Here is a 72089-nt window from a genome sequence, read left to right on the forward strand (position 1 = left end):
GAGATTATAGTTGAAAACTTCCCTAATATGGGAAAGGAAATAGTTATTCCTCTTCAGAAAGCACAGAGAGTCTCATACAGGATAAATCCAAGGAGAAACACGCCAACACACATATTAATCAAACTATCAAAAATTAAATACAAAGAAAAAATATTAAAAGAAACAAAGGAAAAACAAGAAATAACACATAAGGGAATCCCCATAAGGTTAACAGCTAACCTTTCAGCAGAAACTCTGCAAGCCAGGAGGGAGTGGCAGAACATATTTAAAGTGATGAAAGGGAAAAACCTACAACCAAGATTACTCTACCCAGCAAGGATCTCATTCAGATTTGATGGAGAAATTAAAATCTTTACAGACAAGCAAAAGCTAAGAGAATTCAGCAACACCAAACCAGCTTTACAACAAATGCTAAAGGAACTTCTCTAGGCAGGAAGCACAAGAGAAGGAAAACACCTACAACAACAAACCCAAAACAATTAAGAATATGGTAATAGGAACATACATATTGATATTTACCTTAAATGTAAATGGATTAAATGTTCCAACCAAAAGACATAGACAGCCTGAATGGATACAAAAACAAGACACATATATATGCTGTCTACAAAAGACCCACTTCAGACCTAGGGACACATACAGACTGAAAGTGAGGGGATAGAAAAAGACATTCCATGTAAGGGAAAATCAAAAGAAAGCTGGAGTAGCAATTCTCATATCAGACAAAATAGACTTTAGAACAAAGACTATTTCAAGAGACAAAGGAGGACACTACATAATGATCAAGGGATCAATCCAAGAAGAAGATATAACAATTTTAAGTATTTATGCACGCAACATAGGAGCACCTCAATACATAAGGTAAATGCTAACAGCCATAAAAGGGAAATCAACAGTAACACAAACATACTAGGGGACTTTAACACCTCACCTTCACAAGTGGACAGATCATCCAAAATGAAAATAAACAAGGAAACAAAAACTTTAAATGATACATTAAACAAGATGGACTTATTTGATATTTATAGGATATTCCAACCAAAAACAACAAAATACATTCTCTTCTCAAGTGCTCATGGAACATTCTGCAGGATAGATCCCATCTTGGGTCACAAATCAAGCCTTGGTAAATTTACGAGAATTGAAATCATATCAAGTATCTTTTCTGACCACAACACTATGAGCCTAGATATCAATTACAGGAAAATATCTGTTAAAAAAATACAAACACATGGAGGCTAAACAATACACTACTTAATAACGAAGAGATCACTAAAGAAATCAAAGAGGAAATCAAAAAATACCTAGAAACAAACGAGAATGAAAACACGATGACCCAAAATCTATGGGATGCAGCAAAAGCAGTTCTAAGAGGGAAGTTTATAGCAATACAATCCTACCTTAAGAAACAAGAAACAGGGAGCCCTGGTGTCACAGATCCTGACAGGGAAGAAGTAGGCAGGTCCTGGCAGCGGGGAGCTGTGGCGGCGGTATCTCAGGTATAGCCAGCTCCAGCCGGATGGAGTCTCGAGTCGCGGACGCCCGGGCCGGCCAGGCTGAGCGCACAGCGGGCGAGGGCCGGACAAGCAGCGGCGCCGCTCAGGGACCCGCAGTCTCGGCGCCCTTGGGTGCTGCCCGGTGGAAGCTCCTGTGGCAGGTCCTGAAACAAAAACACCTGGATGATTGTCTACGACATGTATCTGTAAGAAGATTTGAATCGTTTAATCTGTTCTCAGTAACAGAAGCCCAAAAAAGGGAAACTGAAGAGGAAGTTGGTGCCTGGGTTCAATATACAAGCATCTTCTATCCTGAATACAGTATTTTCTTAAGGCATAATAGTGGATCTTTGAATGTTGAAGATGTTCTTACCAGCTTTGACAATACAGGAAATATTTGCATCTGGCCAGCTGAAGAGGTTTTGGCTTACTACTGCCTCAAGCACAGTGATGTATTCAGGGACCTTGCTGTGTGTGAGCTAGGGGGTGGCAATGACATGCTTGGCTGGGCTCATGGTTGCTATTTCTGCAGATGTCAAAGAAGTTCTGTTAACTGATGGGAATGAAAAGGCCATCAGAAGTATCCTTATTCAGATAGAAAACGGGTTTGTTGTGCTCATTCCTTTTTCCCGGCTGAGTAACAATTGATATAAAGAAAGACAGCATGGGGTATTAAAAGAGAGTTCCCCACACACACATGATAAGTAATTAAGAAAAAGTAGAAATATATGGAATTCATTGGCTACGACTAAGTGTTTTTTTTTTTTAATTTCAATGGATTTTTATAGTCACTTCTCATTAAAGGAGCTTATGATTTGTGGGGGAAAAAAAAAAAAGAAACAAGAAACATCTCAAATAAACCACCTAACCTTACATCTAAAGCAATTAGAGAAAGAAGAACAAAAAAAACCCCAAAGTTAGCAGAAGGAAAGAAATCATAAAGATCAGATCAGAAATAAATGAAACAGAATGAAGGAAATGATAACAAAAATCAATAAAACTAAAAGCTGGTTCTTTGAGAAGCTAAACAAAATTGATAAACCATTAGCCAGACTCATCAAGAAAAAAAGGGAGAACTCTCAACTCAATAGAATTAGAAATGAAAAAGGAGAAGTAACAACTGACACTGCAGAAATACAAAGGATCATGAGAGATTACTACAAGCAACTATATGCCAAGATAAAGGACAACCTGGAAGAAATGGACAAATTCTTAGAAATGCATAACCTTCCGAGACTGAACCAGGAAGAAATAGAAAATATAAACAGACCAGTCACAAGCACTGAAATTGAAACTGTGATTTAAAATCTTCCAAAAAACAAAGCCCAGGACCAGATGACTTCACAGGCGAATTCTATCAAACATTTAGAGAAGAGCTAACACCTATCCTTCTCAAACTCTTCCAAAATACAGCAGAGGGAGGAACACTCCAAAACTCATCCTACGAGGCAACCATCAACCCTGATACCAAAACCAGACAAACAGGTCACAAAGAAAGAAAACTACAGGCCAATATCACTGATGAACATAGATGCAAAAATCCTCAGCAAAATACTAGCAAACAGAATCCAACAGCACATTAAAAGGATCATACACCATGATCAAGTAGGGTTTATCCCAGAAATGCAAGGATTCTTCAATATACACAAATCAATCAATGTGATACACCATATTAACAAACTGAAGAATAAAAACCATATGATCATCTCAATAGATGAAGAAAAAGCTTCTGACAAAATTCAAAACCATTTATGATAAAAACCCTCCAGAAAGTAGGCATAGAGGGAACTTTCCTCAACATAATAAAGGCCATATATGATAAACCCAACAGCCAACATCGTCCTCAATGGTGAAAAACTGAAACCATTTCCACTAAGACCAGAAACAAGACAAGGTTGCCCACTCTCACCACTATTATTCAACATTGTTTGGGAAGTTTTAGCTACAGCAATCAGAGAAGAAAAAGAAATAAAAGGAATCCAAATCGGAAAAGAAGAAGTAAAGCTGTCACTGTTTGCAGATGACATGATACTATACATAGAGAATCCTAAAGATACTACCAGAAAACTATTAGAGCTAATCAATGAATTTAGTAAAGTAGCAGGATACAAAATTAATCCACAGAAATCTCTTGCATTCCCATAAACTAATGATGAAAAATCAGAAAGAGAAATTAAGGAAACACTCCCATTTACCATTGCAACAAAAAGAAAAAAATACCTAGGAATAAACCTACCTAAGGAGACAAAAGACCTGTATGCAGAAAACTGTAGGACACTGATGAGAGAAATTAAAGATGATACAAATAGATGGAGAGATATACCATGTTCCTGGATTGGAAGAATCAATATTGTGAAAATGACTCTACTACCCAAAGCAATCTACAGATTCAATGCAATCCCTATCAAACTACCAATGACACTTTTCACAGAACTAGAACCAAAAATTTCACAATTTGTATGGAAACACAAAAGACCCCGAATAGCCAAAGCAATCTTGGGAAAGAAAATCGTAGCAGGAGCAATCAGGCTCCCTGACTTCAGGCTATACTACAAAGCTACAGTAATTAAGACAGTATGGTACTGACACAAAAACAGAAATATAGATCAATGGAACAGGATAGAAAGCCCAGAGATAAACCCACGCACATATGGTCACCTTATCTTTGATAAAGGAAGCAAGAATATACAATGGATAAAAGACAGCCTCTTCAATAAGTGGTGCTGGGAAAACTGGACAGCTACATGTAAAAGAATGAAATTAGAACACTCCCTAACACCATGCTCAAGAATAAACTCAAATGGATTAAAGGCCTAAATGTAGGGCCAGACACTATAAAACTCTTAGAGGAAAACAAAGGCAGAACACTCTATGATATAAATCACAGCAAGATCCTTTTTGATCCACCTCCTAGAGAAATGGAAATAAAAACAAAAATAAACAAATGGGACCTAATGAAACTGAAAAGCTTTTGCACAACAAAGGAAACCATAAACAATACGTAAAGACAACCCTCAGAATGGGAGAAAATATTTGCAAACGAATCAATGGACAAAGGATTAATCTCCAAAATTTACAAGCAGCTCATGCAGCTCAATATCAAGAAAACAACCCAATCGAAAAATCGGCAGAAGACCTAAATAGACATTTCTCCAAAGAAGATATACAGATTTCCAAGAAACACATGAAAGAATGTTCAACATCACTAATCATTAGAGAAATGCAAATTAAAACTACAATGAGATATCATCTCACACCAGTCAGAATGGCCATCATCAAAAAATCTACAAACAATAAATGCTGGAGAAGGTGTGGAGAAAAGGGAACCCTCTTGCACTGTTGGGAATGTAAATTGATACAGCCACTATGGAGAACAGTATGGAGGTTCCTTAAAAAACTAAAAACAGAACTACCATACGACCCAGCAATCCCACTACTGGGCATATACCCTGAGAAAACATAATTCAAAGAGTCATGTACCAGTGTTCACTGCAGCTCTATTTACAATAGCCAGGACGTGGAAGCAACCTAAGTGTCCATCAACAGATGAATGGATAAAGATGTGGCACATATATACAATGGAATATTACTCAGCCATAAAAAGATACAAAATTGAGTTATTTGTAGTGAGGTGGATGGACCTAGAGTCTGTCATACAGAGTGAAGTAAGTCAGAAAGAGAAAAACAAATACCGTATGCTAACACCTATATATGGAGTATAAAAAAAAAAAAAAACTGGTCATGAAGGACCTAGGGGCAGGATGGGAATAAAGATGTAGACCTACTAGAGAATGGACTTGAGGTCACGGGGATGGGGAAAGGTAAGCTGGGACAAAGTGAGAGAGTGGCATGGATATATATACACTATGAAATGTAAAACCGATAGCTAGTGGGAAGCAACCACATAGCACAGGGAGATCAGCTCGGTGCTTTGTGACCCCCTAGAGGGGTGGGACAGGGAGGGTGGGAGGGAGGGAGACACAAGAGGGAAGAAATATGGGGATATTTGTATATGTATAGCTGATTCACTTTGTTATAAAGCAGAAACACACACACCATTTTAAAGCAATTATACTCCAATAAAGATGTTTAAAAAAATAAAATTTAAAAAAATAAATTTTTTAATTAAAAAAAATTTTTAAAGGTGGTATCTGTCTGAATTCTAAGCCACCTCAGAGAGTTATTCATTTTTCCCTAGGTATCTCTCATGTATACATGAGGTATATGTGTTAATAAACTTGTTTGTTTTTCTCATTAATCTGTCTTTTATTACAGAGGTCTAACTCAGAAGGGTAGAGAAAAAATCATCTTTTTTCCCCTACACATGTATGGACTTCATCAATGAAAATTCTTTTCCCTCTGGCTTCCAGTTAGGTTCCTCCGCTGAGAAGCACAAGGGTAAAATCTGAGGCAGGCAGAAGAATGAAGCCCTCACATCTTTCCTGACGGGTTGCTGCTGGCTGGCTGCATTCCCCAACTATGGTTACAGCTCCTGCCAGGTAGCCGTCACCACATGCATTCTCTCTCTGCCCATAGTAGTGGCCAAACCCTCTTCAGTTACTTCAGGCCCACGTATGGTAACTCCCTAATGTTTGTAGCCACAGGGCACTGTAGTATGCAATGTGGTTTCCCTAACTGCTATAGACCGAACTGTGTACCCACGAAAGTCATGAGAGGACACGATGAGAAGGCAGCCCTCTGCAAGCCAGGAAGAAAGCTCTCATCACAACCCAACCATGCTGGCAACCTGACCTTGTTGCAGGAAGGAGCACCCCTTCCAGGGACTGAGAGTGAGCTCTTGTCTAACAGTTGGAAATGAGTTGTCTGAAGACACATGTGCTAACAAAGCAAGAGACTTTATTGGGAAGGGGCACCCGGGTGGACAGCAGGAGGTAAGGGAACCCAGGAGGACTGCTCTGCCACGTGGCTAGCAGTCTCCGGTTTTATGGTGATGGGATTAGTTTCTGGGTTGTCTCTGGCCAATCATTCTAGCTCAGGGTCCTTCCTGGTGGTGCACGCATCACTCAGCCAAGATGGATTCCAGTGAGAAGGATTCTGGGATGTTGGTAGGACATATGGACTGGTGTCTCCTCTCTCCTCTGGACCTTTCCCAAATTCTTCAGGTTGGTGGTGGCTTTGTAGTTCCACGTTACTTACCAGGACCTCGTGTCACAATGTAACTCATGAAAATGGTTACTGTGGTGCCTGGTCAGGGTGGGAGGTTTCAGTCAGTGGTTCCCCTAACAACCTCAGACTTCCAGCCTGCAGAACTGTGAGAAAATAAATTTCTGTTGTGTAAACCACCCAGTCTATAGTATTTTGCTATGGCAGCCTGAGCAGTATTAGACACTAACCTATACTCTTACAATAATCCCTTTATTAAACTTTTCTCAAATTATTCCACACAAGTGTCTCTTTTCCTGCTGAGATCCTTACTAATGCAAAATATGTATTTTGAATTCTCACTTGTTTGCACCTATAATTTCTCTTCAACTTGTAATTTCCTATATACATGACAGTTTAATTATGACTTAGAAAACTAGAACAAACTTTTGTTTTAAAAGGTAAAATATTTAAGTAAATATACCATTTATCTTTTATTTAAGTCACGACAGAGCATAATCATTCAGAGAACAGGACTAGAGGTTTAGGCAGACTTGGAGTTCAATCCCATTTCTGCACCTGGTAGCAGAGATACTTGGCCAAATTACTTCTCTAATGTTCATGTTCCTCACCTGTCGAATAAGAATCACAATCTGCTTTGTAACCAATGTGGTTATCATAGGGTTGCAGTAATAGCCCAAAGTGAAACAGAGAAAGCTATTACTATTACTATTAATCATTATTATTATTATTCTCTTACCAAAAATCCTTTTGTGATATTACTATTTGGGGAAGCTTCTTGAAACTTGAGCATATCCATGGATACTAGTTCTCACAACCCTCGAAGACGTTGGGATTTTTACATCAAGGAGAATAGATTAGTGCCCATATACAGGCTCCAAAGGCAACATGAACTAAGGCCAGGAGGCATCCTGCATTTTCTCTACAGAACATTCCCTTCAGAGGGGAAGTTAATCAGTGCCTATTACCTTTAATGAAGTTCTCATATTAAATGCAGGACACTTGATATAATTTAATTAATTGCTTTTCTATGCTTAGAGGAAGCTGCTTGACAAATTATTTGTTCTGCCTGTATATTCTCTCTTTATCCTTTTTCTTGCCTGCTGCCACATCAGACATGGATATGACCTACACAGAGAGCTGAAAAATACTCACAAGCATTAACCCCTACCTCAGCAACTGACATGACTTATTCACACATCACTTAATTTTTCTTTAATTACAGAGTTTTCTATGGCTCAGTCAATAAGCATCTTATAGGAAAGCCAAGCTAGGCTCTGAAGTCTGCACATATTATGAGCCTTTGCAATAGGAAAAAAGATTTCTCAGCAGGCAGATTAAATCATGAAAAATCTGAAAACCAACCATTCATGCAACAAGGTTATGCAACAAGGAATGTTTAGCTTTCTAAATTCAAAGTTCAAAAATAATTTCTAATAAATTGCTACTTACACATGACCTTGAAAAATACCTAATCAACCCATACTTCCAAGATGAGAATATTAAGCAAATGAGATACAAGACCTTGATCAAGTTCCTTAGCCTCTCTGATTTTTAGATTCCTCATTAAAATGGGGAAATAATAGAACATAGGGCAAGAGCTGCTGAGAGAATGACATGAAATAAGGCATGCAAACCGTAGTTTCTGTTACATAGGAAAGCACTCAGTAATTGTTAGATAGTCTATTATTAAGATATCTGATATCCATTCTAGCTCTAGTATATTATGACCCATTGCCATTTAGAAAATTTGACTCATCCTACAACAGAAAAGGGTTATTCCTATTACTATATGACTACCTTTTTAGTTTAAAGCTTTCTTATAAATATTTGTATCCCAAGAAAGATTTGACAGTTTTCAGTTTTCAAGGTTATCCCATGTGGGTGTGCCCATGAAGATCACTGGCTTATTAAATAACTTCATACTGATACGCAAAAAAGCTTTCTCTGATTTCTGGCTCATCACAGTCTAGAATATAACAAAACTAGGGTAAATTTTACCCTAAATAGCTTGAAGAAATAGGGAGACCAGGTTTTAAACATTAAATCTTAAGTATCTACTAACTTGCTCCAAGGATTCATTTACATAAACTGTAAAGTTTATAACTGTAAAAAAAGATAAAGTAAAAATGAACAAATAAATGAATAGAGAAGTACTTATTCATGTTTTGAGGTTTTTGAGTTTTATGATAGGTATTTTTTTAATAACTCCAAAGTATATTTGTAAAAACATTTTTTAAATGGAGAGGGGGTATAATCCCAGAGAGCCTACCACATGAAGAAATGTTTCTGAAGTGCATTCATTCATGCCACACAGTTGGTCGCCCTTACTGGACAAACTAGTCAAAAAGAAGGCATGTTCATGCAGGCAGACATTTCACAATCCAGTTTTTATTTCCCCAGTCAGGACCTAAAATGTAAGGAAATAAGCAAATGAAACTCTAGTTCTTTTAAATATTTTTCTATTTGGTTAATTTTCTTTGGAAAGAAGAGAGAAGTCTTAAGAAAAAAATAACTATTTTTGCTCCAGAAATTAATTATAGTTACATTAGCTTAAGGAATAAAGCCTATCATATAAAAATACAATTCAGGCTAAGTTGGCATGCTAGTCAAGAGAGTCCATTTCTACAGTGAAGTCTAAAGCTGGATGAAATGTGAGCTTTCCTACAGGATCAGAACAAAAAAGGATTTAATATTGATTTTCCTAGGATAAATGTTCACAAGACAAATACTCAGTATCATGCCACGGGCAAATGCCTCATACATTAAATCCATTCTCACCTGGAGTTAACAACCAGAGAATTAACAAAGTGACTGCCTACCAAAGGCTGTGAAATAAAAGGGCTCAATATAGTGTCCTTTAAAACACTTTCAAAACCTCCTGAATGTGGACAGTTCCACAAGATGTCATTCTTGGACTCTTCAAAAGTCAGTGTCATGGAAAACACAAACAAACAAACACACACATCAAAAAAAGTTTAACGACTTCCCTGGTGGTGCAGTGGTTAAGAATCTGCCTGTCAATGCAGGGGACATGGGTTCAATCCCTGGTCCAGGAGATCCCACATGCCACAAAGCAACTAATCCTGTGCGCCACAACTACTGAACCTGTGCTCTAGAGCCCATGAGCCACAGCTGCTGAGCCTGCGTGCCACAACTACTGAAGCCCACGTGCCTCGAGCCTGTGCTCCACAACAAAAGAAGTCACCGCAATGAGAAGCCTGTGCACTGCAACCAAGAGTAGCCCCACTCGCTGCAGCTAGAGAAAGCCCAAGCCCACACGCAGCAAAAAAGACCCAGTGCAGCCAAAAATAAATAAATAAATAAATAAATTTTTAAGTTTAAATAAATAAAATGGGAGCGTACCTCTTAAATGGCTAAAATTTATAAAAAGTTATTTTACAAAGTGTTGGCAAGGAGGAACTGGAATTTTCATACACTGCAGCTGAAAACATAAAATGGTACAACCACTTTGAAAAACAGTTTTGCAACTTCTTCAAAGGTTAAACATAGAGGGACCTTCAAGATGGCTGAGGAGTAAGATGTGGAGATCACCTTCCTCCCCACCATACATAAAAAGTACATCTACATGTGGAACAACCCCTACAGAACACCTACTGAATGCTGGCAGAAGACCTCAGACTTCCCTAAAGGCAAGAAACTCCCCCACGTACCTGGGTAGGGCAAAAGAAAAAAGAAGAAACAGAGACAAAAGAATAGGGACAGGACCTGCACCTCTGGGAGGGAGTTGTGAAGGAGGAAAAGTTTCTGCACACTAGGAAGCCTATTCGCTGGCGGAGACGGGGCAGGGGGTGGGGAAGCTTCGGAGCCACAGAGGAGAGCACAGCAAGAGGGGTGCAGACGGCAAAGTGGAGAGATTCCCGCACAGAGGATCGGTGCCTAACAGCACTCACCAGCCCAAGAGGCTTGTCTGCTCACCCACTGCGGCCGGTGAAGACTGGGGGCTGATGCTCCGGCTTTGGAGGTCAGATCCCAGGGAGAGGACTGGGGTTTAAATGGAGAGGGGGTATAATCCCAGAGAGCCTACCACATGAAGAAATGTTTCTGAAGTGCATTCATTCATGCCACACAGTTGGTCGCCCTTACTGGACAAACTAGTCAAAAAGAAGGCATGTTCATGCAGGCAGACATTTCACAATCCAGTTTTTATTTCCCCAGTCAGAACCTAAAATGTAAGGAAATAAGCAAATGAAACTCTAGTTCTTTTAAATATTTTTCTATTTGGTTAATTTTCTTTGGAAAGAAGAGAGAAGTCTTAAGAAAAAAATAACTATTTTTGCTGTGAACACAGCCTGAAAGGGGCTAGTGCGCCAAAGATGGCTGGGAGGGAGTCCGGGAAAAAGTCTGGACCTGCCTAAGAGGCAAGAGAACATTGTTTCGGGGTGCGCGAGGAGGGGGGATTCCTTCCCTGTCTGCACACAGAAGGCAGAGTGCCACCTAAATGAGCTCCAGAGACAGGCACGAGCCACGGCTATCAGCTCAGACCACAGAAATGGACATGAAACACTAATGCTGCTGCTGTAGCCACCAAGATTCCTGTGTGCAAGCACAGGTCACTATCCACACCCCTGCCCTGGGACCCTGTGCAGCCTGCCAATGCAGCCTGCCATGATCCAGGGACAACTTAACCAGGAGAACACATGGTGTGCCTCATGCTGTCGCAACACCATTCTGGCCTCTGCCACCACAGAGTCGCCCTGCATTCCAATTATAACTACCGTATTCCTCCCTCCCCCAGGCATGAGTAAGCTGAAGACCCCTAATCAGCCACTGCTTTAACACCCTCCTGTCTGGGTGGGGAACAGATGCCTGAGCGTGACCTACACGTAGAGGTCGGTCCAAATCCAAAGCTGAACTCCAGGAGCTGTGCAAACAAAGAAGAGAAAGGGAAATCTCCCCCAAGAGCCTCAGGAGCAGCGGATTAAATCTCCACAATCAAATTGATGTATCATGAATCTGTGGAATACCTGAATAGACAACGAATCATCCCAAAATTGAGGCCATGAACTTTGGGACCAACTGTAGACTTGGGGTTTACTGTCTGCGACTGACTTGTTTCTGATTTTCATGTTTATATTAGTATAGATTTTCAGCTTGTTATCATTGGTGGATTTGTTTATTGGTTTGGTTGCTCTCTTTTTTTTATAATTATTATTAAGTTTTACATTTTATTTTAATAATTTTATTTATTTATTATTTTTCCTTCTATTTTTTCTCCCTTTTCTTGTGAGCCGTGTGGCTTACAGGGTCTTGGTGCCCTGGCCTGGTGTCAGGCCTGAGCCTCTGAGGTGGGAGAGCCAATTTCAGGACATTGGACCACCAGAGACCTCCCAGCCCCACGTAATATCCATCAGCGAGAGCTCTCCCAGAGATCTCCATCTCAATGCTAAGACCCATCTCCATCTAACTGCCAGCAAGTTCCAGTGCTGGATGCCCCATGCCAAACAACTAGTAAGACAGGAACGCAAACCCACCCATTAGCAGACAGGCTGCCTAAAATCATACTAAGTTCACAGATTCCAAAACACACCACCAGATGTGGCCCTGCCCAAAGAAAGACAAATTCCAGCCACACCCAACAGCACACAGGCACCAGTTCCCTCCAGCAGGAAACCTACACAACTCACTGAACCAACCTTACCCATGGGGGTCAGACATCAAAAACAATAGGAAATACGAACCTACAACCTGCAAAAAAGAGACCCCAAACACAGTAAGTTAAACAAAATGGGAAGACAGAGAAATATGCAGCAGATGAAGGAGCAAGGTAAAAATCCACCAGACCAAACAAATGAAGAGGAAATAGGCAGTCCACCTGAAAAAGAATTCAGAGTAATGATAGTAAAGATGATCCAAAATCTTGGAAATAGAATGGAGAAAATATAAGAAACGTTTACCAAGGACCTAGAAGAACTAGAGAGAAAACAAACAATGATGAACAACACAATAAATAAAATTAAAAATACTCTAGAAGGAATAAATATCAGAATAACTGAGGCAGAAGAATGGATAAGTGACCTGGAAGATAAAATAGTGGAAATAACTACTGCAGATCAGAATTTAAAAAAAAGAATGAAAGAATTGAGTACAGTTGCAGAGACCTCTGGGACAATATTAAATGCACCAACATTTGAATTATAGGGGTCCCAGAAGAAGAGAAAAACAAAAGGTCTGAGAAAATATTTGAAGAGATTATAGTTGAAAACTTCCCTAATATGGGAAAGGAAATAGTCAATCAAGTCCAGGAAGCACAGAGAGTTCCATACAGGATAAATCCAAGGAGAAACACGCCAACACACATATTAATCAAACTATCAAAAATTAAATATAAAGAAAAAAATTAAAAGCAACAAGGGAAAAGAAACACATAACATACAAAGGAATCCCCCACAAGCTTAACAGCTGATCTTTCAGCAGTAACTCTGCAAGCCAGAAGGGAGTGGGAGGATATCCTTAAAGTGATGAAAGGGGAAAACCTACAACCAAGATTACTCTACCCAGCAAGGATCTCATTCAGATTTGACAGAGAAATTAAAACCTTTACAGACAAGCAAAAGCTACGAGAATTCAGCAACACCAAAGCAACTTTACAACAAATCCTAAAGGAACTTCTCTAGGCAGGAAACACAAGAGTAGGGAAAGACCTACAATAACAAACCCAAAACAATTAAGAAAATGGTAATAGGAACATACATATCGATAATTACCTTAAATGAAAATGGATTAAATGCTCCAACCAAAAGACATAGACTGGCTGAATGGATACAAAAACAAGACCCGTACATATGCTGTCTACAAGAGACCCACTTCAGACATAGGGACACATACAGACTGAAAGTGAGGGGATGGAAAAAGATACCCCATGCAAATGGAAACCAAAAGAAAGCTGGAGTAGCAATTCTTATATCAGAAAAAACAGACTTTAAAATAAAGACTATAACAAGAGACAAAGAAGGCCACTACATAATGATCAAGGGATCAATCCAAGAACAAGATATAACAATTGTAAATATTTATGCACCCAACATAGGAGCACCTCCATACATAAGGCAAATACTAACAGCCATAAAAGGGGAAATTGACAGTAACACAATCATACTAGGGGACTTTAATACCTCACTTTCACCAATGGACAGATCATCCAAAATGAAAATAAACAAGGAAACACAAACTTTAAATGATACATTAAACAAGATGGAATTAATTGATATTTATAGGACATTCCATCCCAAAACAACAGAATACACTTTCTTCTCAAGTGCTTATGGAACATTCTCCAGGATAGATAATATCTTGGGTCACAAATCAAGCCTTGGTAAATTTAAGAAAATTGAAATCATATCAAGTATCTTTTCCGACCACAATGCTATGAGACTAGGTATCACTTAAAGGAAATAAATTGTAAAAAATATAAACACATGGAGGCTAAACAATACACTACTAAATAACCAAGAGATCACTGAAGAAATCAAAGAGGAAATCAAAAAATACCTAGAAACAAATGACAATGAAAACACAAAGACCCAAAACCTACGGGATGAAGCAAAAGCAGTTCTAAGAGGGAAGTTTACAGTAATACAATCCTACTCAAGAAACATGAATAATCTCAAATAAACAACTTAACCTTACACATAAAGCAATTAGAGAAAGAAGCACAAAAAACCCCCAAAAGTTAGCAAAAGAGAGAAATAATAAAGATCAGATCAGGAATAAATGAAAAAGAAATGAAGGCAACAATAGCAAAAATCAATAAAACTAAAAGCTGGTTCTTTGAGAAGATAAACGAAATTGATAAACCACTAGCTAGACTCATCAGGAAAAAAAGGGAGATGACTCAAATCAACAGAATTAGAAATGAAAAAGGGGATATGGGTTTGTGCCCTGGTCCGGAAATATCCCACATGCCGTGGAGCGGCTAGGCCTGTGAGCCATGGCCGCTGAGCCTGCGTGGTCAGAGCCTGTTGCTCCACAACGGGAGAGGCCACAACAGTGAGAGGCCCATGTACCGCAAAAAAAAAAAAAAATCTCCCAACAAACAAAAGCTCAGGACCAGATGGCTTCACAGGCGAATTCTATCAAACATTTAGAGAAGCACTAACACCTATCCTTCTCAAACTCTTCCAAAATATAGCAGAGGGAGGAACACTCTCAAACTCATTCTATGAAGCCACCATCACCCTGATACCAAAACCAGAAAAAGATGTCAAAAAAAAGAAAACTACAGGCCAATACCTCTGATGAACATAGATGTAAAAATCCTCAACAAAATACTAGCAAACAGAATCCAACAGCACATTAAAAGGATCATACACCATGATCAAGTGGTGATTATTCCAGGAATGCAATGATTCTTCAATATATGCAAATCAATCAATGTGATACACCATATTAATAAATTGAAGGAGAAAACCATATAATCATCTCAATCGATGCAGAGAAAGCTTTCAACAAAATTCAACACCCATTTATGATAAAAACCCTCCAGAAAGCCGGCATAGAGGGAACTTTCCTGAACATAATAAAGGCCATATATGACAAACCCACAGCCAACATCGTCATCAATGGTGAAAAACTGAAACCATTTCCACTAAGATCAGGAACAAGACAAGGTTGCCCACTCTCACCACTCTTATTCAACATAGTTTTCAAAGTTTTTGCCATAGTAATCAGAGAAGAAAAAGAAATAAAAGGAATCCAAATAGGAAAAGAAGAAGTAAAGCTGTCACTGTTTGCAGATGACATGATACCATACATAGAGAATCCTAAAGATGCTACCAGAAAACTACTAGAGCTAATCAATGAATTTGGTAAAGTAGCAGGATACAAAATTAATGCACAGAAATCTCTGGCATTCTTATACACTAGTGATGAAAAATCTGAAAGTGAAATTAAGAAAACACTCCCATTTACCATTGCAACAAAAAGAATAAAATATCTAGGAATAAACCTACCTAAGGAGACAAAAGACCTGTATGCAGAAAATTATAAGACACTGATGAAAGAAATTAAAGATGATACAAATAGATGGAGAGATATACCATGTTCTTGGATTGGAAGAATCAACATTGTGAAAATGACTCTACTACCCAAAGCAATCTACAGATTCAATGCAATCCCTATCAAATGGCCACTGGCATTTTTCACAGAACTAGAACCAAAACTTTCACAATTTGTATGGAAACACAAAAGACCCCGAATAGCCAAAGCAATCTTGAGAACGAAAAATGGAGCTGGAGGAATCAGGCTCCCTGACTTCAGACTATACTACAAAACTACAGTAATCAAGACAGTATGGTACTGGCACAAAAACAGAAATATAGATCAATGGAACAGTATAGAAAGCCCAGAGATAAACCCACGCACATATGGTCACCTTATCTTTGATAAAGGAGGCAAGAATATACAGTGGAGAAAAAACAGCCTCTTCAATAAGTGGTGCTGGGAAAACTGGACAGGTACATGTACAAGTATGAAGTTAAAACACTCCCTAACACCATACACAAAAATAAACTCAAAATGGATTAAAGACCTAAATGTAAGGTCAGACACTATAAAACCAGCTCACAGGTCAAGTGGTAGTCATGTCCTCTCAATGACCTCCTCCAACACAAGGCAAGAGTTAAACTATCTACTTCCATCCAGTGATCCTGTTCAATGATAATTCTGAAACTAGAAATCCTGTCATGCCAAAACAGTGGATGGGTAACAGGTTTTGTGGAACGCACAGCAGTACACACAGAACCTAGGGTGTGCCTTAACTCTCCACAATTTCACCGAGTCCCTATGTCTACAGTACACAGAGGGGACACAGAAGGGACAGCATTAACAAGAAAATCCTTTTCTAATCTCTGCCCTTACATGACCCCACCTTATCAACTTTCCAGAAGGCAGAAATGAAACAGATCAAAGTCTCTACTTTCTCTGCTCAGTGCCCTCAACAAACAACATAAATGTGCAGAACCATACCTTTATCCTGCCTTGTGCCTTTCCTATTCAGCACCTTGTGCAAGATCAGAGGTTTCTGGGAGCCTCACTGCCTTACACGCTCTTTGCTCTGCTGTCAGTCTCATAGCACTCCTCTTTCTCCACCCACAACAGGGCTCAGCAACTCACCAATGAGCCTTCATTCAGAGCCAAAAAGAAAGGGAAAGGTGGGAGTAAAAGAACAGAACTCCTAGCATGAGTACCCCTGATATAAACCTCCATAAGCTAACACTTTGGCATTGGCAACTCCCTCTTCCAGCCCTAATAAATCTACTTCTCTAAGGTAGGGACCAGCAATGTGCATTTTTAATTGCTCTTCCAAGGTGAATTTTAACCAGTTCTCCAGGTGAACCACTGAATTTGATGATTCAGAAAAGGAGCAAGGCAGAGTTTAAAAATCTGAACAGAAATTTAAAGGCAAAAAAAAAGACATTTTAAAGTCACAACACAGGAAGGAATTTTGCTGTCAGACTTACACAATTTTTAATTTTTTAAGAGAACAATTATTATCAGCAAACATCTGAAGGAAATCTGGTCCATCTATTTTACTTGTTTTGACGTCTGCAGATAATGACAAGCTGGAGGGAAAAACAGGTTTAAGGTTTGCAGCAATTAGTTAATTTGTGACTGATTATTTAAAATACAATACATGCAGCTCTGTGCTTCTCCAGAGGGGAGAGTTACAAATTACTATGGTGGTTGTTGCTGCTGTCACTGTTGCTATTATTGTTGTTTTTAAAAATTGCAGCCTTCAGATGTTTGTGAATATTAATATTGTTAGAGGCTTGTCAGGTTGCCATAGCCACCTCGGTTCCCTTCTGCCAGCAGGACATAAAGCACTGGGAGTCAGAACCGCAAAGGAATCCACAATGTAAATGCAACCTGGGAAGCCACCTCTTTCCTTCCCACATTTCCACACCTTGTTCGTTTTGATACATTGACCAAAACACACCTGCAGTGGGATTGCTGGGTCGTATGGTAGTCCTATTTGTAGTTTTTTAAGGGACCTCCATAGTGGCTGTATAAATTTACATTCCCACCAACAGTACAAGAGGGTTCCCTTTTCTCCATACGCTCTCCAGCATTTATTGTTTGTAGATTTTTTGATGATGGCCATTCTGACTGGTGTGAGGTGATACCTCATTGTAGTTTTGATTTGCATTTCTCTAATGATTAATGATGTTGAGCATCCTTTCATGTGTTTGTTGGCAATCTGTATATCTTCTTTGGAGAAATGTCTATTTAGCTCTTTTGCCCATTTTTGGATTGGGTTGTTTTTTTGTTATTGAGCTGCTTGTAAATTTTGGAGATTAATCCTTTGTCAGTTGCTTCATTTGCAAATATTTTCTCCCATTCTGAGGGTTGTCTTTTGGTCTTGTTTATGGTTTCCTTTGCTGTGCAAAAGCTTTTAAGTTTCATTAGGTCCCATGTGTTTATCTTTGTTTTTATTTCCATTTCTCTAGGAGGTGGGTCCAAAAGGATCTTGCTGTGATTTATGTCATAGAGTGTTCTGCCTATGTTTTCCTCTAAGAGTTTGATAGTGTTTGGCCTTACATTTAGGTCTTTAACCCATTTGGAGTTTATTTTTGTGTATGGTGTTAGGGAGTGTTCTAATTTCATACTTTTACATGTGGCACATATATACAATGGAATATTACTCAGTCATAGAAAGAAACGAAATTGAGTTATTTGTAGTGAGGTGGATAGATCTAGAGTCTGTCATACAGAGTGAAGTAAGTCAGAAGGAGAAAAACAAATACCATATGCTAACACATATATATGGAATGTAAGAAAAAAAAATGTCATGAAGAACCTAGGGGTAAGATGGGAATAAAGACACAGACCTACTAGAGAATGGACTTGAGGATATGGGGAGGGGGAAGGGTAAGCTGTGACACAGTGAGAGAGTGGCACGGACATATATACACTACCAAACGTAAAATAGATAGCTAGTGGGAAGCAGCCACATAGCACAGGGAGATCAGCTCGGTGCTTTGTGACTGCCTAGAGGGGTGGGATAGGGAGTGTGGGAGGGAGGGAGACACAAGAGGGAAGAGATATGGGGACATATGTATACATATAGCTGATTCACTTTGTTATACAGAAGAAACTAACACACCACTGTAAAGGAATTATACTCCAATAAAGATGTTAAAAAAAAAAACACACCTGCTTCCAGCCCGCTAGCCCTCTCATGCTTGTGTTCTCTCCAGCTCATTTACCCTTCCCCTCCCCCCTCCATTCCCCTAGTACCCCTTGACTGTGCTCTTTTAAACCCTTGGACACACATTCTCACTCAAATGCTTCTAGTAACACTTCCTCTACCTTCTCTCCTAAACTGAAACCTGGCTTTGCCCAGATAATGATAATACTGAACTCTCAAGTGTACACAGATCCTGGTGATGTCATCTCCCCCCCGCCACTGCTAATCCACCCCTAGTCCCATCATCCCAAAATCTCAGGGACTACAAGTAGGTCATTATCAATCTCAGTATTTCTGCTTCCTCTGCTGATTCACCGTTTCCATTCAAGGACTCCTCTCTCCTTTGAACTTCCTCTGTCTGACCATGCCACCCTTTTCTGATCTCCCTCTTTGTCTTCTAGCCTCTGGGGGACCTCCAAGCTTTCCTGTTGGTGCTGCCCCTCCCCCACTGAGAGGTCACACATGGACTAGACCCCCAGCCACAGCCACTTGACACCCTCTACTCCAAATCTGCTGCTTCAGCTCCATCTCGTGCTGATTTAAGTTCCACCTACAGGCCCAAAGCCAGTGCTTCCAGCACTGGGATAATTTTCCTACAACTTGACTGACATTCTCTTTGCAACCCCAAAGCATGGCAAGCAATAGGACATGGTGCTTAGGAATACGGTGTCTGGATTAAACTCCACAGGTAAAGTTCTGGCTTTACCACTTACTACTTTCGTGGTTTAGCGCAAGCTATTGAACTTTCCAGGCCTCAGCTTCCTCATCCATAAAATGATGACAATAATATCATCTATTTCATAGGTTTGTTATGAAGACTGAAAAAGAAACCTCCTTAGTATAATTTAGACTGTTTGAAGGTAAGAGAAAGCCCAACTCAGACTAGCATAAAAAAACAAAAGTGTTTTATTGGATCACTTTTCTCAAAGTCCAGAGGAAAGGTAGGCTTCAGCCTTGGATTGATTCAGTGGTTCAGCCATGGATCAAGGATCTAATTTCTCTCCCTCTGTTCTGTCTTCTAAGGTGTCAGATTCAGTTTAAGGCTGGTTCTCCCTCATGCTTATGAGAGGCTATCATTGGATTATAGGCTTCCTCATCCAAAACAAAGGAGTGAAGAAAATGATCACTTCGAAAAGCTCTCCCAGAATAGTAATGGAGAACTTTTCCAGACATTCTTAGAAAACCGCTCAGGTCCCATTGTCCAGTGTGAATAACAAGCCCATTCTGGAACCATTGCCTGGATCAGAGGAATTACTAATTTGCTCAGACCTGCTCAAATGGACCAATCACTGTAGCATAGGAGAGGAGATTACAAACCCTGGAAAATATTTATCTGCCTATAAACTGCACAGTAAGTATGAGGTGGATATGGAGAGGGGAATGGATGCTGGGGAAATGACCTAAGACCCACTGTGCAGAGTCAACTCCTTAGTTAATGATGGGCAATTAGTAAACACTATGCTAATATTAGCACTTATTATTATGTCATTTTTACCTTTGATGACTACTTCTCATTCTTCTTTGCATTATCATTTATTATTTACATTATAGTCTCTCTATACTCTCCCATCCTCAAGCTTGTCAATACTTAAGGCAGTGTGCTTTCCTGAGTTTTTTTACCCCTAACGTGGTTCACCCCAAACTCTGTACCTAGCAGAGTGAATAAAAAGAAGAGAGCTTCAATAAATGCTGGTTGAATACATGAATAGACTATAAAAATGGTTCTACCCAGGGACAAAGCCTCTCTGGCAGGAGTTAAAGATTATGCAATGTTCTCATGCCCTTCAGTAAAGAACAACTTAACACATTTAAAAAATATTCTTTCTTGTACAAAGTAATATTACTAACCCCCCACTGATTACCCAGGCACAGACAGCGAATATGTCTTTGTTATTTTCTAACTGATCAGTAAAAGCTTATTCTTTAACACAATTACATACAATTTATTCTTTTTCAGTTTTCTTTCACAATAACTTTTGAAGTAGATGATTCCATTTGACCAGACTACATGCAGTACAAAGAATACTATGAGACACGTGATTTTTTTTGGTCACTGTACCCTCATAATGAAAGCTAAGAAACCTTCAAATCGGTACATTTTAACTAAGAGCTATACTTCTCAAAACCACAAATTAACAGGAAAAACTCCCATATTACACAGTACGAAGTTATAAGATATTTATGTAGGAAAAGACTTCCCTGTTCAGATTATTCTTCAAAATGTCCCATTTTACATAAAATATACTTCAATTTTAAACCAACTTAGATATATGCCTTATTCTGCCTTGTTGTTTTTAGTAAATAACATCACTTCCAAAGAAGTTTATTTTAATGTTTTTAAAAACTAGGTAATATTAGCAATTCTATAATAATGCAACTTACTAATGGGTAACTGTAATTTTTAGATAGACATAGTAAATGGCTCGGTATGTGAGGGCTTTTTAAATTCTTTGTATTTCTTTTAAAGTCTGCAGGATTCCAGAATTTTATTACCTGAAAATTATCTGACTTTTAAAAAATACATTATTAAACTTGAAAATGTCTTTGAGAGAAAAAGAGTGTGTGGGAGACTATAAAACATACTGGCAGCCTAAGAGTAAAATGAGGGAAAATGTGGATTCCCTGTCTTTTAACTGAGAGGCTGTAGCCATGCAGAACCTTCACTTCTTGTCTGTGGAGACCATGCAGTGAATTTTAAGAGTGGAATCTGATGAAAGAGTAAAACAAGAAATGTTTAGAGAATATAAACTAGTCAGACTATCTGAATTTCATGAAAAAGATAGTAATAAATGTAAAACTAATTATAGCACATGAGTCCAATCCGGGTAACACTACATATATAAAGCTATATTATACATTTGACATCTAATAATCTACGTGCATGACCTCTCATGTTTTTCTTTCATGTGCCTCTTAAAATTGCCACCTTGGTTATCTCTAGCCTCAAGCTTTTCACCATCCAATACAAAGTACAGCCTCAGAAAATAATGAAACAACATGAAGGATAGTTAATGCAGTGGACAGTAGTACATCCCCATAGAATCTGATGCCTGATGCAACTCCATGAAATAGATATTGTTACCTGAGGCCAAGATGTTAAATAATTTTTCTCTATGCCTCTGAGTATTGGGAATCAGGCCCCAAAGCCCCTGACTGCATTGCAATGTGACATCTAACCAATAAGTCTCTTTCCCAAAGCAAAATCCAGCAGAGAAAGTGTGCACCGTTGATCTCATACATCCAACTAAATAGCCAAAAGGCTGTGCAATGTAAGTTATTCTATTACCTCTGTTGGATTTGGGGGATGAGTCACTTCGGTGAGGCTTCTGATGTTTCCTCAGTGATCAGCATGCTTGATGGAGCAGCCAAAGTTCATTCAAACCCATATTCCCTTCAGTCTCCAATCCGGCTTTTCTGGCGACCCTAAGTATAGAAACAGTTTAGGATGCAACAAACATACTATAGAAAGAGCCCTAACCTCAGTCATGTTTACAAATGACCTCTTTGAGATGCACAATATCACTCAATATTTGAAAGAAAAAATTAAGAGAAAAATTAAATGTCTTTTTTGCCCATAAAATTTAAACAGTATGGGGACTTCCCTGGTGGCGCAGTGGTTGAGAGTCCGCCTGCCGATGCAGGGGACGCGGGTTTGTGCCCCGGTCCGGGAAGATCCCACATGCCACGGAGCAGCTGGGCCCATGAGCCATGGCCGCTGAGCCTGCGCGTCCGGAGCCTGTGCTCCGCAATGGGAGAGGCCACAACAGTGAGAGGCCCGTTCATGCATAATGATGTTGAAATAACCCTCCGTGAATTGTGGGGATTCTGACAGGCAGTGAAATTTATGACTCCTTTCCTCCATCCCAAATCACAGAAACAGTAAAAAGCTACCTTCCAGGTCAATGGTCTCCAAAATAGATGTTGATCTCACACTCCAGCAGTAAAGAAACTTTGAACAAGCATCCTCAACGTATTTTTATTTACTTATAAATCATATACATCACACCATTGTACTAATATATTAAAATATTAGCAAATATAAAAGTAGAAAATAAAATGGATGAAATTTAAAATACATAGAAAATCAAGCATCTAGTATTTTCTTCCCACACTCACCCAATGGGATACTGTTCCAAGTAACTCAAACAGCAGCTACACATACACAATTATGAAATTTACATTTGTAATATCACATGAGTTATTATACCAATGAAAAAGTTTCAGGACAATGCTTTCTGTTGAAATGCCTCCTCAGATGGCCTAAAGTATATACTTAAATTGAGAAAATAAATAATTCTTCTTTCAACTTGTTGGGGAGAGAGTGGATAATATTTAATGAGTCCTTTCTCAGTGCCAAGATTTAAAACATCTCATATTTAATTTTCCCAACAACTCTGTATGGTGGACCCTTTACAGATACAGAAAGAGGATTAAAGTGGTCCAAGATCAACTAGTTAGAAACTGGTAAGGGACAGTATCAGAATCTGGTTGGACTTATTTCAATATCTAAACACTTAGTCCTCTTTACTACCTAGAAAAGAAAAACATTAGGGGTCAAAAATGTGTAAACATGGTTATAGAATCTGAGATCACAAAATACTGTAGAGTCAAAAAGATGAGAAGCAGTTTGAGAGTTGGGCCTTCTCTCCTATACCCCTGATTTCTATCGCTTTTTTTTTTTTTTTTTTTTTTTTTTGTGGGATCTCAGTTTCCTGACCACGGATTGAACCTGGGCCCTCATCAGTGAGAGCATGGAGCCCTAACCACTAGACTGCCAGGAAATTCCCTCTGTCACTCTCTTGCTACATAGAGTGATTTTTCTGTAGCTAAAGTGGAATAGGACCCTGCTGTATTAATCCCTGGGCACAGTAAACTCTAAGAATTTTGATAGGACAGGTTTAGGAAAAATTTTTTTCACAAATTTTTAAATTCTCTCTCTATATCCTATTACTTTCTTCAAATTGAAAATAAAACCCACATAGATTTTTTTTAACTTTAAATTGTGCATATCATTTATGTGAAAATTCTTCTTCAAAGACCTTACTCTGAATCAGTGGTTTTCAATGGCAGAGAAATTTTGGCTCCTAGGGGACATTTGGCAATGTCTGCAGACTGTTTTGGCTGTCACAACAGCCACTCCACGTGGAGTGGAGGTGCTACTGGCATCTAGTGGATAGAGGCCAGGGATGCTGCCCAGCATCCTAAAGTGCACAGGACAGTCCCCTACAACAACAACAAAAAGTTTCCTTCCCAAAATATCAATAGTGCCAAGTTTGAGAAACTTTGCTCTAAGGAAATAATCAGTAATATGTCAAAGATGACTATCCAGATGTGTTCATTAGCACCGTTTGTGACAGTTTCATAATCTGAGACTCATTAAATTACAGTGCCTCCATTCACTGGAATGCTGTAGACATTAAAATGATGTGAAAGTTTTTAATAATATGAAGAAATGCTCATGATATTTGTCCTAAAATAATATATTTAGTATGATTAGAGCATTGTAAAAGTATACATATACTTGTGTATAGGCCTGGAAACTACTGTGAAAGAGTATCAACCAAAATATTTACACCATTTATTTTACCATTTATTTCTAAAGAGTGGTAGGGAATTCATACAAAAGATACTTCACAATTAATGTCATTAAAAATACCTATACCATTTATCATCCTGAGGAGAAGGACATTTGATATAAGCCATTATCTCAAAAGCTACACAAACTTCCTAAGTATATAAGGCTTTGTACCCTTTCTTTTCTGAATGTGTCATTGGAAGAGTTTTACTTCCTGACATCAAGTTCTTTAATGGTAGAAAAGAGGAGCTGCAGGTGTTTCTCACCAGGTGCCTTGTGATGGCAGCAGGCAGAGTTCACTGGGTATTTTTGTTCAGAGCCAAAATAGCACCTACTATTCTCATTCCTTCTCTTTAAAAGCCTTCATTGTTATACTATGATTCAAAAGTAGAATTACTCGCTTCCACCCACACCAAAAACAGTATGGTCATGACACTCTGCAAATTCAATAAATGTTTCAAACATCATGAACACTCATCCCCAGTTGAGAATGTTTTATGAGTAAAAGGCATTATGATATTGTCTGCTATGCAGCCTTATAACTTCCATACTGGGGTTTAAACTGTTGATGTTGCTGATAAATTATCCTTATTTTAGTGACCAGTAGCCTCATGTGAAGAAGGAAGCAAAATGGCAACAAGTTCTCATAAATACCACAATGTTTATATCAATCAACAAAACTGATTAGTTTTGCTCACCAGTATAACTGAACTTCTAATCTGGATTGGAGAGAAAGGGAAGGTGGGAGTGGGGATGGGGTGAAGTGGGGACAATTTGGCCATGCTACTTGATGTCAATATAATACAAGTAGAAATGTAGCTTTACAGTGGCGATCCGGACAAGCACTACCTCCACCACGTGATCAAGGTTAACATCACTGGTGATAAGTTATGCTGACAGTATACTCTCTTGATATGATATAATGAGAATGGCATTTCACTTCTGTGATCTTCCACAACCATATACTAATCATGAGGAGAAACTTCAAACAAACCCAAAATGAGAGACATTCTATAAAAAGGCTTGATTTCAAAACTGTTAAGGTCATCACAAGACAAAAACAAACAAACAAAACACAAGAACAGAAAGTCTGAGAAACTAGCATAGACCAAAGAAGGTTAAGGAGACATGTAATGTCTCCTGGATGATTCTGGAACAGAAAAAGGACAGTATTAAAAAACTATTAAAATTTGAATAAAGTATGGAGATTAGTTAATAGTAATGAACTAATGTTGGTTTCTTAGTGGTAACAAATGTACCATAGTAATATAAGATGTAAATAATAGGAAAAACTCAGTGAAGGGTATTTGGGAACTCTCTGTAATATCTTTGCAACATTTCTGTAAATCTAAAATTATTCTAAAATTAAAAGTTTATTTAAACAAAAAATAAATTTAAAAGTACCACAAAAATATCTGTCCTGTTAGAATTTTTTTAAGTTATGGGTAAAAATGAACATTAAAACTGGAATTAATTAGATAATAAAAGAATAGTATGAACAATTTTATGCTGACAAATTTAATAACTGAGATGAAAGGAACAAATTTTCTGAAAATGACAATTTACCATGACTGAAACAAAACAGAAAATATGAATACCCCTATTAAGTAATCAAATTCATTATTAAACACCACCCCAAACTCTAGGCCCAGATAGATGGGCCTAGATCAGTCTGTCACTGATGCAGTCTGTTGCACATTTAGGGGAAGAATAACACAAATCTCATGCTAACTCTATCATAAAATTAAAAAGGGGAAAAAAATTCTTATTTTATGAAGCTGACATAATCTTAATAGCAAACCTGATAAAGATATGACAAAAAAGAAAAGCACAAATCAACATCTCTCAAAAATATGTACACAAGCGTCATTTTTTTTAAGTCAAATGTTTAAAGCAATACATAAAAAGAATAACACACCATTAGCAAGCAGGGTTATCTGAGGTATGCAAGGTTGGTTTAACATTTGAAAATCAATATACATAACTTACCATGTTCAGACTAAAAACAAAAATCCATATGTTAATCTCAATAGATGAAGAATAAACATTTGACACAATGTAACAGCAATTCATGATTAAAACCCTCAGTCAACTAGGAACAGAAAAGAACTCACTTTATCTGATATAGGGCATCTATGAAAAAACAATAACTGACATTACACTGTATGGTGAAATATTGGGCAATTTCTCACTAAACAAGAATAAGACAAAAATGCCAATCCTCACTACACCTATTGAATGGGGATCCATCTATTGCGGTAAAGGCAAGTATTGGGTGGGCCAAAATGTTCGTTGTTCTTTCCGTAAGATGGCTCTAGCAGCACTTAGTTGTTTTTAACTTCATTCGAAACAATTTTGTTAGACTGTATTGTGACAGCAGTCATATCAGCGTGCATTTTAAAAAAGACATCAAAATTGGTGAATTTTTGTGTAGCCATTTTAATATTGAAGATGGAAGAAAAAAAGGAACATTTTCAGTATCTCATGCCTTATTATTTCAAGAAAGGTCAAAGCCAACTAAAACACACAAAAAGATTTGTGCAGTTTATGGAGAAGGTGCTGTGACTGATCGAATGTGTCAAAAGTGGTTTGCAAAGTTTCATGCTGGAGATTTGTCACTGGATGATGCTCCACGGTCAGGTAGGCCAGCTGAAGTTGATAGCGATCAAATCAAAACAATAATTGAAAACAATGAATGTTATATCACGCTGGAGAGAGCTGACATACTCAAAATATACAAATCAAGCATTGAAAATAAAGCACCAGCTTGGTTATGTGAATCGCTTTGATGTTTAGGTTCCATATGTTAAGCGAAAAAAACCTTCTTGACATATTTCCGCATAAGATTCTCTACTGAAATGTAATGAAAATGTTCCGTTTTTAAAACAAATTGTAACGGGCGATGAAAAGTGGATACTGTACAACAATGTGGAACAGAAGAGATCCTGAGGCAAGTGAAATGAACCACCACCAACCACACCAAAGGCTGGTCTTCAACCAAATAAGGTGATGTTGTGTATATGATGGGATTGGAAGGGACTCCTCCATTATGAGCTCCTGCCGTAAAACCAAACGATTAATTCCAACAAGTACTGCTCCCAATTAGACCAAATGAAAGCGGCACTCGACAAAAAGCATCCAGAATTAGTCGACAGAAAACACATAATCTTCCATCAGGATAAGGCAAGACCGCATGTTTCCTTGATGACCTGGCAAAAACTGTTATAGCTTGTCTGGGAAGTTCTGATTCATCCGCCGTATTCACCACACATTGCACCTTTGGATTTCATTTCAGTCTTTACAAAATTCATTTAGTGCAAAAAATTTCAGTTCCCTGGAAGACTATAAAAGGCACCTGAACAGTTCTTTGCTCAAAAAGATAAAAAGTTTTGGGAAGATGGAATTATGGAGTTGCCTGGAAAATGGCAGAAGGTAGTGGAGCAAAAGGATGAATACATTGTTCAATAAAGTTCTTGGTGGAAATGAAAAATGTGTCTTTTATTTTCACTTAAAAAAAAAGGCACTTTTTGGCCCAGCCAATAAAAGAATTAACAGGCATACAGATTAGAAAGGAAGAAGAAAAACTATCTCCATGTGCAGCTGACATAACTGCTTACTTGGAAAAATTTAAGGAATCTATAAAATAGCTACTAAAGAGTAAATTTGAAAATTTTGCAGGGTATAAGAATAATATACAAAAAACTTGCATTTTTACATACATGGCATTCAACAATTTAAAAAATGATTTTTAAAATTACATTTACAATACCATCAAAAATAAATTTGGAATTAGAAAATAAGAGAGGGAGAGCTTAAAGATGGCGGAAGAGTAAGACGTGAAGATCACCTTCCTCCCCACAAGTACATCAGAAGTACATGTACATGTGGAACTGCTCGTACAGAACACCTACTGAAGGCTGGCAGAAGACCTCAGACCTCCCAAAAGGCAAGAAACTCCCCACATACCTGGGTAGGGCAAAAGAAAAATAAAAAACAGAGACAAAAGAACAGGGACCGGACCTGCACCAGTGGGAGGGAGCCGTGAAGCAGGAAAGGTTTCCACACACTAGGAAGCCCCTTCGCGGGCGGAGACTGCGGGTGGCGGAGGAGGGGGGAGCTTCAGGGCTGCGTAGGAGAGCACAGCAACAGGGGCGCAGAGGGCAAAGCGGTGAGATTCCCGCACAGAGGATCGGTGCCGACCAGCACTCACCAGCCCGAGAGGCTTGTCTACTCACACGCCGGGGCGGGCAGGGCTGGGAGCTGAGGCTCGGGCTTCAGTCGGAGCGCAGGGAGAGGACTGGGGCTGGCAGCGTGAACACAGCCTGCAGGAGGTTAGTGCACCACGGCTAGCTGGGAGGTAGTCCGGGAAAAAGTCTGGAACTGCCGAAGACGCAAGAGACTTTTTCTTGCCTCTTTGTTTCCTGGTGCGCGAGGAGAGGGGATTAAGAGTGCCGCTTAAAGGAGCTCCAGAGACGGGCGCGAGCAGCTGTTCTCAGACAGAGCGGACCCCACAGACGGGCATGAGACGCTAAGGCTGCTGCTGCCGCAGCCACCAAGAAGCCTGTGTGCGAGCACAGGTCACTGTCCACGGCTCCCCTCCCCGGAGCCTGTGCAGCCCGCCACTGTCAAGGTCCCGTGATCCAGCGACAACTTCCCCAGGAGAACGCATGCGCACCTCAGGCGGGTGCGACGTCACGTCAGCCTCTGCCGCCGCAGGCTCGCCCCGCACTCCGTACCCCTCCCTCCCCCGGCCTGAGTGAGCCAGAGCCCCCGAATCAGCGGCTCCTTTGACCCGGTCCTGTCTGAGCGAAGAACAGACGCCCTCAGGCGACCTACACGCAAAGGCGGGTCCAAATCCAAGACTGAACCCCAGGAGCTGTGGAAACAAAGAAGAGAAAGGGAAATTTCTCCCAGCAGCCTCAGGAGCAGTGGATAAAAGCTCCACCATCAACTTGATGTACCCTGCATCTGTGGAATACCAGAATAGACAATGAACCATCCCAAATTGATGAGGTGGACTTTGGGAGCAAAGATATATATTTTTTTCCCTTTTTACTTTTTGTGAGTGTGTATGTGTATGCTTCTGTGTGTGATTTTGCCTGTATAGCATTGCTTTTACTATTTGTCCTAGGGTTCTGTCTGTCTGTTCTTTGTTTTTGTTTTTTTTCTTTTCTTTTTAAAATTTTTTTCTTAATAATTATTTTTTATTGTTTATTTTAATAACTTTATCTTATTTTATTTTATTTATTTTATTATATTTTATTTTATCCACTTTCTTTCTTTCTTTCTATTTTTTCTCCCTTTTATTCTGAGCCGTGTGGATAAAAGTCTCTTGGTGCTCCACCCAGGAGTCAGTGCTGTGCCTCTGAGGTGAGGGAGCCAACTTCAGGACACTGGTCCACAAGAGACCTCCCAGCTCCATGTAATATCAAACGGCGAAAATCTCCGAGAGATCTCCATCTCAACGCCAAGACCCAGCTTCACTCAACGACCAGCAAGCTACACGCTATGCCAAAAAACTAGCAAAACAGGAACACAACCCAATCCATTAGCACAGAGGCTGCCTAAAATCATAATAAGGCCACAGACACCCCAAAACACACCACCAGACGTGGACCTGCTCACCAGAAAGACAAGACCCAGCCTCATCCACCAGAACACAGGCACTAGTCCCCTCCACCAGGAAGCCTACACAACACACTGAACCAATCTTAGCCACTGGGGACAGACAACAAAAACAACAGGAACTACGAACCTTCAGCCTGCGAAAAGGAGACCCCAAACACAGTAAGTTAAGCAAAATGAGAAAACAGAAAAACACACAGCAGATGAAGGAGCAAGGTAAAAACCCACCAGACCTAACAAATGAAGAGGAAATAGTCTACCTGAAAAAGAATTCAGAATAACGATAATAAAGATGATCCAAAATCTTCGAAATAGAATAAATACAAGAAACGTTTAACAAGGACCTAGAAGAACTAAAGAGCAAACAATGATCAACAACACAATAAATGAAATTAAAAATTCTCTAGAAGGGATCAATAGCAGAATAACTGAGGCAGAAGAACAGATAAGTGACCTAGAAGATAAAATGGTGGAAATAACTACTGCAGAGCAGAATAAAGAAAAAAGAATGAAAGGAACTGAGGACAGCCTCAGAGACCACTGGGACAACATTAAACACACCAATATTCAAATTATAGGGGTCCCAGAAGAAGAAGAGAAAAAGAAAGGGACTGAGAAAATATTTGAAGAGATTATAGTTGAAAACTTCCCTAATATGGGTAAGGAAATAATTAATCAAGTCCAGGAAGCACAGAGAGTCCCATACAGGATAAATCCAAGGAGAAACACACCAAGACACATGTTAATCAAACTATCAAAAATTAAATACAAAGAAAACATATTAAAAGCATCAAGGTAGGGCTTCCCTGGTGGCGCAGTGGTTGAGAGTCCACCTGCCGATGCAGGTGACATGGGTTCATGCCCTGGTCCAGGGAGATCCCACATGCCACGGAGTGGCTGGGCCCGTGAGCCATGGCTGCTCAGCCAGCGCGTCCGGAGCCTGTGCTCCACAACAGGAGAGACCACAACAGTGAGAGGCCTGTGTACCGCAAAAAAAAAAAAAAAAAAAAGCAGCAAGGTAAAAACTACAAATAACACACAAGGGAATCCCACTAACGTTAACAGCTGATCTTTCAGCAGAAACTCTGCAAGCCAGAAGAGAGTGCAGGCCATATTTGAAGTGATGAAGGAGAAAAACCTACAACAAATATTACTCTACCCAGCAAGGATCTCATTCAGATTTGATTGAGAAATTAAAACCTTTACAGACAAGCAAAAGCGAAGACAATTCTGCACCACCAAACCAGCTTTACAAAAAATGCTAAACGAAATTATCTAGGCAGGAAACACAAGAGAAGGAAAACACCTACAATAACAAAACCAAAACAATTAAGAAAATGGGAATAGGAACATACATATCGATAATTAACATAAATGTAAATGGATTAAATGCTCCAACCAAAAGACATAGACTGGCTGAATGGATAAAAAAACAAGACCCATATATATGCTGTCTACAAGAGACCCACTTCAGACGTAGGGACACATACAGACTGAAAGTGAGGGGATGGAAAAAGATATTCCATGCAAATGGAAATCAAAAGAAAGCTGGAGTAGCAATTCTCATATCAGACAAAATAGACTTTAAAATAAAGACTATTATAAGAGACAAAGAAGGACACTAAATAATGATCAAGGGATTGATCCAAGAAGGAGACATAACAATTGTAAATATTTATGCACCCAACATAGGAGCACCTCAATACATAAGACAAATACTAACAGCCATAAAAGGGGAAATCTACAGTAACACAATCATAGTAGGGGACTTTAACACCCCACTTTCACCAATGGACAGATCATCCAAAATGAAAATAAATAAGGAAACACAAGCTTTAAATGATACATTAAACAAGATGGACTTAATTGGTATTTATAGGACATTCCATCCAAAAACAACAGAATACACATTCTTCTCAAATGCTCATGGAACATTCTCCAAGATAGATCATAACTTGGGTCACAAGCCAAGCCTTGGTAAATTTAAGAAAATTGAAATTGTATCAAGTATCTTTTCCGACCACAATGCTATGAGACTAGATATCAATTACAGGAAAAAAAATCTGTAAAAAATACAAACACATGGAGGTTAAACAATACACTACATATTAACAAAGAGAACACTGAAGAAATCAAAGAGGAAATCAAAAAATACCTAGAAACACATGACAATGAAAACACAACGACTCAAAACCTATGGGATGCAGCAAAAGCAGTTCTAAGAGGGAAGTTTATAGCAATACAATCCTACCTTAAGAAATAAGAAATATCTCAAATGAACAACCCAACCTTACACCTAAAGCAATTAGAGAAAGAAGAACAAAAATCCCCAAAGTTAGCAGAAGGAAAGAAACCATAAAGACCAGATCAGAAGTAAATGAAAAACAAATGAAGGAAACGAGCAAAGATGCATAAAACTAAAAGCTGGTTCTTTGAGAAGACAAACAAAATTGATAAGCCAGACTCATGAAGAAAAAAAGGGAGAAGACTCAAATCAATAGGATTATAAATGATTAAGGAGAAGTAACAACTGACACTGCAGAAATACAAAGGATCATGAGAGATTACTACAAGCAACTATATGCCAATAAAATGGACAACCTTGAAGAAATGGACAAATACTTAGAAATGCACCAATTCTTAGAAATGCACAACCTTCTGAGACTGAACCAGGAAGAAATAGAAAATTCGAACAGACCAATCACAAGCAATGAAATTGAAACTGTGATTAAAAATATTCCAACAAACAAAAGCCCAGGACCAGATGGCTTCACAGGCGAATTCTATCAAACATTTAGAGAAGAGCTAACACCTATCCTTTTCAAACTTTTCCAAAATATAGTAGAGGGTGGAACACTCCCAAACTCATTCTACGAGGCCACCATCACCTTGATACCAAAACCAGACAAGGATGTCACAAAGAAAGAAAACTACAGGCCAAGATAACTGATGAACATAGATGCAAAATTCCTCAGCAAAATACTAGCAAACAGAATCCAAGAGCACATTAAAAGGATCATACACCACGATCAAGTGGGGTTTATCCCAGGAATGCAAGGATTCTTCAATATATGCAAATCAATCAATGTGATACACCATATTAACAAATTGAAGGAGAAAAACCATATGATCATCTCAATCGATGCAGAGAAAGCTTTCGACAAAATTCAACACCCATTTATGATAAAAACTCTCCAGAAAGCCAGCATAGAGGGAACTTTCCTCAATATAATAAAGGCCATATATGACAAACCAACAGTCAACATCGTCCTCAATGGTGAAACACTGGAACCATTTCCACTAAGATCAGGAACAAGACAAGGTTGCCCACTCTCACCACTCTTATTCAACATAGTTTTGGAAGTTTTAGCCACAGCAATCAGAGAAGAAAAGGAAATAAAAGGAATCCAAATCGGAAAAGAAGAAGTAAAGCTGTCACTGTTTGCAGATGACATGATACTATACATAGAGAATCCTAAAGATGCTACCAGAAAACTACTAGAGCTAATCAATGAATTTGGTAAAGTAGCAGGATACAAAATTAATGTGCAGAAATCTCTGGTATTCCTATTCACTAATGATGAAAAATCTGAAAATGAAATTAAGAAAACACTCCCATTTACCACTGCAACAAAAAGAATAAAATATCTAGGAATAAACCTACCTAAGGAGACAAAAGACCTGTATGCAGAAAACTGTAAGACACTGATGAAAGAAATTAAAGATGATACAAATAGATGGAGAGATATACCATGTTCTTGGATTGGAAGAATCAACATTGTGAAAAGGACTCTACTACCCAAAGCAATCTACAGATTCAATGTAATCCCTATCAAACTACCAGTGGCATTTTCCCCAGAACTAGAACCAAAAATTTCACAATTTGTATGGAAACACAAAAGACCCCAAATAGCCAAAGCAATCTTGAGAACAAAAAATGGAGCTGGAGGAATAAGGTTCCCTGACTTTAGACTATACTACAAAGCTACAGTAATCAAGACAGTATGGTACTGACACAAAAACAAAAATATAGATGAATGGAACAGGACAGAAAGCCCAGAGATAAACCCATGCACCTATGGTCACCTTATCTTTGATAAAGGAGGCAAGAATATACAGTGGAGAAAAGACAGCCTCTTCAATAAGTGGTGCTGGGAAAATTGGACAGCTACATGTAAAAGTATGAAATTAGAATACTCCGTAACACCATACACAGAAATAAACTCAAAATGGATTAAAGACCTAAACATTAGGCCAGACACTATCAAACTCTTAGAGGAAAACAGAGGCAGAACACTTTATGACATCAATCACAGCAAGATGCTTTTTGACCCACCTCCTAGGAAATAAAAACAAAAATAAACAAATGGGTTCTAATGAAAATTAAAGGCTTTTGCACAGCAAAGTAAACCATAAACAAGACTAAAAGACAACCCTCCGAATGGGAGAAAATATTTGCAAACAAATCAACTGACAAAGGATTAATCTCCAGAATTTACAAGCAGCTCATGCAGCTCAATATCAAAAAAACAAACAACCCAATCCAAAAATGGGCAGTAGACCTAAATAGATATTTCTTCCAAGAAGAGATACAGATTGCCAACAAACACATGAAAGAATCTTCAACATCATTAATCATTAGAGAAATGAAAATCAAATCTACAATGAGATATCATCTCACACCAGTCAGAATGGCCATCATCAAAAAATCTACAAACAATAAATGCTGGAGAGGGTGTGGAGAAAAGGGCACCCTTTTGCACTGTTGGTGGGAATGTAAATTGATACAGCCACTACGGAGAACAGTATGGAGGTTCCTTCAAAAACTACAAATAGAACTACCATATGACCCAGCCATCCCACTACTGGGCATATACCCTGAGAAAACCATAATTCAAAAAGAGTCATGTACCAAAATGTTCATTGCAGCTCTATTTACAATAGCCAGGACATGGAAGCATCCTATGTGTCCATCAACAGACGAATGGATAAAGAAGATGTGTCCCATATATACAATGGAATATTACTCAGCCATAAAAAGAAACGAAAGTGAGCTATCTGTAATGAGGTGGATGGACCTAGAGTCTGTCATACAGAGTGAAGTAAGTCAGAAAGAGAAAGACAAATATTGTATGCTGACACATATATGTGGAATTTAAGGGAAAAAAATGTCATGAAGAACCTAGGGGTAAGACAGGAATAAAGACACAGATCTACTAGAGAATGGACTTGAGGATATGGGGAGGGGGAAGGGTAAGCTGTGACAAAGCGAAAGAGCGGCATGGACATATACCAAACGTAAGGTAGATAGCTAGTGGGAAGCAACCGCATAGCACAGGGAGATCAGCTCGGTGCTTTGTGACCGCCTGGAGGGGTAGGATAGGGAGGGCGGGAGGGAAACGCAAAAGGGAGGGGATATGGGAACATATGTATATGTATAACTGATTAAATTTGTTAAATAAAAAAATAATTTTAAAAATGATTAGCAAAATGAACGCAGCAATATAGTAAAATAATTTAAAATAATAACCAATTGGGATGGATCCAGAAACACGAGAGGTGGTTAAACATTAGAAAATTATTTACATAAAAAAATGGATGTTCCTTCTCACTTCAATTATTGAACATCGTTCTGGCTATTTTAGTAGTGCAAACAAAACGTACAGTTGTTTAAAGTTTGAAGATGATATGACTACATACCAGAAAAATCCATGATTTCAACCTAAAAACTGTTACCAAAAAAGAAAATACAAATAAGTAGGCTGGAATAAAATTAATATACAAAAATTGATGGCTTTCACATTTGCAAACAATAACCACTTAGAAAGAATAATGGAATAAATGTTGTAAAATCAATAGCAATTAAAATACAAAATATCTAAGGATAAACATACAAGAAATTCACAAGATTTAAATAAAGAAAAGTTTTAAATGCTCTTGACGGACGCTAAAAGGTGAACAAATAAATGCATACCATATTCCTAGATAGGAAGATTACACATCATAGAAATGTTATTTCTCTTTAAATTTATCTATGAATGTAGGGTAATCTTAACTCCAAAATGTATATGGAACAATAAACAAGCAAGAATATCCAGGAAAGGGCTTCCCTGGTGGCGCAGTGGTTCAGAGTCCGCCTGCCGATGCAGGGGACACGGGTTCGTACCCCAGTCCAGGAAGATCCCACATGCCGCGGAGCGGCTGGGCCCATGAGCCATGGCCGCTGAGCCTGAGCGTCTAGAGCCTGTGCTCCGCAACGGGAGAGGCCACAACAGTGAGAGGCCCGTGTACCACCAAAAAAAAAAAAAGAATATCCAGGAAGAAAATCTGAGAAAAAAAATCAGAGTATTGAAAGGGACTGGCCCGAAGAGGCATGAAAACATTACGAAGCCACAGTAACTAAAGCACTGTGGTAGCAGCACATGAAGAGATAATCAGTGGATTAGAACAGAAGTGCAAAAATGAACCCAAATGCATACAAAGATTTAGTATTATTAAAGAGCATCTTAAATCAGTAAGGAAAAGATAGCTTAGGCAATAGGGACAATTATTGAGCTCTTTGGAAAACTGGATCCCCTTATACTTAGATAAGCTCCCAAAAAGATGAAGGAATTTACAAAACATAAAAGTGTTAGAAGAAACCATTTGCAAATTCTTTTAGAATCTCAAATTGGGGAAGATATGTAAAACTATGACACAACATCTAAAGAAAAACTTGATAAAAAGACAAACTAGGCAAAGACAATTACAACTAATAATATAAAAAGCGAAAGGTTTTTCAAGTATGTGAAATATAGGAAAAGTCTGGTCAGAGCATTAAAGTGTCTCTTCTGTAACACCTTTGTCGAAAAAATGTGCTAATTACTTTTGCCTTACTGATAGGTGAAAAGTAATATTTCCATGTAACTTAGGTTCATGCTACATATTTTTTTTACAACTTTATTGGAGTATAATTGCTTCACAATGGTGTGTTAGTTTCTGCTTTATAACAAAGTGAATCAGTTATACATATACATCTGTTCCCATATCCCTTCCCTCTTGCATCTCCCTCCCTCCCACCCTCCCTATCCCACCCCTCCAGGCGGTCACAAAGCACTGAGCTGATCTCCCTGTGCTATGCGGCTGCTTCCCACTAGCTATCTACCTTACGTTTGGTAGTGTATATATGTCCATGCCTCTCTCTCGCTTTGTCACAGCTTACCCTTCCCCCCCCATATCCATGCTACATATTTTTAATTTAAATTATCTGTATTCATTTCAAGGAAAAAAGGCTACTTTCCATAGTTTCTGTTTCAGGTGTAAACAAAGTTTTGATTTCAGTGGAAATACCCCCAAAATGGAAGTTTAACTGAGCTGGGTCCAAATCTCACTCTGCACTTCATCAATATGTGTCTTTGCATAAATTACTTACTGTTACTGAGCTTGAGCATCTCTATCTGTAAGGAGTGCTAGTAATATCTACTGTGAACCATGTGAGGGCTGTCATTAAAAAGAAAATAAGACAACATTTGTGAAGTTCTGGACACAGAGTAGGGATTTGACAGGTATTATCTTTTTTCGCTCCTTCCCTTGCCCTCACACCTAAAGAAGTTACACTTCTTCAAGCTGATCTGGATGGAGAACACTTTAAAAACACCTCAGAGGCACAGAATGTTCTAAGGGGAAAGGAGTGGAAGAAACAGCTAATAGATCCCTTTCCTTTTACAAAGGGTAAAACTGAGGCCCTTCAGGGATGTTTCCAGGAGAACATCCACGAAGATGTGAATGAATAATGACAGTTTCCTGCCATCCTCCAGAAATTATCAAAACCACAAGTCACTCCAAAAACCCCAAACTCCAAACCTCAATAGGGCTTTTGGCTGGTTTTACCATGTCCCATGAAATCCTATAAATCAGCCTCCTCCACAAACTATCCAAGGTGGCAATCCAAAAGTTAAAAAACAGTCACAATTTCTTTGCTAGCCTGTGTCTTTTCTAGAACTGCATAAACAAGTTTAGAAGAGTTAATGCTAAGAATCTCTTGGACACAGCACAAGGGCTCCACCTTCAGCTCTCAGGAGAGGAATTCTTCAAAAATGCTCCTGAGTCCTCAAAAAGTAGATCTGAAATATAATGTTTTCTCATGAAATTTAAACCACACAACCTTTCACTTTTAAATATTTCAGTCCAGAATATTTATCTACTGTCCATAGGTGAAATGAAAGTTAAGAGTATTACAATGTGCTATATTGATATTAAACAGACAAGATTTAAAATATGTTACACTTTCTTTAAATTCTTCAGAATGCTGTCTTGGTGTCATTTTCTTTACTGCTGCAGCAGAGTCTGATAAGATCTTTCATTCTAATTCTTCTATGGTTTCACTCCACTGGACTTATGGTCTTATAATAAAGGAAAAGGTTAATTCTTGCCCAGCAGGACTATCCATAAATTACCAACAATTTTTGAATATCCCACTAAATATATGCCAGTTTTTGAAGGGAAATTTTATCTGGACAAAGGAAAGCAAAATTCAATTCTATGAAAGGGCATTACTTGGGCCTTGAAGATTGATATCTACCAATGGGTAATGGGTAATGGTAAGGAATATCAGTTTATTAAAAAAAAGCAAACTACCAAAAGATATCCCCATCATTCCACAGAATGAAACTCCCAAATCTAATTTGAATTCTAAAGTAGTTTATATAATTACATAACAGAATGGACTAATCTTCCACCACATACTTTATGGTAATCTATCAAAGAAAGGTGACAAAGTGCCCTCTTCTTTACAAACTGTCGCACGTAGAAGGGATATTAGTCATTTTTCTACATTAAAAGGTATCAGTAGATGCAGTAGATGCAGATTATACAAATACATACACAGACATTGAATCTTTCAAAATCCAATCATAAGAGTAAATTTGTTGCTAATTTCTCTCCATTTCTTTCTTCTTGCGTCAACTAAACTCAGATTTCTGAGTGTCAGGAAGTCATAGATATTCAGGGTTATAGAACTGTGTCTAGGTAAGGAAAACTGGAAAATTAAACTTACGTGTTATACCCTGGAAAGTTTCTACATACCTCCTAATGATACCCAGAATTCTCATCTTTTTTGCCCTTAAGCTGTTTACAAGTCTGGAATCAGATGTTGCCACAGAGAAATGTGAGTTCTGTGTGTCCCAGAGACAATGGGGTTACAGCACCACCAGAGCAAGGATTGAAACTAAGTTCAAACTTCTGTTTTTCAACACCAAAAAAGTTTCCAAATCTTAGGCGGTTCCAGGATGTAATGGTGAGAACTCTGGACTCTGAATCCAGTTTCCAAGTCCTTGGCCATATAAAATCTCCATAAGAGTGAACAGTTAAAATTTGTAGAGCAATTGATATGTGCCTAGATTCTTGGTAAATATTTTCCATGTTTTTAATTTTCATAATGATCCAATGACTTAGTTTTCTTTTTTTTCTTTTTCTTTAATTGAACTGTAGTTGATGTACAATATTATATGTTACAGGTGTACAATTGATACGTAAGTTTTAAAGATGATGCTCCATTAGAGTTATAAAATATTGGCTATATTCCCTGTGTTGTACAATCTATCTTCAGAGCTTATTTTATACATAATACTTTGTACATTTCTTTTATCCTTTGTTCTATCATTAAGAAAACCAAGTTTTAAAGAAATTAAGCCCAGTCACGTAGATGGACTAAGCAAGCCCAAACTTACTCCCCATGCTCTATACACAAATCACCCACAATAACCCTGGATGTAGATGAGTATCCAATTATATTCATTAAATACTTTTTAATAAATCTCTATTTGACAGACATTATGCCTGATGAAAATGAAGCACAGAAATGTTAAGGGGCTTGCCTAAGATCTCAGAGCAACTTCACAAATGCTAGGACTAGAGCTAGTGCACTGAATCTCAATCCGGAAGAGTAAACACGATGATATGATGAAAGACTCCAGGCTCTGGAAGCAGACATGTCCACATTCAAATCGCAGATCCACCATACACTAGCTGTGTAACCTAGCTGAAGTTACCCACTATTTCTTTTCAGTGATTTGGGAATAATAATAGTTTTCCAAACTGTTACAAGTATTGAAACTACTATATAAAAAGGGTCTAGTACAAAGTATATATGCAAGTACTATTACTTTTCATTCCATGGAAACTAAGATCTCTTAGGTCATTTGCCCACAGTGAACAACTGTCCCAGGTCACCTCAACTGTTAGTGACCTTGGTTTTTCCACTTGCCCCAAACATGAGAAACTTAACATCCTAGATGAATGAGCCTGGAGCACGGTTGTCCCCAAGGTCCCTTGCTGTAGTCTCTCCTCTTCTTCCTCATCTTCTTCTTCTCCCTCCTCCTTTCTCTCTCTCTCTCTCCCTCTCTCTCTCTCACACACACACACACACACACAGAAACACACACACAGTGTCCCAAATGCAAGAAAAAACAGTAAGATCACATTGTTTCACTCAATGGAAGCAACAGAATAAACACAAACTCTGCAGAAAGATGCCTGATTCAAGAGTTGCTATCTTTTTGAAGATTAAAAAAATGCCTCCGAGACCTTCAAGATGGCAGAGGAGTAAGATGTGGAGATCATCTTCCCCCCCACAAATACATCAGAAATACATCTACATGTGGAACAACTCCTACAGAACACCTACTGAACGCTGGCAGAAGACCTCAGACTTCCCAAAAGGCAAGAAACTCCCACGTACCTGGGAAGGGCAAAAGAAAAAACAGAGACAAAAGAATAGGGACGGGACCTGCACCTCTGGGAGGGAGCCGTGAAGGAGGAAAGGTTTCCACACACTAGGAAGCCCCTTCACTGGCAGAGACGGGGTGGGGCGCTGGTAGGGGGTAAGCTTCAGAGCCGCGGAGGAGAGCGCAGCAACAGGGGTGCGGAGGGCAAAGCGGAGAGATTCCCGCACAGAGGGTCGGGGCCGACCAGCACTCACCAGCCTGAGAGGCTTGTGTGCTCACCCGCCGGGGCGGGCGGGGTTGGGAGCTGAGGCTCGGGCTTCGGAGGTCAGATCCCAGGGAGAGGACTGGGGTTGGCGGCGTGAACACAGCCTGAAGGGGTTAGTGCACCACGGCTAGCCGGGAGGGAGTCCGGGAAAAAGTCTGTAACTGCCTAACAGGCAAGAGACCATTACTTCAGGGTGCGTGAGGAGAGGGGATTCAGAGCACTGCCCAAATGAGCTCCAGAGACGGGCGCGAGCCGTGGCTATCAGCACAGACCCCAGAGACGGGCATGAGACGCTAAGGCTGCTGCTGCCACCACCAAGAAGCCTGTGTGCAAGCACAGGTCACTATCCACACCTCCCCTCCCGGGAGCCTGTGCAGCCCGCCACTACCAGGGTCCCGTGATCCAGGGACAACTTCCCAGGGAGAACACAGGGCGCACCTCAGGCTGTTGCAACGTCACGCTGGCCTCTGCCGCCGCAGGCTCGCCCCGCATTCCGAACCCCTCCCTCCCCTCCCCCCCGACCCCCGAGTGAGCCAGAGCCCCCTAATCAGCTGCTCCTTTAACCCCGTCCTGTCTGGGCGGGAAAGACATGCCCTCAGGCGGCCTACACGCAGAAGTAGGGCCAAATCCAAAGCTGAACCCCGGGAGCTGTGTGAACAAAGAAGAGAAAGGGAAATTGCTCCCAGCAGACTCAGGAGCAGCGGATTAAATTTCCACAATCAACTTGATGTACCCTGCATCTGTGGAATACCTGAATAGACATCAAATATCCCAAAATTTAGGTGGGGGACTTTAGGAGCAAATGTAGATTTGGAGTTTGCTCCCTGCATCTAATTTGTTTCTGGTTTTATGTTTATCTTAGTTTACTTTTTAGACTTTATTATCATTGGTAGATTTGTTTATTGATTTGGTTGCTCTCTTCCTTTTTTTTTATATAGATATATTTTTTTCCTTTTTCTCTTCTTGTGAGAGTGTATGTGGATGCTTCTTTGCATGCTTCTTTGTATGATTTTGCCTGTATAGCTTTGCTTTTACCATTTCTCCCAGGGTTCTGTCTGTCCCTTTTTTCTTCTTTTATTACATCTTTTTTTATTTTTAATAATTTTTTTTTATTTTAATAACTTTATTTTATTTATTTATTTATTTATTTTTCTTTCTTTCTTTCTTTGTTTCTCCCTTTTCATCTGACGCACGTGGCTGATGGGGTCTCGTGCTCGGGCCAAGTGTCAGGCATGTGCCTCTGAAGTGGCAGAGCTGATGTCAGGATACTCGTCCGCCAGAGACTTCCCAGCTCCATGTAATATCAAACAGCGAAAGCTCTCCCAGAGATCACCATCTCACCGCTAAGACCCACCTCCACTAAACAACCAGCAAGCTACAGTGCTAGACACCTAAGCCAAACAACTGGCAAGACAGGAACACAACCCCACCCATTAGCAGAGAGGCTGCCTAAAATCATAATAAGGTAACACACACCCCAAAACAAACCAGCGGATGCGGTCCTGCCAACCAGAAAGACAAGATCCAGCCTCATCCATCAGAACACAGGAAGCCTACACAACCCACTAAACCAACCTTAGCCACTGGAGACAGACACCAAAAACAACGGGAACTAGGAACCTATGGACTGTGAAAAGGGGACACCAGACACAGTAAGTTAGGCATATAACAAGACAGAGAAACAAACAGCAGATGAAGGAGCAAGTTAAAACCCACTAGACCAAACAAATGAAGAGGACATAGACAGTCTACCTGAAAAATAATTCAGAATAATGACAGTAAAGATGATCCAAAATCTTGGAAATAGAATGGAGAAAATACAAGAAACGTTTAACAAGGACCTAGAAGAACTAAAGAGCAAACAAACACAGATGAACACCACAATAAATGAAATTAAAAATTCTCTAGAAGGGATCAATAGCAGAATAACTGAGGCAGAAGAACTGATTAGTGACCTGGAAGATAAAATAATGGAAATAACTACTGCAGAGCAGAATAAAGAAAAATGAATGAAAAGAACTGAGGACAGTCTCAGAGACTTCTGGGACAACATTAAATGCATCAACATTCGAATTATAGGGGTCCAAGAAGAAGAAAAGAAAAAGAAAGGGACTGAGAAAATATTTAAAGAGATTATAGTTGAAACTTCCCTAATAAGGGAAAGGAATAGTTAATCAAGTCCAGGAAGCACAGAGACTCCCATACACAATAAATCCAAGGAGAAACACGCCAAGACACATATTAATCAAACTATCAAAAATTAAATACAGGGCTTCCCTGGTGGCACAGTCGTTGAGAGTCTGCCTGCCGATGCAAGGGACACGAGTTCGTGCCCCGGTCCAGGAAGATCCCACATGCCGTGGAGCAGCTGGGCCCGTGAGCCATGGCCACTGGGGCAGCGCAACCGGAGCCTGTGCTCCACAACAGGAGAGGCCACAACAGTGAGAGGCCTGCGTACCACACACACACAAAAATTAAATACAAAGAAAAAATATTACAAGCAGCAAGGGAAAAACAAGAAATAACTAACAAGGGAATCCTCATAAGTAAACAGCTGATCTTTCAGCAGAAACTCTGCAGCCAGAAGGAGTGGCAGGACATATTTAAAGTGATGAAAAGGAAAAACCTACAATGAAGATTACTCTACCCAGCAAGGATCTCATTCAGGTTCGACAGAGAAGTTAAAACCTTCACAGACAAGCAAAAGCTAAGAGAATTCAGCAACACCAAATCAGCTTTACAACAAATGCCAAAGGAACTTCTCTAGGCAAAAAAACACAAGAGAAGGAAAAGACCTACAATAACAAACCCAAAACAATTAAGAAAATGGTAATAGGAACATACATATCAATAATTACCTTAAATGTAAATGGATTAAATGCTCCAACCAAAAGACATAGACTGGCTGAAAGGATACAAAAACAAGACCCATATATATGCTGTCTACAAGAGACCCACTTCAGAACTAGGGAAAAATACAGACTGAAAGTGAGGGGACGGAAAAAGATATTCCATGCAAATGGATATGAAAAGAAGCTGGAGTAGCAATTCTCATATCAGACAAAATAGACTTTAAAACAAACACTATTATAAGAGACAAAGAAGGACACTACATAATGATCAAGAGATCAATCCAAGCAGAAGATATAACAATTGTAAATATTTATGCACCCAACATAGGAGCACCTCAATACATAAGGCAAATACTAACAGCCATAATGAGGGAAATCGACAGTAACACAATTATAGTAGGGGACTTTAACACCTCACTTTCACCAATGTACAGATCATCCAAAATGAAAATAAGTAAGGAAACACAAGCTTTAAATGATACATTAAACCAGATGGACTTAATTGATATTTATAGGACATTCCATCTGAAAACAACAGAATACACTTTATTCTCAAGTGCTCACGGAACATTCTCCAGGATAGATCATATCTTGGGTCACAAATCAAGCCTTCATAAATTTAAAAAAAACTGAAATCATATCAAGTATCTTTTCAGACCACAACGCTATGAAAATAGATATTATAGGGAAAAATCTGTGAAAAATAGAAACACATGGAGGCTAAACACTATGCTACTTAATAACCAAGAGATCACTGAAGAAATCAAAGAGGAAATCAAAAAATACCTAGAAACAAATGACAATGAAAACACAAAGACCCAAAACCTATGGGATGCAGCAAAAGCAGTTCTAAGAGGGAAGTTTATACCACTACAATCCTACTTTAAGAAACAAGAAACATCTCAAGTAAACAACCTAACCTTACACCTAAAGCAATTAGAGAAAGAAGAACAAAAAAACCTCAAAGTTAGCAGAAGGAAAGAAATCATAAAGATCAGATCAGAAATAAATGAAAAAGAAATGAAGGAAATGATAGCAAAGATCAATAAAACTAAAAGCTGGTTCTTTGAGGAGATAAACAAAATTGATAAACCATTAGCCAGACTCATCAAGAAAAAAAGGGAGAAGACTGAAATCAATAGAATTAGAAATGAAAAAGGAGAAGTAACAACTGACACTGCAGAAATACAAAGGATCATGAGAGATTACTACAAGCAACTCTATGCCAATAAAATGGACAACCTGGAAGAAATGGACAAATTCTTAGAAACGCACAACCTTCCAAGGCTGAACCAGGAATAATAGAAAATATGAACAGACCAATCACAAGCAATGAAATTGAAACTGTGATTAAAAATCTTCCAACAAACAAAAGCCCAGGACCAGATGGCTTCACAGGCGAATACTATCACACATTTAGAGAAAAGCTAACACCTATCCTTCTCAAACTCTTCCAAAATATAGTAGAGGGAGGAACACTCCCAAACTCATTCTACAAGGCCACCATCACCCTGATACCAAAACCAGACAAAGAGGTCACAAAGAAAGAAAACTACAGGCCAATATCACTGATGAACAGAGATGCAAAAATCCTCAACAAAAAACTAGCATACAGAATCCAAGAGTATCATACACCATGATCAAGTGGGGTTTATTCTAGGAATGCAAGGATTCTTCAATATACACAAATCAATCAATGTGATAGACCATATTAACAAACTGAAGAAAAAAAACCAGATGATCATCTCAATAGATGCAATAAAAGCTTTCGACCAAATTCAACACCCATTTATGATAAAAATCCTCCAGAAAGTAGGCATAGAGGGAACTTTGCTCAACATAATAAATGCCATATATGACAAAGCCACAGCTACATCATCCTGAATGGTGAAAAACTGAAACCATTTCCACTATGATGAGGAACAAGACAAGGTTGCCCACTCTCACCACTATTATTCCACATAGATTTGGGACTTTCATCCACAGCAATCAGAAAAGAAAAAGAAATAAAAGGAATGCAAATCAGAAAAGAAGAAGTAAAGCTGTCGCCGTTTGCAGCTGACATGATATCGTGCATAGAGAATCCTAAGGATGCTACCAGAAAACTACTAGAGCTAATCAATGAATTTGGTAAAGTAGCAGGATACAAAATTAATGCACAGACATCTCTTGCATTCCTATACACTAATAATGAAAAATCTGAAAGAGAAATTGTGGAAACACTCCCATTTACCATGGCAACAAAAAGAACAAAATACCTAGGAATAAACCTACCTAAGGAGACAAAATACCTCTATGCAGAAAACTATAAGACACTGATGAAAGAAATTAAAGATACAAACAGATGGAGAGATATACCATGTTCTTGGATTGGAAGAATAACATTGTGAAAATGACTCTACTACCCAAAGCAATCTACAGATTCAATGCAATCCCTATCAAACTACCCATGGCATTTTTCACAGAACTACAACAAAAAACTTCACAATTAGTATGGAAACACAAAAGACCCCGAGTGGCCAAAGCAATCCTGAGAATGTAAAACAGAGCTGGAGGAATCAGGCTCCTGGACTTCTGACTATACTACAAAGCTACAGTAATCAAGACAGTATGGTACTGGCACAAAAACAGAAAATAGATCAATGGAACAGGATAGAAAGCACAGAGATAAACCCACGCACATATGGTCACATTATTTTTGATAAAGGAGGCAAGAATATACAATAGAGAAAGGACAGCCTTTTCAATGGGTGGTGCTGAGAAAACTGGACAGCTACATGTAAAAGAATGAATTTGAATACTCCCTAACACAATACACACAAAAAAACCTCAAAATGGATTAAAGACCTAAATGTAAGGCCAGACACCATCAAACTCTAAGAGGAAAACATAGGCAGAACACTCTATGACATAAATCACAGCAAGATCCTTTTTGACGCACCTCCTAGAGAAATGGAAATAAAAACAAAAATAAACACATAGGACCTAGTGAAACTTAAAAGCTTTTGCACAGCAAAGGAAAACATAAACAAGACGAAAAGACAACCCTCAGAATGGGAGAAAATATTTGCAAATAAAGCAACTGACAAAGGATTAATCTCCAAAACATACAGGCAGCTCATGCAGCTCAATATCAAAAAACAAACAACCCAATCCAAAAATGGGCAGAGGACCTAAATAGACATTTCACTAAAGAAGATATACAGATTTCCAACAAGCACGTGAGGGGATGCTCAGCATCGCTAGTCATTGGAGAAGTGCGGGTCAGGGCTATGATGAGGTGTCACCTCATACCAGTTGGAATGGCCATCATCAAAAAAACCTACAAACAATAAATGCTGGAGACGGTATGGAGAAAAGGGAACCCTCTTGCACTGTTGGTGGGAGTGTAGATTGATACAGCCACTGTGGAGAACGGTGTGGAGGTTCCTTAAAAAACTAGAATTGGAACTACCTTACGACCCAGCAATCCCACTACTGGGCATATACCCTGAGAAAACCATAATTCAAAATAGTCATGTACCACAATGTTCATTGCAGCTATATTTACAATAGCCAGGACATGGAAGCAACCTAAGTGTCCATAGACAGATCAATGGATAAAGAAGATGTGGCACATATATATGATGGAATATTACTGAGCCATAAAAAGAAGCGAAATTGAGTTATTTGTAGTGGGGTGGATGAATCTAGAGTCTGTCCTACAGAGTGAAGTGGGTCAGAAAGAGGAAAAAAAAGCCATATGCTAACACATATATATGGAATCTAAAAAAGTAAAAATAAAAATTTTTCTGAAGAACGTAGGGGCAGGACAGGAATAAAGACCCAGCCGTAGAGAATGGACTTGAGGACACAGGGAAGGGGAAGGGGAAGCTGGGACGAAATGAGAGAGTGGCATGGACCTATATACACTACCAAACGTAAAATAGATAGCTAGTGGGAAGCAGCCACATAGCACAGGGAGATCAGCTCGGTGCTTTGTGACCACCTAGAGGGGTGTGATAAGGAGGGTGGGACAGAGACGCAAGAGGGAGGGGATATGGGGATATATGTATACGTATAGCTTATTCACTTTGTTATACAGCAGAAACTAACACACCATTGTAAAGTAATCATACTCCAATAAAGAGGTAAAAAAAAAACTGACAACAACAAATAATTACCCTTAGGCTAATTATTTCAATTGAAAAAATGGAAAGTTATGATATTAATGCCTTTTAAAGTTCTCTCCTCACTAGCTTCATGCCAGTTTTGGGAAACAGCTACATCTATATAGGTCCTTTTATAAAATAAGAAAAGGATTCAGGAGTTAGTAGTAAGATTTTCATTACTGAGACAGTATAAAGGAAGGGCTATTTACCACTCTGAAATCTATCACCAAGACCATTCTTTAGCAGAAAAGCTCTGGATTACATTAAAATTCATTTTCTTTCCACATCATGGCTCATCAAATTTTAGAGCAGGAAGAGACCATAGAGATTATCTAGCTATGCTAGAACCTGCCTAACTTTTGTCCTTTTGTCCCTCTTCTCTGAGAATTAACTCCCTCCAAATACTGGAGTGGACCTCTCAGCCATGTTTGTAATAAATGATTCTCCCCTACCTGTTCACAGGCATAGATTTCCCTGAACCAACGTGGGAGAATCAGATTAGACTTGAACCTCAAGCATGCTAATTAGCCTCTGGAATTAAAGTAGGAGTTAGAGAAGCCATTTTTGATCATGTACATACCAACTCAGGGAAAGGAGTCCATAGTATTGGAAGAAAAAAAAAAAGAAAAAGCAATTTAAGAAGAGAACATATGTGGAATGAAAGAGATAAGGGAAAAGAGGAAAAAAAGAAAGAAGAAAGTAACCTCCTCAGATCTTGACCATTTTCCAGTTCCAGGTATTAATATTTCATGAAAACAAACTCCACTTTCTGCCCTTGATTTCCATGCTAACTCATGATTCATTACGGCCACTTCCTTTTTTTTTTTTTTTCGCGGTATGTGGGCCTCTCACCGCTGTGGCCTCTCCCGTTGCGGAGCACAGGCTCTGGACGCGCAGGCTCAGCAGCCATGGCTCACGGGCCCAGCCACTCCGCAGCACGTGGGATCCTCCCGGACCAGGGCACGAACCCGTGTCCCCTACATCGGCAGGCGGACTCTCAACCACTGCGCCACCAGGGAAGCCCACGGCCACTTCTTTCACCCTTATAGTTTCTGTTTCTCTCCACCAAATAATCCCTCGCTAAAACAGTAGACCAATGCTATCTTCCAATGACATTTTACAGATCAGAGAGAGGCCCAGAAGGGCAATGTCCCTGCTCATTGTCACACACATAATTAGCAGAACCAAATTCAATTTTTCTGTTTATAACTCAAGTCCTCTTTCTACAACACTAATTTCCATTTAATTCCCTAAAATACTAATATAAAAAGTATGATTAAACCCAAATACCATATTTCATAAAACCTCAGATCCATCAATTGTATGATACATCAAACATTACAAATTAAAATATGACATATTGCTAAGATGCCAATGATAGTAAGAGACATTCATATTTCATATATATTAACATGTGAAATAAAATGCTCACTTGAGAAGTTGTGAAAATAGTAATATAAGGGATTAGGTGCAAGTATAAATGTATTAGTTGTGGCCCCTGTTTGGGAAGAACTGGCTTTAAGGTTTCAAGTAGGAAAATGAAAATTGTGGAATTAATTCCTATTTTGAAACCCACTCATGTTGCCAACAGTGGAGAATCTTCAGGTCCAGAATGTTTCAAAGATGGATAGAAAAGGCACTTTCAAATCCTGTCTTGATTTCCAAATCCCCCATTTTGCTGATGTCAAAGTCCTAACACTGTGCTATGCATTGAAATAGGAGAAATTGAGGTGGGAAGAGAATATGAGGAAAGAGAGAGAAAAAGTAGAAACCCCATGTCTAGCCCTCATGCGTTATTCTTTAATCAGTAATATTTATTACGTCCCCACTCTAGCTCAGGCACCATTTCAATAGTGGGCCTATAGCACAGAATAAGAGATGAAAAGTCAGTCTTAGAGCCAATATTGTAGTAGAGGAAACAGATGATAAATAACAAAATAAAATTAAAATGTCATAGAAAAATATTAAGTAGTATATGTGCTCAAGAAAAATAAAGCATAGTAAGGAGTCACTCCCTCCAGAAACATATAGTTTAGAAATGAGTTTCACATGCATGAAATAATTTTGCAGATCCTTTGAGAAGCAGGTGATGAATGGGAGTTGTTTGGACACTTAGTATACCAGAATTCAGAGATACTCTCCCAAAGGTTTCCTTTACCCTTAAACTTTGATCTACCAACTCCATCATTTCATGACTCTGCAAAAGTCTTGATTCAAAAATCTGGTACTTGGTAAGAAACAGCTGCTGAGGTTATCAACCTAGCAAGTAGGAATCAGTTGCACATAAACTCTACTCCTAATTTATATGGGTACCCATGACCAGTGACTCTAGCATTTCTTGTTCTATAACTGAACCTTCAAATATTCGGTAAGGCAAGCTTTTGCATATGCATCTATGCATTCACTGTCTCAAAATCAGTGTCGCTCTGGTCTACTTCATGTCACATGGTGCTTTCCTTACTGGTAATGCCATCTCTTCCTAACTGGTTGTCCAGAAGGTTCTCTTCATTACCACTCAGAGCAACTTATGCAACTCTCAGGGCAGCAGCCTGAAACTAAGTCACACCTCTGTCATCACACCACCTGCCCCAGGTTTAGCAAAGATTACTTAATTATCAATTATGGAGAAAAAAATTTAAACTTCTCAAAGAGACTGAAATCTCTTTCCAGAGGCATTTTAAAATATTTTTTCGATTTAAAAATATCACATTAACATTTATTAATTTCCAAAACCTCAAGCAACAGAGACAATGAAATAGCATTCATGTTCCCCTAATTTTCCAATCTCCAAAGAAAATTACTCTTACCAGTTTGATGTGTATTCCTGTACAGTGATTCTGTGCATTGTTTATTAACACATATATAAATATAAATGGGATTTTTTTATATGTATAATCTTCTGTAACCCACTTGTTCACTCAAACATTAATTGTAGATACCTTTTTCAGTAAGTAAATACGGACGTTTTAGTAGGTACATAGAAGTTAATTGTATGGGGATACTGTAATCCATTAAACTATTGCCATATTGATGAGCGTTTTAAGTTCTTTCCAATTTTCACATATATAATGATGCTAGAAAGAACATTTACTGTATTTGCTTGCTTGATGTATTCCTGAAATTTTAACTTCTAGATAAAAGGAAATGTACATTTTACATTTATCAAGATAGCCATATGACTATGAAAATGACTGTACTAACGTGTATACCGCTGTCATTATAACAGATTGCCTATTGTCCCATACCTGCACCCACATTGGTTATTATCAATCATTTTCATATTTAATTATTTGATCATTGAAAAACAATTATATCATTACAATGCTTCCCAAAAAAATCATGGTATTCCTCACAAAAATTATTCCTTTTAAATTAAAAAAAAATTTACCTTTACAAATGGCATATGTTCATGGTAGAAGATTTAGAAAATAAAGATTTACAGGAAAATAAAATATCAAGGGACTTCTGGTGCAGCTAAGATGGAGAAGCTGATAAAGGTTCTCTCTCCTACTGATTCACAACTAAAGATTCTGAATAGAATGCAAAATGCACCACCTGAGGACTCTGAAAAGAAAAAAAAATAGCTGGTAGATTGAGGACTAAAATCAGAATTTAAATAATTGTCTGCAAAGTGGGAGGCACCAGTCACGAGGAACTTCCTAACAGTAGAGAAAGCTAAAAGTCTGAAGAAAATATTTAAATCTTTCTGATCAAAAGTGCAGGGAAAAGAGAACCCTGGGATCCAGGGAGTATGAGGGAAATCTCAGAGGAGACAGCTGAAGGAGATTCCGCTAATTCTGTGTATGAAGTCACATAATTTCTGGACTTGTCTTCACGGCGTGTACACACAGAACAGACCCAAAGAAAAGAGCAAAGGCTTCAAGAAGTGAACTACCATATAAACCTTTGCCCAAGTCCAAGACTAACCCCAAGAGGCACATGTGCCAGGCTGATCCAAAAAGCACAGCAAAGGTTTAAAATCCAATCTGACCTTGGAAACACCACCATCAGGAGTTCAGAACTTGTAATCTGAATGTAATGAGGTTTAATTGCCTGCTTGAACAAAAAAATAACACTCTGAGGAAGATTTAATAGGACCCAGAGTCTATCAACGCAATATTCAAAATATCCAGGATACCATCCAAAATTATTCCACATACAAAGAACCAAAATTATCTGACCAATACTCAAGAGAATAGACAGCCAACAGATAACAAGCCTGAGGTGACCAGATGTTGGAATTATCAAAGACTTTTAAAGTAGCTATTATAACAATCTTCCATGAGGCAAAGGTAAACACTATTGAAATTAAGAGAAAGATAAAAGTTCTCAGAAGCAAAATTAAAACTATAAAAAAAAAACAAATGATAATTTTAGAACTTAAAAATACAATAACTTAAGTTTTAAAAATTCATTGCAGGGGCTCAATAGCAGAATGGATGTGAAAGAGGAAAGAGCCAGGGAAATTAAAGATAGAGCAATAAAAAGTATGCAATCTAAAGAACAGAAAGAAAAAGATTGAAAACAATAGAGACTCCAAACTGTAGGACAATATCAAAAGATCTCACATGTTATTAGAGTACCAGAAAAAAGGAAAATGAAATGGGTGTAGAAAAGTATCATTAAGAATCCTGTCATCCATAGTCAATATTTGATATAGACTCTTCTAGGCTTTTTTTCCATTTCCATAAACACACACACATACACACAAACACAAATACACACACACACTCTACATGGGATACTAGAGTACTTGCTGCTGATGAAATGTTTTTTCCTTTAATAATACATTGTGAATGTATATTTCAATAAATGTACATCTGCATAATAATTTTTAATAGCTGGCTAATAGTTCATTAAATAATGGAGCCATAATTGTGTTACTCAGTAACCTGCCACTGCTTATTTAGTTTTTTCCCTCTTTTTTAACTATTATAAAAATTCTGCACTTAGCCTTATTGCTAAATCATTGTCACCTCCTTATTATTTTCTTCATTTATATTCCTAAAAATAAAATTGCTGCTTAAGAGGTATTCATTCAACCAATATTCAGTCAACAAATATTTATTGAGCATGTAGTATAAAGCAGGCACTGCCAATATGTGGAAGTACTATTTTCTCTGAACCCTTGCCAATTCTAAATATAATCAACACCAGTTAGTCAATCCTGCATGACAAAGTTCAAAAATATGCATATCTTTAGCTTCAATGGCACAAGAAAATTTGGTCTCAAGGGGACACTGTTGGTGCGAGATCAAATCTCCAAAAAATTCTTTAAAAAACAAGAATCAAACCACTAAATATTAAAAATACAGGAAACATGTTGATACACTTTTTTGCATATTCTTTTTCTTAAATAATATGAAGCAGCTTCAAAATTGGCTCATGTCAGAGCTACACATTTTGTCTCAATCAGCACACTGGTGATCCATATACTTTAAGACAGCCTCAGTGTTGGATCAGTGTTACAATTGTCTAACTGGCTGCAATTATTTCATCATTTCTGCCAAACAACCAAATTCTACAAATTTTAAGATTGCTTTCTAAAGGTTCTATAAAAGGGCATTGAAAATATCTCGTTGTTATTATTACTACCTAAAAGTTGATTCCCAAGAAGGTAATCCATTCTTCTGTATTTTTTAAGAACTAAACTGTATGAAGATAAAATGGTAGTGGGAGAAGAGCATGAAACATATTATTAATGTGTGATGTTACTATCCCTTAGTTGGAACAATAATGCTCAACTATTTTGGTGTCACTCCTTCCTTTGTGACCTCACTTTATCTTGGATATACCACTAGTACAGCACGTATTAAACAATTATCAGATGATATTCTTTGAAGTCTGTCTCTCTTAGTGTACACTGAACCCTATGAGGGCAGGAAGTGAATCTTATTCATTTTTATATCCCCACCAGTTAACTCAGAAAATGCTCAGTATATGTATGCTAATTTTTTTAACATATTTTGGTCTCCTCCCTCCCTGTAAATCCAGAAGATATTCCACTTAAAAATAAAATGAATTAAAACAATGTATGGTTGCCAGATAAAATACAGAACACCCAGTTAAATTTGGATTCAGAAGACATTTTTTTAGGAACAAGTATGTCCTAAATACTGCATGTTTATCTGAAATTCAAATTTAACTGGACGTCTCATATTTTTGTTCACTAAATCTGCCAGTTGAAATAACTGGAGATTTCCTAGAATATCACTCAGAACACAGCAAAAGTTTCTCCCTGATCTAGGAAGTAAGGGTTCCAAACATCTCCATAATTGGAATGCAGGACTTTTCATCTCACATGGAGCTAGGTAAGCCACCTTATCAGGAATGCTGTGTTGCTTAACAGTCTGCACAATGTCACTTCTAAGTCTCTACCTTTTTGCACATTATCACTGTGTCTCTGTGCTTTAGTTTCTGAGTCCTTTTTGCTAGCAAAATTAGAAAAGTTTTGTATTTGATTGATTCATCTCCACCAGTGAATCTCGTGACTTTGAACCATCCATCTCTCCATGGCAGGTTCCCTACCTTGCTCTGGAACAAGACCCTGGTGGGTCCTCCCAGGGGAGATCCTTTGGGAAAGAGCTGTGTGATGATCACAGAAGCTGCATTAGTGCACAGCCAGGCTTCATCTCAGAAGCTATTTTGTAAGCATGGATTTACTCCCCGCAGATAATTCTTGCTCAGTTACCTTCCCCAAATCCCCAACTGCTGCCAAGGTGAATGCATGCCCTGACTCTGGCTGTTGATTCTTATTAATTCAGCCAATCAATGATCTTGTATCATAAAGTGTCTGTTTTTAATGTAACCTATTTGATGAGGCTGTATTAATTTAGGAGAAATATGCACTGGTATTCTGGCATGCACTTTCCCTAATTATCTTACAGCTCTCATTCAGCAGTGAAATTAGTCTCTGGTTATCACAGTTAATAGAAGCCCATAGCTCTTAGTTAAGTGATCTCCACCAGTCACCTGACCTTTTCTTGCTCTCAGCTGCATAAACATGATTGCACTATCTATGCAGTCCCTGGTGAATGCATAATTTGAGCGTGGGTGTGAATGTTTTAGCAAAATCTCCTGCTTCAGAGCAACAAGATGGCACTCTATTCTGGTATGTTTCTTTAAGTGGATGGTAACAAGATTGGAAAGACAAGGCTGTGAAAGGAAAAGTTACACAATAACAGGAGCGAGGTAAGGAGACAGCTTCTGAGGATACACAGATTCTCCATCAAAAGCAGAAAAAGGCATAAAATTCTCCATGTCTTCACTCCTAGTGCTCTTGAGCTATACAATGCCTCTCCTACATTTTCAACCTTTCTCTTAAAAACTGTGTGGAGTGCCTAGTCAAATTATTAATTTCTCCTCTACATTCCCATTCACTGTATTCATTCATTCATTAAATAAGTACCTACTAGACACCAAACACTATGAAAGGTACTGGAGATAAACCTGAAAATCAAACAGAAATAGTCCCTTCTCTCATGGAACTTCAGTCCAGTCAATGACACAGGCAAACAAGTTAATTAAAACCAAAAATTATAAATTGTTAAAATGCTAGGAATAAAAAAATTTAAATTAAAAAAAAATTTTTTAAAACAGGGTGCTCTGATAGAAAATGACCAGGAGGGACCAACTCTTGTAAAAGTATTCAGGGAATGGCTCTCTGAGGAGGTGATATAGGAGCTAAAAACTGAATGACCACAAGGAATCAACCTTCTAAGTACTAAGACAGAACAATCCAGCACAGGAACAGCAAATACAAAGGTCCTGGGGCAGGAATAAGCTTGGTATGTATCCCAGCGAGGCTAGAGTATCTGAAGAAGAGGAGAGAGGCTAAGAATATGACCCTTTATTAAGCCCTTCTGCCTTTGGAATCTGGGTTGTAAATGGCTGTCTGTCTGTCTCCTTCCACTTCTCTCAGTGGATAATAAACAACTTAAGGGCAGAAGTGATACAGTATTCATTTTTCATTACCCGCAACTTCAAGTGTGATACCTTGTGTAAAATAGATGGCCAAGAAATGTTAGTTGAATTTACTTGTATTTATTTAAATGCACTATGAATTCCAATTCTATCTGTAAACAGAGAAAGCTACTACTTAGTTGCTGAAAAACTTGCTAATTATAATAGTTAATATTTATTGAATGGTTATTTACCAGACACTGTTCTAAGGTGCCTATACATATTCATTTCTTTAAGGCCTACAAAAACACAATGAGTAGATATTATGTTTGTTTCCATTGTAAAGATGAGAACCTGAACAGCAGATAGGTCAATAAATTAAAATTGAGAAGAAGTGTCCAAGCCAGGATATGAATCTAGGCAGTCAGGCTCCACAGTATGTCCTTAATCATGTTAATGATCCTAGTAGGCTAAATGTGTCTTGGAAAACTAATTAAGCCATTGAGATACATCAGTATTTAACACTCTGGGATTTAAGTCAGATGTATGACATGACACAGATGGAATATACTTATCCTGAATATGTATTTGAATATATTTGAACTATACCTTTTAATAAATTTCCATCTCTGCTTCCTTGGTTATAAGAAAGGATTATCTAGTCTTCCTTCAAATGGTTTGAGTGTTGCCACAGAAACTGCTTTTCCTTAAGTTTGCAAGGTGGTTCGCTCAGTAAGACACTCAGCTGTAGAAACAGTAGATCACTACAGTTCCATCCACAATGGCAACATCAAGGATTGGCTTGGGGAAATGTTCAATTTTTCCCAATATTGCCTATCTTTTTCTCTCCCTCTTCCCCCAAACCAATTCAAATACAGAATCTAAATAAAATTAGTGTGTTGCTATGGAAACATTATTTTATGACAACTCTCTAACTACCTCTTCTTCCAACAACCTGCTTGCTCCCCCTAAAATAATCTTAAATAAAGCTCTGGCATATCCACTGCCCATTGGTGATGAGGAAGCACTATCTCTCAGAAGACTCCTATTCCTTGGTTATCACCTTCTCTTAGGACTTTTTCCTAAGACATAGGCCAAGGCCAAGGCAAATGGAAAACATATTAATGGTGGTCAGAAAAGCAGGAATGTAAAGTTTTCTGGAAAGAAATGAGAAGTACTGAAGTTTTAGCAAAGCAACTCACCTGTCCTTAGAAACGCACATCTTACTCATTTTCTTATCCACAGCATCTAGTATAGTTCCTAGTACCAGTTAAGTGCCCAATAATTGTTGCATTAATGTATGATGTCTCCGGTCCTTTGGGAGACAAATATATGAGGTACAGATGATAGGAAACATACAGGCAATTCATAAGGCTATTTCCCTGATGACTCTAGTCACAGCCATCTCTAAATCCTTGTGCACAGATTGCCAGACTTGCCCAATCGACATCCAAAATTATCTTTGCAATTACTTTGAAATGTTTTTATTTTGTAATCAAGCATGTTAACCATGCACTGACATATTTTATTTATTTTTATTTAGGTTTATGTACTATCCCTCCAAGTGGATGTTAAGACACATGTGGAGCCATTTCCTTTCTCACTGTTCTTTTAACTTACCCTTTTTAATAACACAGTGCTGGGCACATTTTAGAGGCTCCATAATATTCAGTTAGTAGCTGATAAATACAGAGAGATGGAGGGCTTGCTGAGGGATCTTGTTCTTGCAGTAAATACCATTTTGTCACTCAAGCTGGGAAATTTCCACAGAAATCTTTCATTCACTCTTCACTCAAGAAACCTTGGAAAGGAAGGGGAGAAAGGGGAAAACGATAGAAGAAAAAAAGACAGAAAGAAATTGGAAGCAGTTTTCATATAGGAAGGAGGAAGTTTAATGGGACTGAAAGAATATGAGTTTGGAGTAAGACAATCTGAGATATAATAACACAAGACCTTGGGCAATAATTGAACTATGTCTCTCTTTCCCTGAAACATGAATATTAATACCTTTCCCAGAAAATACAAATAATAATGCAAATTTCAAAGAGGCAGAAGTCTTTGACTTGCAAGTGGGAGGAACACATCTGGCAGTAGCTAAAGCCTAGGAAGGAATACTGGGGGTGCTCATAGAATACAAGGAGCTAAGGAAGGGGGAAGGCATAGAGACCTCAGAGTCTTCTAAATCTTGACAAATGTTGTAATCTAAAAACTATAAACATTTTAAGTTTAGATGGTTTCTATTATGATTTTCCACACAGGGAGATGAGAGACAGAAAGAAAAAACAAAACACAACAAAAACATAGACCTCCTGTAGACAGCACAACTCTCTCAGCTCCATTGTAATCTGAAGTTACAAATGTTCTTATATACATGTTTATGTAGATCTAGGCTAGTTACCTCAGGAAGCCATTATATTTATGTCTCTTTCCAAGCCACCTTTTCCTATGTTTAGAATTTTCTTATGATATAGGGTAGCCATGGGTAAGGCAACCTTGAGACACAGGAAGACTGAGTGGGCCTGAGTGAATCTTCCCTGATTTCTTGCTGATTTGACCTGGGGCTGCTATAGGGCCTCCTGGATGCTGTCCTCAGACCCTGTTATGTGGCCCTCTCCACAATGCGGCAGTTTGCTTTTCCAAGGCCAGTAGGAGACTCTCTCTCATTCTCTGAATCTCTCTTTTCAGAAATATCAAGACCACTTCTCCTCCTCTATTTTGGCCTCTGCTCCCATACTAACTGCTTAAGTAAGTTAGAAACGAGCCTTAAAGCCAAACTGTGCAAGAAAAGATCTGATTGGTTCAGTTACTTGTCTGTGGCCACATGAGGCAAAACTTTTCCATTCCACTCCTCACAACAGAAGACTATCACATAGAACAGGGGTCCCCAAACCCCGGGCCGTGGATAGGAACCGGGCTGCACAGCAGGAGGTGAGCGACGGGCCAGTAAAGCTTCATCTGCCGCTCCCCATCGCTGGCATTACCACCTGAACCATCCCCAACACCCCCGAAGCCCCCCACCCCACAGTCCGTGGGAAAATTGTCTTCCACAAAACTGGTACCTGGGGCCAAAAAGGATGGGGACTGCTGACAAAGAACACAGGCCAGCTTTTGAATTGGTGACTTAGGATCAGGTGTTCATCTCGAGCCCAATTTCTTGTACTCAGGTGGTAGGGTAATGGAGATTTAATGTTAAAGAAACCACCTTGGAAATGGATTATGGCAGGCTTGGATTAATGTCTCCAACCAAAGGATAATTTCAGGTAGAGTGTCTTTCTTAGTAGAGGGTTTTTTCATTCATTATTTCTTTTTAGCTTGATATTCACAAAATTCTATCATGTGTATGGAGAAGGTATTCTATCCCTCATTTTAAAATAAGAAAACTTAAGTCCAACAAAACAAAGTCATCCACCCAAAGTAACCCAAAAGATAGTGTGAAAGCCTGGACCATATTCTGTGACTCTGAATTATTCTTTTGCTCTTTTTACTACATTACATAATCATTGTGGTCCTCCATTGCCTTATATTTTGATTATTCTTTAAAACAAAAATGAACAAACCTAAACTCTTTTGTTCTCACCATCTCAAAGACAACAATGACCAGAGGAGATAAAGATATCAATAAAGGGGGAGAGAGAGTTGCTGCCTGAAGGCTGGTAGAAGGTAAGACAATCTTATAATCAGATCATGCTCTAACTATGATCAGTTGGTAGTGGATGCCTGTAGCTCCATGTCAAGAACTTTAAAAGCATGTCTGGTTTCTCCTGCGTGAAGGGAAAGTTTCCTGATAGATTAGTAATGTCTGGGGGGAGGAGAATATTTTGTGTTTGCTTAGTGATGTCTGCTATGTGCTCTGGAAACGATAGGGGAGAAAGAAAGAGATTATTTACCATGCCAGGTCCTTATGTCAACATCAGCCATTTGAGATTATGGCACAAAATTTATTATTCTGGTGTTTCTAGTAAAATGAGGGGAAATAATCTTTGAGAGCTGATCTCTGTGGGGGCCTAAATTTATTGGGGGCTTCCTATAAATTCAAATGAAGTTAAAAAATGGAACTTTTCTTCTGAAGAGAAATTAAATATAAAATTTAGGGATTGTAATCTTTGACAAACTATGGCTGGCTTTGGTTAAAAGTACAAAATGAACAAGGATGATGATGATAATGGTAATAAAGATGATAACAATAGGTCATAATGCCTAAATATAAATATTCTCTACAGAGAAGAAAGCTGATAAAGGAAAACTAACCTGAAAGATTTATACACAGACCTTCCAAAATATAAAGCATCCTTCAAACTTGTGAAAAAAATAATATTCTGCAGCTGTTTTTCATCTCTAAAAGAGTGCTGAAGAGCTATAGGAAAATTAGAACATCATTCAATTTCCATTTTTAATTGAAAAAAATTTTAACTAAGACATATAACTGTCCTTGCACAAAAATAACACTGCAGATGCAAAATTTTCTAGATTCTAAATTTATTTTATGATTTCTAATTTGAGATGGTATTTGTTGTTATTGTTGTTTTTTCTTACTTTAAGGTTGTTTTTCACTATAGAGCATCATCCTAGAATATCTCTGCTTGGGGGGTAAAGTTAAGAGTCCATTTCAGATGATCAGTTTGAGAGTCATAGAAAACACAGGGAAGTGTAACCAGGGATTTAGAAGCCTTTACTGTACCCAGATCAGCGGAAGGCTAGGAACAAGATAAGGTAGGAAAGTCTGGGAAACCAGGCAGCAATGTTCTGAACATTCCATGGCAGAAAGCAAACCTGAAGGCCACATCCCAAGGGCAACCAAATTACCTATAAGAGAACAAAACAAAACAAAAACAAATCAAATAGCACTGATTTTTTTTTCAGATAAAGTACAATCTCATTGGAAAGCTATTTATCTCAAATAACAAAAATATAGAAAAATAAATTGACAATAAATCAAACTTGTTCATCTGGAAGAACTGCATGAGGACCAATTAAGAAAACTAACAGCCTATGTAAAAGACAATTTATACATAAAAATATATAATATATATTTATATATTTTGGTTTTTATATGGGATGCTAGTAGGTTATATAGAGAGAATACATACTTCTTAGTGTATATGTATATATATTACTTCTTAGTGTGTGTGTATATATACATACAAACACTAAGAAAAATTCTAAAATGTGTGTATGTATATATATTTGTAAGTATTCTAAGAAGACCTTCTGTAAAATAGAAGCAAAACTAAGCACAGTATTCATACATCTTATTAAAAGATGTGGGACATTTAAAATTGGGTTTGCCATTTCTCTGGCAAGAAAAGATATTTAGTCAATTTAAGATTGAAAAGAAAAATGGGCACTATGTATATATATCAAATGGAAAGTAAAAGAAATGAAGTAAATGAATCCAGGAATTTCCAATGGAGCTCACTGGAAAAAAAAAAAAAAAAAAAAGACAGGGAAGCCAGATGAACAACAGACTCTAAGCACACACGTGATAACAAACATGCAATGATCTATAGACTCATAGCCTCTCTCCCGAAGTTAGGTCTGACTCTGTGTTGGGGGCGGGAAGGGTGGTCTGTGAGGCAAAATGTATATCAGACAGGCCCAAGGCACACATTCTTGTGGATGCCTCTGCCTTGGGTCCCTTGCCTAGATCACGAGCCAGAGAGTCCCACCCTGCCTGGATCTCTCTGAACAGAACCTCTATTCAGATCCCTAATCCACTGGTTCTCATCCACCCAAGCACCCTAGGCTCCATATTTAATCTCTGTAGATTCAGGGCACAGTATGCTTCTCTTTGCCTCAGTGGGTTGTTCTGGTCTCTAGACATTATCCTTAGTTATTTAGAGTTATTATGCCAGCCTGATCCCCCCAGCCACTGGTTACCCTCTAAAACTCACTTCCAGTCCCTTTGGCTCACAATCAATGAAATGCTACATGATACAGTAGAACGAAGTTTCCAAGTCAGACAGACTTGGTCCATGCTATTCCTTCACAAACTGCTGTGTGAGTCTCAGCAAGTTGCTTCACCTCTCTGAGTTTCAGTTTCACACTTGTAGAATTATTGTCTAGATTTACAATAACTTCTAAAACAGAATTCACTGGCATATCACATACACTCAAAGTTATAGTAATTATTATTATCTGAATTCCAGGATTGACATTTCATTCCATTCTACTATTTTGTCATTTCTGATCCTCTGTGGAACTAAGCAAAAAAAAAAAAAAAAAAAAAAAAAAAAACCTCTTACTCTTCATTCATTCAAAAATTATTTTACTAGATGCCTACTAGGATATCAGCCTTTGTGGTAGGCACTGGAGATGCAGCAAGGGGCAACAAAGAGATACAGATGCAATGCCTGCCCTCATCAATCTTTTAGTGAAAAAAATATATACATATATCTCAAATTAATAATTACATATTCTTTTAATTGCTAGGTAATAAGTGCATGAAGAAAAAGTACTGTGGGCCTAACCTAGTCTAGGAAAGGGGTAGGTCAGAGAAAATCCTAAGAAAAGCTGCTTCAAATTGAGACCTAAACTCTGAGTAAGATGAGTTATTCAAGCAAAGACAGCAGGAAGCATCTCAAGAGGACAGAACAATATGTAAGAAAGGCCAGGAAGTGCGAAAGGTTTGGCACATTCGAGGACCAGGAGACAGTGTGGCTGCAGAAGTAGCATGCTCAGGGGAAAAAGGATCACTGTTAAACATATAAAGAGCAAATGGGTTCAATTTGAACCACAGAAAGAGGGCAACAAGAAACTATTCCCAAGTCTTTGAATTACTCAGTGAGCCAATGAACAAGGGGGCACTGAATCTCTGACATAGCATAGTAGCTAACAGGTTTCTTGCACAGGATTGAGCTTGCAGGTAGTGATTGTCACAGCAATGTTGGGAAAACGCTTGTGTCCCGGAGAACTCCTGCCTTGTAAATATGTATCAACCTATTTTAGGGACACTTTAAGGTAGCAACTGACAACTAAATGATTGTTAAGGTAGCAACTGACAACTAAATGATTCTTAGCCACCACATGTCAGTCAACCTCATAATATTCCAGCCACAAAATCTTTTCCTCCTCTATGCTGCCATAGAAACATGCCCCTAAACCTCTTTTTTAACAGTTCATTGACTGAAATGTATGTTTCCATATAAACTGGAACGGTTTTATCTCCAGTGCCTAGAACAGTGGGATTCAAATGCTCAATAAAAACTGTATTCAGACATTTTCTTCCATGCTTGGAATATCTCTCCCCTTCCACTTGCTTTTTTTTGTGAATAACTTATCTCTCAAATAAATAGATGGATTTTCTGTGTATTTCCTCTAAACTTCACTCATCACTATCACCTATCCACCTGCATTATAGTTGTCTCTTTCCTTCTCTCTATCCCATCAGATAGAAACCTCCAGGAAACGGTCACATTCATTTTATTCACTATGCCCCAACGACCAATAAAAGATGCTTAGTAAATACAGGTTGAATTAATTAATGTGTTGAATTCATGAAAAATAAACTTGCTCATGAGGCCAACTAGCCTCATGTTCATTTCATAGACAATGAGGTCTGTCCAGTCAGAAAACTTAGAGCACCAGCAGAATCACAACTCACCAAGCCTGAGTTATAACTGTGGAACTCCTCCCACTGAATTTGGCTTATTTCCTGTGGCAGACATTAAGGAAGAACTATTGGCATTTAGATTTTGTTTGTTTTATTCTGTTTTATTCTGTAGGGGGAAATGCTTTGGCATTAGTATCAGCCATTAAAAAAACAACAACAGAGAAGACATAAAAGCAGAGTATCCTAAGTACCTAGAAAAAGGTGATCAAGCAAGAAAGTGAATAAAACCAATTCATCACAAAAGAACAGAAAACAACAAATTAATTCTAAGGCTCTCTGGGGGCTAAAAACAACACATGAATAAACGCTGGCTATGCCACAAAATATTCAACAACCATGCGCCTTAATTGTTCTTTTAACAGAAAGAATCAGGCCATTTATCACAGCAGTGTTTGCCTCAACATACCACAAGCAAAATTCTCTGTGAGGGTCCAGGGTTGAGTATGTTTGGGCTGAATGCCTCATCTTCCTCTATGATTAACACGTATGACAGTGAAGAAACTGGTTCCACCTGTTTAATCCAGTGCTTCCCAAATTTATTTAGCTTCAAAAAACTTTGTTCTCCTCCCTTTAACACCAATGAATACTTAAAGAGAGTAATGTTCCCTAAAACACCCTTTGGAAAATACCTGCGTATGAAGCAGGATAGAGTGGATGAAAGGGAAAATCTGGGGGTGGAGCTTCAAGATGGTGGAACAATAAGACAAGGAGATCACCTTCCTACCCATAAATACAACAGAAATACATCGACATGTGGAACAACTCCTACAGAACACCTACTGAACGCTGGCAGAAGACCTCAGACCCCCCAAAAGGCAAGAAACTCCCCACATACCTGGGTAGGGCAAAAGAAAAAAGAATAAACATAGACAAAAGAATAGGTCGGGACCTGCACCAATGGGAGGGAGCCGCGAAGGAGGAAAGGTTTCCACACAGTAGGAAGCCCCTTCGCGGGCGGAGACTGCGGGTGGCGGAGGGGGGAAGCTTCGGAGCCACGGAGGACAGCGAAGCCACAGGGGTGCGGAGGGCAAAGCGGAGAGATTTCCACACAGAGGGCTGGTGCCGACCAGCACTCACCAGCCCGAGAGGCTTGTCTGCTCACCTGCCGGGGTGGCCGGGGTTGGGAGCTGAGGCTCGGGCTTCGGTCGGAGCGCAGGGAGAGGACTGGCGGCGTGAACACGGCCTGAAGGGGGCTAATGCGCCACAGCTGCCGGGAGGGAGTCCGGGAAAAAGTCTGGACCTGCCGAAGAGACAAGACACTTTCTCTTCCCTCTTTGTTTCCTGGTGCGCGAGGAGAGGGGATTAAGAGCACCACTTGAAGGAGCTCCAGAGACAGGCGCGAGCCGCGGCTATCAGCGCGGACCCCACAGACGGGCATGAGACACTAAGGCTGCTGCTGCCACCACCAAGAAGCCTGTGTGCGAACACAGGTCACTATCCACACCTCCCCTCCCGGGAGCCTGTGCAGCCCGCCATTTCCAGGGTCCCGTGATCCACGGAAAACTTCCCCGGGAGAACGCATGGCGCGCCTCAGGCTGGTGCAACGTCACGCCGGCGCAACGTCACGCCGGCCTCTGCCGCCGCACGCTCGCCCCGCACTCCATGCCCCTCCCTCCCCCCGGCCTGAGTGAGGCAGAGCCCCCGAATCAGCAGTTCCTTTAACCCCGTCCTGTCTGAGCGAAGAACAGACGCCCTCAGGCGACCTACGCGCAGAGGCGGGGCCAAATCCAAAGCTGAGACCTGGGAGCTGTGAGAATAAAGAAGAAAAAGGGAAATCTCTCCCAGCAGCCTCAGGAGCAGCGGATTAAATCTCCACAATCAACTTGATGTACCCTGCATCTGTGGAATACCTGAATAGACAACAAATCATCCCAAATTGAGGAGGTGGACTTTGGGAGCAACAATATATATATATTTTCCCTTTTTGTCTTTTTGTGAGTGTGTATGTGTATGCTTCTGTGTGTGATTTTGTCTGTATAGCTTTGCTTTTACCATTTGTACCGGGGTTCTGTCTGTCCTTTTTTTTTTTTTTTTTACTTAAAATTTTTTTTAAATATCTTTAATTTTAATAACTTTATTTATTTTACATTATCTTATTTTACTCTGTCTTCTTCTGTTTTCTTTTTTTTCTGCCTTTTATTCTGAGCCATGTGGAGGATACGCTTTTGGTGCTCCAGCCAGGCGTCAGGGCTATGCAACTGAGTTGGGAGAGCCAAGGTCAGGACACTGGTCCACAAGAGACCTCCCAGCTCCATGTAATATCAAACGTCAAAAACCTCCTAGAGATCTCCATCTCAAGGCCAAGACCCACCTCCACTCAACAGCCAGCAAGCTACAGTGCAGGACACCCTATACCAAACAACTACCAAGACAGGAACACAATGCCATCCATTAGCACAGAGGCTGCCTAAAATCATAATAAGGCCACAGACACCCCAAAACACACCACCAGACGTGGACCTGCCCACCAGAAAGACAAGATCCAGCCTCACCCACCAGAACACAGGCACTAGTCCCCTCCACCAGGAAGCCTGCACAACCCACTGAACCAACCCTGGGGGTAGACACCAAAAACAACGGAAACTATGAAACTCCAGCCTGCGAAAAGGAGACCCCAAACACAGTAAGTTAAGCAAGATGAGAAGACACAGAAACACACAGCAGATGAAGGAGCAAGGAAAAAACCCACCAGACCTAACAAATGAAGAGGAAATAGGCAGCCTACCTGAAAAAGAATTCAGAATAATGATAGTAAAGATGATCCAAAATCTTGGAAATAGAATGGAGAAAATACAAGAAACGTTTAACAAGGACCTAGAAGAACTAAAGAGCAAACAAACAGAGATGAACAACACAGTAAATGAAATTAAAAATTCTCTAGAAGGGATCAATAGCAGAATAACTGAGGCAGAAGAATGGATAAGTTACCTGGAAGATAAAATAGTGGAAATAAATACTGCAGAGCAGAATAAAGAAAAAAGAATGAAAAGAATTGTGGACAGTCTCAGAGACCTCTGGGACAACATTAAACACACCAACATTCGAATTATAGGAGTCCCAGAAGAAGAAGAGAAAAAGAAAGGGACTGAGAAAATATTTGAAGAGATTATAGTTGAAAACTTACCTAATAAGGGAAAGGAAATAGTTAATCAACTCTAGGAAGCACAAAGAGTCCCATACGGGATAAATCCAAGGAGAAACATGCCAAGACACATATTAATCAAACTATCAAAAATTAAAAACAAAGAAAAAATATTAAAAGCAGCAAGGGAAAAACAACATGTAACACATAAGGGAATCCCCATAAGGTTAACAGCTGATCTTTCAGCAGAAACTCTGCAAGCCACAAGGGACTGGCAGGACATATTTAAAGTGATGAAAGAGAAAAAAACTACAAGCAAGATTACTCTACCCAGAAAGGATCTCATTCAGATTTGACAGAGAAATTAAAAGCTTTACAGACAAGCAAAAGCTAAGAGTCAGCACCACCAAACCAGCTTTACAACAAATGCTAACGGAACTTCTCTAGGTAGGAAATACAAGAGAAGGAAAAGACCTACAATAATAAACACAAAACAATTAAGAAACTGGTAATAGGAACATACATATCAATAATTACCTTAAATGTAAATACATTAAATGCTGCAACCAAAAGACATAGACTGGCTGAATGGATACAAACACAAGACCCGTATATATGCTGTCTACAGGAGACCCACTTCAGACCTAGGGACACATACAGACTGAAAGTGAGGGGATGGAAAAAGATATTCCATGCAAATGGAAATCAAAAGAAAGCTGGAGTAGCAATTCTCATATCAGACAAAATAGACTTTAAAACAAAGACTAGGGTTTCCCTGGCGGCGCAGTGGTTGGGAGTCTGCCTTCTGAGGCAGCGGACGTGGGTTCGTGCCCCGGTCCGGGAGAATCATGCATGCCATGGAGTGGCTGGTCCCGTGGGTTGTGGCCACTGGGCCTGCGCGTCTGGAGCCTGTCCTCCATAGCGGGGAAGTCCACAGTGGTGACAGGCCCGTGAACCGCAAAAAAACAAAACAAAACAAAAAAAAAACAAAGACTATTACAAGAGACAAAGGACACTACAAAATGATCGAGAGACCAATCCAAGAAGAAGATATAACAGTTGTAAATATTTATGCACCCAACATAGAAGCACCTCAATACATAAGGCAAATACTAACAGCCATAAAAGGGGAAATCGACAGTAACACAATCATAGTAGGGGACTTTAACACCCCACTTTCACCAATAGATCATCCAAAATGAAAATAAATAAGGAAACACAAGCTTTAAATGACACATTAAACAAGATGAACTTAATTGACATTTATAGGACATTCCATGAAAACAACAGAATACACATTCTTCTCTAGTGCTCGTGGAACATTCTCCAGGATAGATCATATCTTGGGTCACAAATCAAGCCTTGGTAAAGTTAACAAAATTGAAATCGTATCAAGTATCTTTTCCAACCACAACGCTATGAGATTAGATATCAATTACAGGAAAAAATCTGTAAGAACTACAAACACATGGAAGCTAAACAACACACTACTTAATAACCAAGAGATCACTGAAGAAATCAAACAGGATATCAAAAAATACCTAGAAACAAATGACAATGAAAACACAATGACCCAAAACCTATGGGATGCAGCAAAACCAGTTCTAAGAGGGACGTTTATAGCTATGCAAGCCTACCTTAAGAAACAAGAAACATCTCAAGTGAACAACCTAACCTTATATCTAAAGCAATTAGAGAAAGAAGAACAAAAAAACCCCAAAGTTAGCAGAAGGAAAGAAATCAGAAAGATCAAATCAGAAATAAATGAAAAAGAAATTAAGGAAATTATAGCAAAGATCAATAAAACTAAAAGTTGTTTCCTTGAAAAGATAAACAAAATTAATAAACCATTAACATGACTTATCAAGAAAAAAAGGGAGAAGACTCAAAGCAAGAGAATTAGAAATGAAAAAGGAGAAGAAACAACTGACACTGACACTGCAGAAATACAAAGGATCATGAGTGATTACTACAAGCAACTATACGCCAATAAAATGGACAAACTGGAAGAAAGGGACAAATTCTTAGAAATGCACAACTTTCCGAAACTGAACCAGGAAGAAATAGAAAAAATTAACAGACCAATCACAATCAATGAGATTGAAACTGTGATTAAAAATCTTCCAACAAACAAAAGCCCAGGACCAGATGGCATCACAGTTGAATTCTATCAAACATTTAGAGAAGAGCTAACACCTATCTTTCTCAAACTCTTCCACAATATAGCAGAGGCAGGAACACCCCAAACTCGTTCTATGAGGCCACCATCACTCTGATACCAAAACCAGACAAAGATGTCACAAAAAAAGAAAACTACATGCCAATATCACTGATGAATATAGATGCAAAAATCCTCAACAAATTCCTAGCAAACAGAATCCAACAGCACATTAAAAGAATCATACACTATGATCAAGTGGGGTTTATCCCAGGGATGCAAGGATTCTTCAATATACGCAAAGCAATCAACGTGATACACCATATTAACAAATTGAAGGAGAAAAACCATATGATCATCTCAATAGATGCAGAGAAAGATTTCGACAAAATTCAACACCCATTTATGATAAAAACCCTCCAGAAAGTAGGCATAGAGGGAACTTTCCTCAACAAAATAAAGGCCCTATATGACAAACCCACAGCCAACATCGTCCTCAGTGGTGAAACTGAAAGCATTTCCACTAAGATCAGGAACAAGACAAGGTTGCCCACTCTCACCACTCTTATTCAACATAGTTTTCAAAGTTTTAGCCACAGCAATCAGAGAAGGAAAAGAAATAAAAGGAATCCAAATCGGAAAAGAAGAAATAAAGCTGTCACTGTTTGCAGATGACATGATACTATACATAGAGAATCCTAAAGATGCTACCAGAAAACTACTAGAGCTAATCAATGAATTTGGTAAAGTAGCAGGATACAAAATTAATGCACAGAAATCTCTTGCATTCCTACACACTAATGATGAAAAACCTGAAAGAGAAATTAAGAAAACACTTCCATTTACCACTGCAACCAAAAGAATAAAATACCTAGGAATAAACCTACCTAAGGAGACAAAAGACCTGTATGCAGAAAATTATGACACTGATGAAAGAAATTACAGATGATACAAATAGATGGAGAGATATACCATGTTCTTGGATTGGAAGAATCAACATTGTGAAAATGACTCTACTACCCAAAGCAATCTACAGATTCAATGCAAGCCCTATCAAACTGCCACTGGCATTTTTCACAGAACTAGAACAAAAAATTTCACAATTTGTATGGAAACACAAAAGACCCCGAATAGCCAAAGCAACCTTGAGAAAGAAAAACAGCACTGGAGGAGTGAGGCTCCCTGACTTCAGACTATACTACAAAGCTATAGTAATCAAGACAGTATGGTACTGGCACAAAAACAGAAATATAGATCAATGGAAAAGGATAGAAAGCCCAGAGATAAACCCACGCACATATGGTCACCTTATCTTTGACAAAGGAGGCAAAAATATACAATGGAGAAAAGACAGCCTCTTCAATAAGTGGTGCTGAGAAAACTGGACAGCTACATGTAAAAGAATGAAATTAGAACACTCCCTAACACCATACACAAAAATAAACTCAAAATGGATTAAAGACCTAAATGTAAGGCCAGACACCATCAAACTTTTAGAGGAAAACATAGGCAGAACATTCTATGACATAAATCACAGCAAGATCCTTTTTGACCCGCCTACTAGAGAAATGGAAACAAAAACAAAAGCAAACAAGTGAGTCCTAATGAAACTTAAAAGCTTTTGCACAGCAAAGGAAACCATAAACAAGATGAAAAGACAACCCTCAGAATGGGAGAAAATATTTGCAAATGAAGCAACTGACAAAGGATTAATCTCCAAAACATACAAGCAGCTCATGCAGCTCAATATCAAAAAACAAAGAACCCAATCCAAAAATGGGCAGAAGACCTAAATAGACATTTCTCCAAAGAACATATACGGATTGCCCAGAAACACATGAAAGAATGCTCAACATCATTAATCATTAGAGAAATGAAAATCAAAACTACAATGAGATATCTTCTCACACCAGTCAGAATGGCCATCATCAAAAAATCTACAAACAATAAATGCTGGAGAGGGTGTGGAGAAAAGGGAACCCTCTTGCACTGTTGGTGGTAATGTAAATTGATACAGCCACTACGGAGAACAGTATGGAGGTCCCTTAAAAAACTAAAAATAGAACTACCATACGACCCAGCAATACCACTACTGGGCATATACCCTGACAAAACCATAATTCAAAAAGAGTCATGTACCAAAATGTTCATTGCAGCTCTATTTACAATAGCCAGGACATGGAAGCAACCTAAGTGTCCATCAACAGATGAATGGATAAAGAAGGTGTGGCACATATATACAATGGAATATTACTCCGCCATAAAAAGGAATGAAACTGAGTCATTTGTAGTGAGGTGGATGGACCTGGAGACTGTCATACAGAGTGAAGTAAATCAGAAAGAGAAAAACAAATACCATATGCTAACACATATATATGGAATCTAAAAAAAAAAAAAGAAAGAAAATGGTCAGAAGAACCTAGGGGCAAGATGGGAATAAAGATGCAGACCTACTAGAGAATGGACTTGAGGATACGGGGAGGGGGAAGGGTAAGCTGGGACAAAGTAAGAGAGTGGCATTTACATATATACACTACCAAACGTAAAATAGATAGCTAATGGGAAGCAGCCGCATAGCACCGGGAGATCAGCTCCGTGCTTTGTGACCACCTAGAGGGGTGGGATAGGGAGGGTGGGAGGGAGGGAGATGCAAGAGGGAAGAGATATGGGGACATATGTATATGTATAACTGATTCACTTTGTTATAAAGCAGAAACGGACACACCATTATAAAGCAATTATACTCTAATAAAGATGTTAAAAAAAAAAAAAGGAAAAATCTGTCCCAAGAGCGGATACATACTCATAGGTCTCTAGCCACATGTAAATGTAAAGCTTTTCTAAAGAGCACTCTCTCATTACAGGTTTCAGTTCTGCTACTCGAGATATTTCTGTGTATCCTAAAATCAAGACAAGTTAGACCATAAGGAGGACTGTGGGAGATGACTGTCCTCCCTACAAATGAAATAAAACTAGTTTGTTATGAAGTGAGAAATCCCAGTAGCTTTATAATACAGTCTCCATTGTCAATCACACCTCTTAATGGATGCATAGCCCCCAGCAACCTCCTAGTCCGTTTTTTGGATGCTTAGTACAAAATATGCTGAGAATTTCTTTTTCTCCCTTGCTGCTCTAACTCGGTCTGGCACTGTCTATTTCAAACACATGTCTAAGGACATTTCTAGGGATTTAGAGGTAGGAGATACAGAAAGACTCACAGGAAAAGTGACAGTCATCAAGTCCTCAAGACACAAGCTGTGCAGGTAGCAGGCAGTTTCTCATAATTGAGCTGCAACTTTAAAAAACTTCATGTCATGGACTGAATGTGTGTTCCCCCAA

At 38.8% G+C, this 72089-nt stretch overlaps 1 pseudogene across 1 annotated transcript; it reads left to right on the plus strand.

The window, feature by feature from the left end:
• Window positions 1-1519: 1519 nt before the first annotated feature.
• Window positions 1520-2144, plus strand: LOC307052234 (calmodulin-lysine N-methyltransferase-like; annotated as a pseudogene). The gene has a single exon. The product of its transcript is annotated as a calmodulin-lysine N-methyltransferase-like (transcript).
• The last annotated feature ends 69945 nt before the right edge of the window (window positions 2145-72089 follow it).

This window comes from Hyperoodon ampullatus (assembly GCF_949752795.1).
Source record: "Hyperoodon ampullatus genome assembly, chromosome: 4".
Taxonomy (NCBI): domain Eukaryota; kingdom Metazoa; phylum Chordata; class Mammalia; order Artiodactyla; family Ziphiidae; genus Hyperoodon; species Hyperoodon ampullatus.